Source organism: Nelumbo lutea, chromosome 4 (assembly GCF_056320005.1).
Source record: "Nelumbo lutea isolate HS-2025 chromosome 4, American lotus-T2T, whole genome shotgun sequence".
Taxonomy (NCBI): Eukaryota; Viridiplantae; Streptophyta; class Magnoliopsida; order Proteales; family Nelumbonaceae; genus Nelumbo; species Nelumbo lutea.
Window position 1 is genome coordinate 94,392,041 of NC_142687.1, and position 72,089 is coordinate 94,464,129.

General features: G+C 36.9%; 2 protein-coding genes and 1 non-coding gene across 4 annotated transcripts; all 3 read left to right on the forward strand.

The window, feature by feature from the left end:
- The first annotated feature begins 1,110 nt into the window (after positions 1 to 1,110).
- On the forward strand, positions 1,111 to 1,191 carry TRNAL-CAG (transfer RNA leucine (anticodon CAG)). Its single transcript has one exon. It is a non-coding gene; the product is annotated as a tRNA-Leu (tRNA).
- Positions 1,192 to 18,466: 17,275 nt separating this feature from the next.
- On the forward strand, positions 18,467 to 39,265 carry LOC148861930 (FAM10 family protein At4g22670-like). 2 transcript variants are annotated; one of them, XM_088982930.1, is made up of 12 exons: positions 18,467 to 18,802; positions 18,891 to 18,954; positions 19,115 to 19,288; positions 19,379 to 19,466; positions 19,571 to 19,651; positions 19,757 to 19,821; positions 20,094 to 20,234; positions 20,321 to 20,437; positions 20,521 to 20,712; positions 21,261 to 21,318; positions 38,507 to 38,622; positions 38,839 to 39,265. In XM_088982930.1, the coding sequence occupies exons 1-11, from the start codon at positions 18,693 to 18,695 to the stop codon at positions 38,602 to 38,604; spliced, it is 1,188 nt and encodes a 395-aa protein (XP_088839056.1). In that variant the 5' UTR covers positions 18,467 to 18,692; the 3' UTR covers positions 38,605 to 38,622; positions 38,839 to 39,265. The 2 variants fall into 2 exon arrangements, with proteins under 2 accessions (XP_088839056.1, XP_088839057.1); XM_088982931.1 differs by having other exon boundaries at positions 18,522 to 18,802; positions 18,917 to 18,954.
- A 29,437-nt stretch (positions 39,266 to 68,702) lies between these two features.
- On the forward strand, positions 68,703 to 70,581 carry LOC148861931 (MYB-like transcription factor ODO1). The gene is made up of 2 exons (XM_088985893.1): positions 68,703 to 69,334; positions 69,517 to 70,581. The coding sequence occupies exons 1-2, from the start codon at positions 69,072 to 69,074 to the stop codon at positions 70,076 to 70,078; spliced, it is 825 nt and encodes a 274-aa protein (XP_088842019.1). The 5' UTR covers positions 68,703 to 69,071; the 3' UTR covers positions 70,079 to 70,581.
- The last annotated feature ends 1,508 nt before the right edge of the window (positions 70,582 to 72,089 follow it).

The window sequence follows — 72,089 nt, forward strand, 5'->3', positions numbered from 1 at the left end:
CCAAAATTATATATATATAATACGAATATATGATATATAAATATTATATATAATATATCTAAATGGAATACATAAAATTATAAATATATAATGAATGCTTTATTTTATAATAAAATAATAAATAAAAGCTTTTAAGCTTTACTTTTTAGGGGAGCTATTTGGGCTTTCTAATTGGGTTAAGCCCAAAATATCATAGAATGATCCAAAATCTCCAAACCATATTAGAAACCGCACTAAACTATGATAAAACGGTTTAATTTGGTTTCCATACCAAAACAGTTTGGTTTGATTTAGAAAATTCTCAAACGGTAATTTACCAATTTGGTCTGAGATTTTCTCTAAATTGCACTGAAGTGGACCGTGAACACCAATTGAAACATAAACGTGCACCACCACTAGTATTTTAAAGAAAAGGGAAGAGGGATTCTCTTCTATTATTCAGTTAACAATGATAACTCTTCCATGCATAGCCAGTTCAGGATTTGATCATTTTGTTCTCTTATGTTTGAAAAAGAAAATGACAAAATGGTATTTCCAACGTTTCTTTAACGAAACAGCTATTCTTAACTCCTCTACTCTAAATTTTGTTTCTTATGTTAGTTTGAATGTTGTATATTAACTGAAAAGCTGTTAAACTCACCAATAATATTTTAACATTTACAATTGTTTTTTTCATCCATCCATCCATCTATCGGTAAATCCACTTTCTATGTTGTATATTTATTAAAGAATTTAAAGTTCAAGTCTTAAAAGTTATTTTCAATTAATTTTATTTATAACGTTTAATATTAAGTTTTTGGGTTCATTTTAAAAATAATATAAAATATTCTGATTAGATTTAGTATAACTTGTTAATGGCATTCATTTCCATTTCCAATACAAGTTTTCTCTAATTCTGACGAATAAGATTAAAATTCAAATATTAAAGAACCCATTATAAATGGAAGTATATTTGATATTGATCCATGTGAGCCTAAGTTTTCCTCTTGCTTGAATGGTCCTATTTTTTTATTTTTTATGATAAAAAAAAATATAAAGGTCTTCTTTTCTTAATAATGGATAGTGTTACAAAAGAAAAGAAATGTCACAAGGAATCATAAAAGTATGGTTGTCAAGATGGCCGAGTTGGTCTAAGGCGCTAGTTTCAGGTACTAGTCCGAAAGGGCATGGGTTCGAATCCCATTCTTGACAAGACTATTTTGAAACTTAAAAGGTTGTTGATACATGAATCCCAGTATGTTTTCATACCCATGCTCAATGATGGATCACTTCATGTACTCTTCTTTTGCTATGGAGTGTACTTATCGGAGGAAGGGGCCGGTAGCTTCTTCTCACTGTCTTTGTTTGTATGGTTGTGATCGCGATCTTCCTTTTTCTTACTCTTATTATCAATGAGTGATCCATCAGCTAAGGTTGGCCTCTAGCTCATGGAGGCCTTTACTGGCCTCAGCTTCTTCGGCAATGATGTATTTCTATGCTTTCTTCAAGAACTCTGCCTTATTCTTGAGCATGGTTTTGGAGATGGATTACTTGAGGGGTCCAGGCCGAAGTCCGTTGATGGCTGCATACATGGATACCAAGGGGTCGAAGTCTCTTACTTTGAGCTCTTCCCTCTTGAATCGGTCGATGTATGCTCGGAGGCTTCCTTCACTTGATCAACATGAGAGATACGACAGTCTTTTGGCACCGTGGGCTGCTGATGAAGTGGGAGAGGAAGAGGTCGGCAAATTGGTCCCAAGAGTTGATGGACCGAGGAGGGAGCATAGAAATCATCTACATCCTGCACCCTTGAAAGTGGCTTGGAAAGCTTGACACATCAAAGTATTGGAGTACCCATAGAAGAGCATGAGTGCCCTAAAGCTCTCAAAGTGGTCATCCAGATCTGTGCTCCCATCGTAGGTCTCCAGAGTGGGAGCTTTGAAGTGAGACGGGAGCGGCTTGAAGGTGTGTTGGTTGGCCTTTAGGCTCTTCACCACCATGTCATCCACATAAGTTTTGACGTTTCTTCCCATATAATCCTTGAAGAGTTTGTTCACAAGTCGTTGGTAGGTTATTCCAGCATTTTTCAGGTCGAAGGGCATGACTTTATAGCAATAGACTTTATGCTCGGTAATGAACGAGGTCTTCTCCTCGTCCTCGACTTGCATTTTGATTTGATTGTATCCGGAGAAGGCACCCATGAATTTCAGTAGCTCGTATCATGTGGCGGCGTCAACGAGGTGGCCGATCCTCAGTAGAGGAAAATTGTCTTTGAGACAGGCTCAGTTGATGTTTGTGAAGTCAATATAGATCCACCAATTCCCGTTAGTCTTCTTAACCATGTCCACATTGGACAACCAATTAGGGCATTGTACCTCTTGGATGAAGCTAGCATCAAGTAGCTTGTCTACCTCATCTCCAATGGTTTTCCAACGCTCTGGTGCAAATTTCCTCTTCTATTGCGGAACTGGCTTACAGCTCGGGTCAATTCTTAGCCTGTGAGTAATGATTGAGGGGTCAATTCCAGGCATGTCAGCAGCAGACAAAGCAAAGACATCGGCGTTAGATTTGAAGAAACTTGTCGGTTCGAAAAGGGTGTCTAAAGGAAGATTGGACCCAAGGGTCTTCTTGGACTCAGTCTCGTCTAGGGGAATCGAGACAAAGTCCTCAGCTAGCTGGCCTCGTCTCGCTAGTTCATCCCTGAGGTTGAGCCCCTTTAACGACAAGGCTTCTTTATTCTTGCCTCTTAGTGTTTCCACATAGCACTATTTGGTGGTCTGTTGGTTCCCTCAGACGACTCCAATGCCGTGCTCGATCAGGAATTTCATGGCGAGGTGGTAGGAGGAATTTCATCCCTGAAGTTGAGCCCCTTTAACAACAAGGCTTCTTTATTCTTGCCTCTTAGTGTTGCCACATAGCACTATTTGGTGGTCTGCTGGTTCCCTCAGATGACTCCAATGCCATGCTCGATCAGGAATTTCATGGCGAGGTGGTAGGAGGAGATGGCCGCCTTGAGTGCATGAAGGGCTGGCTTCCCAATGATGGTGTTATATGGGGAGCCTATCTTCACAACCAAAAACTTGGTCATCCTTATCACATGCTAAGATTTTGTCCCCACTATGACTAGTAGGGTTGATCTTCATTCGGGCTTGAATAACAGTTCCAGATAAGGCAACTAGTGGCACATCGACTAGCTACAACTGATTTGGTTCAACTTCATCTTTTTGAAGGTTTCATAGAAGAGGATGTCTACTGATTATCCACTATCTATGAGTATCCTCTTCACCGTACAATTGGCGATGGTTATCGACACCACCAATGCATCATCATGGGGCATTGAGACCCCCTTCAGGTCATCGTCTGAAAAGGATAGGGCATCGTTTGTCTTCAGCTTCTTCGACGCCGAGCTCTGGATGCTAAGCTGCTTGATGTAGGCCTTTCGAGCTGAGGCCACGAATCCACTCGAGGCCATGCCCCCTACGATGACATCAATGACCCCAGCCAAGGTGTGATGATGTTATTGTCGTGAGAACAAGGTGTTGGCATCGCCCCCCACATATTCCTTCAAGTGACCACGACGGATGAGGGACTCGATCTCGTTCTTGAGCTCGTAGCAGTCTTTGGTGTCATGGTCGGTATCGCGGTGGTACTTGTAGTATTTCTTCGGGTTCCATCTCTTGGGATTCCTCTTCATCTTGGCCGGCCACTTCTTATAATCCTCCTTCCCTACTTGCACAAGGATGTGTGTTCATGTGGAGTAGTGGTGCGTACTTGTTGAAGGATGGGATCGTTGGCTTCTTGTCGGTGCCTTTGTTGTTGTGGTGGTGGCCATGGCTGTCTCAACCCTTTCTCTTCTTCTCCGAGGCCCTTCGGTGGTGATGTACTTTTGCGCCATCTTGAGAAATTCCACCTTGTTCTTAGGTGGTGTCTTAGCAACGAACCACTTGAGGGGTCTAGGTTGAAGGTTGTTTGGTGGCGGTGTGCATGGAAATCGAGGGGTTGAGGTCTTGGACCTCAAGTTCTTCCTTCTTGAAACAGTTAATGTAAGACCAGAGGCTTTTCCCACACTTCTGCTTAATTGACATTAGGGAGACGATGATCTTCTAGCACTATCAGTTACTGATGAAGTGGAAGAGGAAGAGGTCGGAAAACTGCTCCCATGAATTGATGGACTGGGGGGAGCACGAAAAAACATTTAGATGCCGCTCCCTTGAATGTCGCTTGGAAAGCTCGGAACATCAGGTCTTTGGAGTACCCATAGAGAAGCATGAGCGCCCAGAAGCTCTCCAAATGGTCATCTGGGTCAGCGGTCCCATCATACGTCTCCAATGTGGTAGACTTAAAGTGAGGTGGGAGTAGCTCTGAGGTGATGGAGTCAGTGAAGGCGTCCATCCTTGTGGATGAGGGGTTCTGGCTGGTGGAGGCATCACCTCAACCTTCCTTCACTTGTTGTAACTCATCTTTCATGGCCCTGATTTGCCCCTGCGGGTTGCCAATTCATCTGTCAATGGGGGCCTAGGCTTTGTCTTGGTCCTCTCAGATGTGAAACGGGTCGACCTGGTTCCCGGAGATCTTGGATGTTGGTACATCCTGGTTTCTTCGAGCTCGATGATCATTAAGGAGATCGTGGAGGTCCGACACTAGCGAGGGAGATGTGTAATGTTGGCCTCTAGCCCTCGGACGAGGGTTATAGTGACTCGAGAGCCCGCCTTCATCTCGATGACTCACTACTTGGTGGTAATGTTCATGGTCCCGACGGTTGTCACGGGACCCAGCTGGGGTGGCAAGATGTCTTCGACGGATTGCTGGCATGTCAACTACTATTGTTGGACGCTGAGGTGTTGTCTTTGCGATGGTCAAGGAGGCGTTGGACCAGCACAGCATGAGTAGAGCATCCGTTGTACTACCCTTGGCTCCCAACAAGGCAGCTACCTTGTGGGCAGCCTCCTGTTGGGCGCCCCACCTCGTCCAATCCCTGGGTGATATTGTCTAGTATATCAAGGACCATTCTAAATTGGTCCATGGTGACCAGGTTTTGAGCGTTCGGATTATTATTTTACTTATCAACCATTGTTGGAAGGTTAGTTGTTTTGAATTAAGTGTTAACTTTGGGAAAGTCTCAACAACGTCTTCACACAAACAACGCCAATTGTTGCAACCAATGATTGGCTGAGATCATAAAGGTAAATTCACTTCCTTAGTCGAGGCTAATGTGTCCAATCCTTAAGGCAAGAGATCACACATCAAAGGCCCCGGGAGTTATCCCAAGGGCGGAGACTCCAACGGTCAAGTTAGTCAAGTATGTTGGAGGGTTCGAACAAGGTTCGTGGTGAGAACTCAGATGAAGTTAGTTGAGAGCAAGAGAACTGAAGGGCAAGAGTGAGTAAGGTCATTCACCTGGAAAAGGGCACCTCTATTTATACTTGACTTTGCCTTGGGAGTGGTTGGTAGCAAACGGCTAGGATTGCATCCACCTAATGCCACATGGCACCATTCTAGGCCCTGCCACATGCGCCTAGATCAATGTAAAATATGATTATACTTTATTTAATTGATATAATGCATGTTTATACACTCAAACATATAAACTATAGATATACATCGCGTGGCTTGTTAGAACCATTAACGTGGAACCAGTAGACAAAAATAGTATAGCCTATGGATTGGTTTTTAAAACATTGATTCAGTCTATGCTCGGTGATAACTGTTAACCCTTTGGTTGTTTATGTTGCTTTCCTCTATTTTTTTTTCTCTAATACACAAGTTTTTGCTAGTGTTTTGGTTTTGGGTTTATTGGCTTGTTCGCTTGCTAGTTTGCTAGGTTGATGGAAATATGAAACATATAAATCAGTGCCTATTAAGTTCACGACATCAACATAAGTTTTTTTCATCCGTCCATCTATCGGTAAATCTAGTTTCTATGTTGTATATTTGTTAAAGAATTCAAAGTTCAAGTCTCAAAAGTTATTTTCAAGTAATTTTATTTATAACTTTTAATATTAAGTTTTTTGGGTTCATTTTAATAATAATATAAAGTATTCTGATTAGTTTTAGTATAACTTGTTAATGACATTCATTTCCATATCCAATACAAGTTTTCTTTATTTCTGACGAATATGATTAAAATTCAAATATTAAAGAATCAATTATAAATGGAAGTCTATTTGATCTTGATCCATGTGAGTCTAAGCTTTCCTCTTGCTTGAAGGGTCTTATTTTTTCTATTTTTATGATAAAAATAAAATAAAATATCACTCAAGCAAGATTTAAATTCTTGCTTGGAAGGTCTTCCTTTTTTGAATAATCGATAGGGTTAGCTTAAACAAATGAAAAGAAATGTCATAAGGAATTAAAAGAGCATTGCTGTCAAGATGGCCGAGTCGGTCTAAGGCGCTAGTTTCATTCTTGAAAAATATATTTTAAAACTTAAAAGGCAGTTGTTGCACGGATTCTTATAATTTTTAGGATATAAATTGGTAAAATCTCTCTAGAAGTTTTTGACCATTGTCGAAAATTTCTTTCAAATTTGGTAATTGCAATCACCTCCCCTGAATTTTTTTGGCATAATTACAAATAGATCCCTTTGTTATAATCCTTTCATGAAGTATAAAAATGTTCAAAATACACATGCAATTAGCAAGAAAGAGAGAGAGAGAGAGAGAGAGAGAGAGAGAGAGTTTAAAGTTGTAGCTTTACCCTTTTTCTGAACACATAGTAAATGGATTCAAATAATAATGGATATTCAAATTGCAACTTTACCTTTGAGCCATTGACATGGAGGGAAAACTTAAAAGGAATTCGGTAACAATTGATATAAAGAAAAAATTTCAAAATTAAATATTTTAGATAAAAGTAACTAAGGGCGACCCATGCACATACTTTATTAAGCGAAAGTTAAATAAAAGAATACATAAGAGTAGACAATTGTTTTATAATTTAAATTTTAAATAATTAATAATTACTTATATTTCATATACTATTTTTAATATTTTTTGTAGTACAAAAACAACAATAATTAATTTCATCTAGGGATGTTTATCAAGTTGATGAAACTGACCCAACTTGACCTGAGTTGGTTACTTTCTAGTACTTTCGGTCGGCTTCGGTTCAACAACTTCCCAACTTGACCAAGTCAAGTTAGTTTCGGTTTAGCTATTTGTAAACCGACCCGATCATAATATACAATATTTTATATTTCAAATATAATTTTTAATACAACAAATTGGAAAAATTCTCATATTTCTTTGTCTAAAATATTTTATATAAATTTATTCTTTTAATAATATCATTGTATTTTTTAAATGCGATTTAATTTTTTAAGTTTAAATCTTTTGAATTGACCAACCAAATTGAAAATCGACCCAAACCAATACTAATGTCTTTCTACACACCATTGACTAGTTGAACTATTTTGAACTATCATCTGACCTTGATTTTGGGTCTAGTTCTATTTAAACCCACCCTTTTCTGTCAAAACCCATTGATTTGGTGAAAAAACACCCAACTTGAAGGGTTGTTCAACCCTATCACTAGGCTGCAGGTTGCATACTTAAGGCATGTGCAAACTTTTGAAGACCATAACTTTGCACTCTGATGTCTAATTGAGGTGACCTTTTTTTTGTTTTGGATAACTTTTCAAGATCTATGCATCCTAAGGTGTCCTGGGTGCTTGGTCCGCTATTTTTGTGAGAAAAAAAAACCTTTTCTGTTCTCAAATCATAATTTTTAACATTTTTTATAAATAAAAAAAACTGAACTAAGAATATAAATAAAATATAAAATAATTCATATATTATATGTAAAACATAATTATACTCTATTTTTTGATAAAATATGTATTTGCACACACACACACACACACACATATAGATTGCTGACATTGAACAATCTAACCCATTCGACCAAGATGGTTGAACCGGTGACCGCGACCCATATGCAAAAGCGAGTTGCTCTTCATAATGGTTTTTAAAACATTGACCGATACAATTCGAGTTGATTGGTTTTAAAACATTGACCGATACAACTAAATTGAACCACCCAATGAACACTCCTAAGTTTAGCTTAATTGATAGTCTAATCTCTAACAAAAATAATAGTTTAATCCCCAATAATTATTGAAAATTTATAGGGAAAATACAATAAATAACTAATAAGCTTCAATACCTCTTAGTTATTTAATCTACTTTCACTATTTCAATAATATTTAAAAAAATAATTATTTATATTTTATATTATTACTTTCGAATATTATTAAACCTATTATCATTAATTTTGTGTCTTTGATAATTTTTAAAGTTATTACATAATTTCATTATTCAATCTATTTTTTGTTTTTTAAATAATGTTTACAATATGATTTAGTATTATTTTTTTATATTATTATTTATTTTTTAATTAATTATATTTTATATTCTTATTATCAAATATTATTAAATCTATTATAATTGTTTTTTGTGTTTTTGATCATTTTTTAAAGTTATAACACAATTTCGCTATTTAATATATATATATATATTATTTTTGAAATAATATATAAAATATGATTTAGTTATTAATTTATTGATATTTAAAGTATTTACAATATTATTTAATTATTTAGGTAATACTATTATTTAAATTTTCATATATTAATTATTTATTAAATTTAATAATCCATAAAATTATAATTTGTACTTTTATTACATAATCTTGTTATTAATCTTGTAAAATATAAAATTATTATTAATTCAAACATTATGAAATTTATTATAATTATTTTTCAACTATTAAGAAAAATTTTAAATTTATTATTAGTTATGTTAAATATTTCATTATTTAAATATTTTAGTAATATGTAAAATATTTATTTTTGTTATTTAAATTTTATTTCTTTTAAAGTTATTATTAATATTAAATATTTTTTCATAGAATTATTTAGATACTTTTAATGTTTTGTCATTAAAAAAAATATTTAGTTATTGAAATATTTAAATAATATTTTTATTTTTTAATTTTAATTGTATTATTTGAATACCATTAAATAATTTTTATTTATAATATTATTAAATTTATTATAATTATTTGTTGTGTGTTTTTTTAAATATTTTAAAGTTATTATATGATTTATTTATAATATTTAAATAACTGTTAAAATTTTTAGGGTAAAATATAAAAATCTCTTCTAAGTTTTCTCACATTCATAAAAACCTCCCCTGTATTTTCACTTTAACATAAACCTCCCCTATACATTTTAGAAAATATGCAACTATCTCCCTTCATAGGTAAAAAAGCCAACCAAATGTATTTATTTTTTGAAATGCCTATTTTACCCTTATAAATGCTTTTAATTTTCTTTCCGATAATTGAGAACCATAGTCGTCGACCTTCTCACCCATTTAAAAAGGTCAATCTACAACACATCACCTACAGTGAGTGATAGAATCAAGGGAATCATCTCACGAGATTGTAGCCTCTCCATGGGTTGGCCTGTGGGGGCCTCACCATGGAACTACAAGCTCTTCTTAGGATGGCTACTGGCTAGTCGACCTCAGGTCTACCCTGCTATGTCTATACTCTAACAATTGAAGAAAGTGAGAATCAGAGCTATTGTCATTCGCATGTCAAACATAAGAAAAGGGTGGAAAAACATCACTACAAGGTAGGCCATTACCCCCATTGGAGTTAAATATATTTTCCAATCTAATGGCATGAGAGCATGTGGCTCCTCCTCTCATGAAACAGGAAGGTGGCTTCTTGCTTCTAGTGCAAGAAAGAGCACCCAGAGTCAAAAGAAAAACCGTAAAATATTGGAAGGATGACTACTTGAGTAAGGAAGGAACTGGGAACAGGAATGTCTGAAACCGGAAATGATGGAAAGAGAAGTAGAAGGAAGAAGAATCAGAAAGTGGGTTTCAAAAACGGGTCAAAGGAAATCAATCTTCCTAACTCTCGTTAACATCCTAGCCATGTGCTTAGAGAGAGAGAGACGGTGGCTTAGTTCTCAGTTTGAACAGTATTGTGGAGAGTATTTAATTAGATATGCATGAGGGCAAAATAGGTATTTAAAAAAATACATTAGGGGCCCATTTAGCAAGTCTTTTTGAGAAGATTTCTTGTAGCTATGACAATCAATAGACGCATTGAGGTTTTGACATAAGATTTGGGTAGCCCGAAGACTATTTGGCTAGTGCACATATTCATCGGGCTACTTGTGCATGTTTGACACTTGACCCATCAAGGTTGGGTCGCAATGGCCCAAGACCATGGTGGACATGGGTCTTGTGGGACCCATCTACAATAACAATGTTTGGGTCCCACATATATTGTGTACTATCCCGTACGTCTTTAGCATTAGTGGGGTCCTCATGTCCTTAATGTGGGGTCCACAAACCATTTGTAGGGCCCACTTGGATTAATTTTAGTTGATCTGACTAACAATATAATAGCTGACCCATCATGGTTGGGTCACAAGATGGTGGATTGGGGTATTCTGGGTCCCAGTTACCTTGAAATGATATGGGTATATGTGTGGGCCCCACATATACTTAGTATTATCTTGCATTGGTTATAAACACCATATGGTCCCTGTATTGCTTTAGCATTAATGGGGTCCTCATGTCCTTAATGTGGGGTCCACAAACCATTGTGGGGCCCAAAAAATCAAATTTAATTTTAAATGGGGTCTTCATGTCTTTAATATAAGTCTACACACCATTTGTGGGGTCCACTCGAGTTTAATTTTAACTGGTTCAACTAAATATGTGTAGCAAACATAAACATGTTCATAAGAGTTTGCTAAGGGCATCCTTATAAGTCATTTCCATACTAACAAAATGATAATTAACATCAAGAAAATGATGAAACACATCATTCCATAGTAGCATGCACATACTCCAAGAGCAACAACATGCTTCTTCTTATAGTCCACATTGTCATGATCATTGTTGTGTCGTTCAATGATCTGCACTTGAGGTTCGTCCGATGTATAATTATTTACCCACATGAAGTTGTATTCATGCGATTGAAATATAATAACAACAAAAACCAATTACGCAATACTCATTTTTCATATTAAGTAGTATGACTCACAAATATTGATTTCTTGGTTTCATACCTCACCATTGGGGCACTTATAAAATCATCTTCCATAATTTTTTTTTTGGTTTTTTCCATGAATAACCTCATGCGTCCTTGTCCGCATGCACACATAAGTCCCTTACAAATAGTGGCCATAACTACCATTCAACAAGTACAATTAACTCATAACATCTGAACATTAGGAAACACAAACAAGTAACAACCAACAATACACAAATACGTTCAAACTATAGCAAATAGTGTGAAATACACATACAAGTTCAAAGTGAAAATAAACAGTCCAAGTATCAAATCACAACCCACACAAGCTAAGTAAATTGTCTCCTATGTCTTGGTTGATTATGATTAACACGTAAGTTGTAGTGATCAACCATCTTCAATATAATTTCATCTCTAACTTGTTCCATCCGTCTAGTGGCCTGTGACCCAATGTCAATAGGAGTAGGTGCTACATTATGAAACATCCCTCCCTCTCCTTCAATAAGAACATCCTCTTGTAGGAATCCATTCCAATACAGACCCTCTATCTGTGACATCCGGATGAAATTGTGTAGCACACAACAAGCAAACACAATCCTAATTCGCTCTATGACATTCCTATGTGAAGAATGCACACAATTAAAGTACTCTTCACCATTCCTTGGATGACCACCTCTCCTTTAAAAGTCTCTCAAGTAGTATCTCTTAGATCGGTATGGAGATAGAAATCCTGGTATATTTGTGTAACCCGAATCAACAACATAATACTTTCCTATACAAAAAAATGCAATCATATTTATCAGTGTATCAATGACTTTTATACAATCATATAATTATTTATGGTTGTTTTGCTGACCTTCTAGTGGTAGAAGAAACATGTTATTTGGGTTTTGGTCTATTTCCAAAGATACCCTTGAATCATGAGCAGCCCTCTCCCGTCCTGTTACAACGAAAGTGAATAGCATGTCAAATGAACATGCACACATCACATTCTGGGTGGTGATTGACTTGCGTCCCCTAAATGACACTTGTTCATTAACTGAAACACATGCATGGACATGTGTACCATTTATAACATCAATACATTTCTACAAAAAAGAAAGGGAGAAATGCAACAATTTTGTATGTAATGGTTCAAAGAGAAGTAAAACATCTGACAAATATAATGATTTACCTCAAACCATGGAAAATACTTTGGATTATTTTAAATATGGGGTGGCACAATCGTCATACCGGGTCACGCAATTTCTTTCCCAAATTCATAGATGGCCTTTAGAGCAGTGCTAAAGTGTTTTTGAAATTGTTTCACTAGAATGCTGAAAACAGTTTGTAGTATCCCAGTTTGATTTGTTATGCCCTATCACTTGCAATAGAATCCCAATTTTCTCATCAGTTGATACATACCGATTGTCTTTCACTAGCCCTCTCTCTCATCGATGCTATTATTCTAAGAAACGATGTTGGTGTGAGTCTGAACATATCTAAGCATCTACTGCCACCATTGTAGATGACATTCTTTAAATATTCTGATTCGGTCAGTATGTCATCATGGTACAGTGTCTTAGAGATTGACATCCCTTATTTCTCCATTTCTCTCGCAAGGATGATATTTGTCGGTCGTTGCTCGTTGTCCTCAACTGCAGTAAGTGCAATTGCTGAAAGCACTGCAATCCTAGTAGGGCTGTCAACCATTTTGATATGATATATGAATAATGAATGAGTACAAGATGCATATCAAGGTTGGATCACAATGTCAAATGACAAATGCTTTTGGTGGTGACCCATAAGCATACATTGACACCTACACCATGACAATCATCCACCTGCTATAATCACCCACTTGCCTCAAGCCCAACTCATACATACATCATACAATTAAGAGCAAATAAAATTGCATTCATCATATGTATATCCCCAAATCCATCCATTCACCATGTACCTATATACCTATGTGTTTCAAGGTTAATCATCTCACAGAGAAAAAAAAGCCCCAAATGGCAAAATACTAGACAACTTTTTAATTAAAGTCAGACAACCACCATGTTCAACAACCTATGCGACCCATCAGCCAACTCTTCCTAATGGTTGGGGACAGGTCCAAATAAAACTCTATTGCTGCTGGGTCATGGAAAACCTCGTATATCCTGTCATAGTCAGAAATGTCAAGTTCTTCAATGGTGTTCACCTTTGCCAACACAGAAGACATGGATGTAGGATTATCTGTTCTTGTTCGCAATCCATTTATTGCCTCAACCAACCTATCAAATCTCTTTTTAGCTAATGTAGACTAATCAACCACTATATCACAGAATTCGGCTGGTTTCTTCCTATGTGGAGTTTTGGTGCTTGTAGTTGAGACCTGATCAGTATCACCATTCATTGGTTCATCAACTTTTACTGATGGATGTTGGGTCTCATCAACAGGTGGGCAAGTTGAGATGTTTCCCTCATCTTGGGGTGGGGACTCTATGCCTCATGCCAATGATGCTGAAAACCTTATAGTGGGTGTTGTTCCCCCAAATATGACCTCTAGGTTGTTATACTCCAGGCAACCCACAATACAAAACTTTTTGGCTTTAGGATTTGCCTATAAAAAAAAGGCATTGGGAGACTAATCAATTTGTATGCAATGTATTGAATTTAAATAAACAATCATATATGTTATAGCAAATACCGTCAAATAGTTGTCCCATGTCTCTGGTGAGGCTACAACCATTTGCTTCTCTTCATCCCAACCAAATCTGGTTTGCCCATATCTTAATTTTGTAAACTCCTTATATCTACTCTTTAAATCTTGTAGCTTGTTACTAAACAATTTTGTATTGAACTTCGGGCCAAATCTTGTGAAAAAAACTCTATCTCACCTCTTTCTAAGCAACTGGTTTCAAACAACCAACTACCATTCCCCCACTTTTGACTTGTTGTGCAAGTAAATCTATGAAAAAAGTTTCTTGTATAGGTGTCCAGTTTGCATTTATGACGGGAGTATTCTCAAAAGATGTGTTAAATACACTAGTTGCCATCTAATCATCATGAAACTTTGGGTTACTGACACAATATTATTGAAAAATTATAGAATAACCATATTTTTTTTTCTTCCAATCAACTTAAAAAATAGAAAAAGGTTTGATGGTTGTATAAGTCACCTAAAGTAGCCATTCCCTTTGAATGTTCGTAAGTGGATAGAATCTTGCAATCAAGAACAATGGTATGATAGCTTTAGCAAATTGCCGGTACAACCCACATCAACCAATGTGTACAACCAATGCATCGAATAACAAAGCAAAGAAGCTTGTGTTAATGTTTTCTTCCAAGTAATAACAAAGCAGTAAGCTCTGCACCATCTTAAGAGCAATTTTGGTTCTTTTGATATGCCTTAAGTTGATTCCCATCACTTGTGCTTTCTTAAAAACTATTTGTTTATACAACCATAGTATACCAAAAATCCATTTTGTTAGATGTAAGGCATCTAAAAACACAAACAATATCATATTCAAATATAAGTTTTTTTTTTTCTAAATTTAATGAGGGAAAATTCAGAAACAAAACCTATAGCATTGATAATCAAACGGAATGAAAAGCAACCATTGATGATCCAGGTTAGCATAAAATGGGGCTAACCCAAATTGAACCTGTCATAATTAACCTCCTTTGTTCTTATAAAGGTGTGTAATGCTATTGATTTTGAAGGTCTAGCATTACCAAGAGAAAGTTCCCTTATATCATGAAATCTGTTAAAGTATGAATTTTCCATGCTACCATCTAGCATTACCAATAATTTCTAGAAAGTTATAACAAGAGGGTAGGATGTAGGTGGAATATCAATGAAAGAATCAAGGATATCATTGAACTCAGCTGTGCCATCAATATCAAGCACATCAATATCAAGCATATTATCTAAACCATAAGGGTAGTTTAAGAAATTTACCTTTTTTTACACAACCTCTTCCAATTCATCTAATTCATTTTCCTTCTGCTTTCCTGCTCCCCAAAGAAGTTTCCTCTAAATTCTAACCAATTGATCTCAAAGCCATTTAAGAAATAAAAAGCATGACATTGCATATGTGGAAATGGCAATGAACACTGCCTTAATCATAACTTCCTTTCTTCCAGTAGACAAAATAGCCTCCTTCCAACCTATTTCAACTCTCTCATAGAAATTTTTATTTTTTTTTGCGGAACTTTCATAGAGGTATTTTCTTGGCCCTTAGATCATCTGAGCACTACATCCACATACCCAACAACCTCGATCCTCCTAGCCACGAATACTCTAGTTACATAGTAGTTAGATGGATAGACAATTTCTATATAATTGTTTTCTTGGTGGACTATGAACTAGATCAATGATTTTTGCTCACATTTATGGTTTTGATGATTATTTGAATCTTCCAGGTGATTTCTTTTAATTGCCTTGTATGTTGAATTATATGTATATTGTAGAAAAACAAAATTATTCATCATCTGTGCTGGGGTAGCGAGATTTCTGGTACTGAAGTATACTGTAAACTAAACTGTACATACCTAATTGCATAATATTTAGAAGGAAATTACGTGTGGAGTCGATTTTTTTTGTAGTTACAGGGAAAGCTTCTATAGTTCTATTAGCTATCTGCTACTACCCCATATTATTAATTATTTGTTGTGCCTTATCATCAGAAATTTGATAAACGCAAGGTGAGCACAACCAATTGGTATGAAATTTTGGTAAACAGAAAAGAGCCCCATGTTTCATCAATTCAAACAATTGGGATACCAATTGCAGCCTCAGAGAAAGACTGTTGTTATCCCATCCAACCCATGTACACAAAATTGCATTCATCCAGATTAGGGGATCAAATCACCAATGTAAAGATTTAAATTGAATTGGGTTGTTAACTATATTCATGACTAAAGAAAATTATTTACGGATCTCTTGATAAAAATAAAAGATTATTTATAGGCCTTTACACCCATAACTTGGGATTTTCACCACTTTTATTTGAAAACTTTCTTTTGATTAAATTTGTTCCAAGCCTATCTCCAATCATCAACTATATAAGCTTGTTTGACACTCAACTTCAAGCTCCCTTTTGTTGCAGGACCGTGAATAATTGCCTTGTTCTTTTTACACCAATAATATACAATTACTGAAAATTAAATGGATTTCTGAAATCTTAGTTGGGTTTTTCCCTATATAGTGATTGTACTAAGCCTATCTCCAAGCTACAATAGTACAAGTTATTTGACATTCAATTTCAATTTTCAACCTCCACCTTATTGCAGTGCCATAAATATTTGTTATATAGCAAAGGTAATATTATGGATAATTTTCAGTATAAATTTAAAGTTTAACTAATTAAAATTATCACCCCAGAAGTAGCAAACAAAAACAAGAACCTGTGTAACAATCAAGCAGAAAGGTTTGGAACCTTTGTACTAGTGGACATGGGTTACACAGATTGAAAAATGAGAGCATAGTGCAAACCATGCCATTGTCCAATAGCCTATACAAACATACAAACCATAGCACCATACAAAAGATAGGCTAAAAGCTCTGCATATCTAATGTATCGTTTTTTCAGCAGCACTTTGTTTAAGTAATGATCCTCAGATGCTAAAGTTTGATTTTCTTGTGGCAGCTCCTCCATCAGTCAATGATGTTAAGGTTATTGGAGATGCTGTTGAAGGAAGTACAATCAAAGGTATTGGGAAATACTTTGGAGGAAGGGAAGGTCCTAGCAAGTTTGAGTGGCTATGTGAAAATAAAGATTCTGGGTATGATGCATTTCCATTTTTGAACATTTAACTATTTAGAAGTTTGAGATTACATCATTTTACTTGGTGGTCTATTTCGTCCTAAGTTTTCATTCAACTTTTTTGTTTATATATTTCCTTTTTGTGAAATTTATAGGAGACATTCGTGAAACATCAAATTTCTCGCATAATTTATTTTTGTAGTATTTCTAAGATTGTTTAAGAAGAAAAACACAAAAGAAAAAAAAAAGAATGAGGAAATCAGGTACACAACCGCAGAGGTCTCTTTGAGAGAAACAATGGAAAGATAGGTAAGGGAAAAAATAGTGGAAATCAGGTCTGCCCACAATTCTTATTACATGGGTATCTATAGCATTACAAGAGAATCACGTGTTATTAAACCTAACAATAATCGATGTTTCAAAAAAAACCCTAATAAGACATGCACAAACCTAACATTACAAGTTTAAAACCTAACAATTTTTAACTACATTCTAAAAAAGGGAGTGAACACATAGAAGTTTAAAGACAATCGTTGTTCAAAAAAAAAAACCCCTAACAGTACATATTGGGATGGGGGTTCTACTTGCACAAACCACCACCGAATAACAAGCTACCACCGCTATAAGATTCACGAGCACCAAATGCTTTATAATCTCCTACAAAAGAGGGGAAAAATTAGTGGAACCACAGAAGAGAGACGAAGAGGAGGATGGTGATGGTGGAAGAAGAAGACAAAGATTGAAGGAGGAGGAAGAGGAGGATGAAGGGAATGGAGGAATTGAACCTGTGTATGCGCATGAGAAATCACACACGTATGGGGAGGCTTCGAGAGGGCATAAAAGCCCGGAAGCTACGATCCTAGCTTCCCAAAATCAGCCCAAATTGGGCTTCTCCGGGCTTTTCGGCACAATGTCTTTTGGCAGTGAAATTTGATGTGAACCAAACGGGAATAGATCAATATTCGGTCTTATGGGCTTTTAAACAGACAAAAGACCGCACGGAAAGACTTGCCAAACATGGCCTAGGTCAATTTTTCTATCCATGAAGGGAGGTATTTGCATTTTTTTAAATATAGGGTGATTTTTGTTAAAATGAAAACATAGGAGATTTTTTTATGATTGTTAGAAAACTCAAGGGAGGTTTTTATATTTTACCTAATTTTTTATTGAAACTTTTTTTAGATAGATTTAGATGAAAAGATATGAATTAGAGATAATTAGAAGATAAATAGGAATTCTAGATAGAGATAATTTAAGAGAAAATGGGGATAGTTAATTTTCTAAGAAAAAGGAGAGGAAAAAAAAGGAGATAAACTATGCTAAGGTGGCAACTCCATAAGTTTCTAAAGATAATTTTGAACCCCTCTACAAGATTTTGGATCTCCTACCCATAAAAACTCTACCTATGCCACCTGCAAGGACTCTACCTCCACGCATTGGGAACATCTCCCTATACATAATAATATATAAGAAGATAAGATATTCTCCATGTGTGGCTGTGATCTTATGTGGGTAGAATTGTCATGGATAGGAAGGTCGGACTCTTTCTATAATTGCAGTTGGGATATGGGGTAATGAGAGGCCATCTGACGTGAAGGATTTTCTTGCAATTGTTAAAAAGTTGAAGAAGGTGATTATAATTATTAAGAAAGCTACCTAATTTTTTAAGATTTCATTTGGTTTCCCTGTCCAGATTCGAAAACGTCAGAAATCGGGATTCGGCGATATAAATAAAACCGCGGGCGAAATGTTAATGCTTCATGCTTATCCACTTGGAACCTACTAGAAGGGGCTTAAGCAGGTGGTGGACTGGTGGTTTCTCATTCCCTCTTTTTTACTTCCATTTTGTTGTCTGTAGAGACGAAAGTGAACGCAGAAGACAACGTTAGCGCGAAAAATCCTGATCGAATATTCGAAGACGCCATGGACGCCGCGAAGGTCAAGCAGTTGAAGCTCTTTATCGAACAATGCAAGTCCAATCCCTCTATTCTAAGCGATCCTTCTATTTCCTTCTTCAAAGATTACCTCGAGAGGTGAGAATTGATCCATCTATCAATTGGAGATGGTTAAATGGAGAAAAATATTTAGTACTTCTATTTCTGTATCTGACTTTTATTTCAGTCTCGGCGCTAAACTTCCTCCGTCAGCTTATAAACATGGCGAGTCACCTTGTACCTGCGACTCGGTACATTCTTTTTCTCCCTATAGCGTTTTCTGTAATGGGGTTTGAGTGTCTGCAGTAGTACAAGCTTGAACTCTGTCTTATAATTTCTTCCCCCCTCCGTTTTTTTTTCATATAATTCATCGAATTTCTTGTAACTATTCATTTTATAATCGAGCCACAGAAATCTAGGATGGTGGACGAGAGTGACGAGGAGATGGAAGACTTGGGAGACAAGACCTCTCAACCACAGGGATCAACTGCAGCACACGATGATGGATACGAGAGTGAACTAGTCGAATCGGATGTCGAGCCTGAAGGAGAGACTGTAGAACCTGACAATGATCCTCCGCAGAAGGTGAATCCCAAATAAATCGACATTTTGAACATGTGTTTGTGTAACCGCCTAGTTCTTCGCCGTTGATTTTTTTTTTTTTTTCCTATATAGATGGGAGACCCATCTATTGAGGTCTCGGAAGAGAACCGTGATGCTTCTCAAGCAGCCAAGGCACAAGCAATGGAAGCAATTTCAGAGGGTATGTTTTTACTTAAACATTTTATGAACTTCTTTGCGAAATCTTATAGTTGTATCTTTTATTTTATTTTATTTATTTATTTATTTATTTATTTGGTTAATCAGGTAAGCTGGAGGAAGCAATTGAGCATCTCACGGAGGCAATTTTACTAAACCCAACATCTGCCATAATGTATGCGACCAGAGGTAAGACTGGTTTTGGGCTTTTATTGTACCGTTAATTATTACTTTTATTTGGTGTACGTGAATTAATTTACTTTGATTTCCCCTGCTTATTTGTTGTTTGTGCAGCTAGTGTGTATATTAAAATGAAGAAGCCTAATGCTGCAATTCGAGATGCCAATGCAGCTTTAGAGGTAATTATGTTGTCCTTAATTTTATTGTCTCAATCTGATCATAAAGCTTGGCACTTGCAATTTGCATGCATGATTGGAAATGCACAGATGTAAAATGTGGGCGTTAGAGTGATGTTTCTCATGGATCTAATGTAACTAGTATGTGTATGAACATAGACCAATGTGCAGGCATGTTTTCATACCATCCATGCAAGTACTTATCCCTATTACAGATTACAATTTTTGATGCTTGCGTTTTTTTATAGTAATATAGTTTGTAATTGTCCTTTCAGATCAATCCTGATTCTGCTAAAGGGTACAAGTCTCGTGGCATTGCCCGGTCGATGCTTGGCCAGTGGGAGGAGGCTGCTAAGGATCTTCACCTAGCATCAAAATTAGATTACGATGAGGAGATTAATGCGGTTCTTAAGAAGGTCGTGTTTCTTTTTCCATTGTTGCTTGCTTTTTGTTCATCTATAAGAATGTGTTTGAACCTAAGATTTACTTGATTTGATTACAGGTTGAACCCAATGCACACAAAATTGAAGAACACCACAGGAAGTATGAGCGTTTGCGCAAAGAGAGAGAAGAGAAGAAGATTGAGCGTGAGAGACAACGCCGTAAGGCTGAAGCTCAGGTAATTGCTGTTATATTCATCTATTGAAGAAGTCTATTGTTTGTTGGCATTTCATTTGATAATTTTGTGAAACTCTACTGTAGGCTGCATATGAGAAGGCCAAACAGCAGGAACAGTCATCTTCAAGTAGAAAGCCGGGAGGCATGCCAGGCGGGTTCCCTGGAGGTTTCCCTGGGGGTATGCCAGGGGGTTTTCCAGGTGGAATGCCCGGAGGTTTCCCAGGAAGTACTCCAGGTGGGATGCCTGGAAATATTGATATGAGCCAAATCTTAAATGTAAGTGTCTTGTTCTGATGAGTATATACTGATTCCTCAAGCTTGGGTATGCTTTTGGTTATTGGTATTGTGATGCCCTGCCACTTGCTCTGGTTTTAGTATTATGGTCCCTAGCATGTTCCTTAGCTTTGCTGGTGAAGAAATCTTTGCAGTAGTAAACCAATAACATATGTTCTTTGATTTTGTTTATGCTTGTTTTTGGTTTGTTATGGCACTGCCAGCCTGCCATCATTATGAATCTTTGCGTGAGAGTTCTGTATTTATGTCTTCTGCTGCTGCTGCTGCTTATTAATAGATTCTTCGATGCTTTTCAAATTATAGAAGGTGTACATGTTAAAAGCCTCATTAAATTTATCAAGGTATAAAAGGTGTGCATGTTGGCATTTGGATGTTGTTTTGTATTCTGTCTTGGATATTATTACACACTGTTGCATTCTGATGTCATATGCTGGTCTTTCCATTTCCTCTTTGTATCTGGGAGTCTTGTATGCACTTGGTTGGGATTTTATTGATGATTTTTTTTTCTTTTTATTTTCTTTTTGAAGCAGGATCCAGAATTGATGGCAGCATTTAAGGATCCAGAAGTCATGGCTGCTCTTCAAGATGGTATTCTTCTTTTGCCCCCAGATTTTTCTTTCTTTCTTTTTTTTTTTTTTCCTTTTTGACTTCTCCCACTCATTCCTCATCTTGTCCTTTTCTGATTTAGATTTTTAAGTGGTTATTATATCCTTTATTACTAATAAATGGAAGAATTATATTAAAGGATGGATATTTACTCAAAATATAAAGTGTGCAAAGAAAAGAAAGAGGTACAAACTTCTATATAACAAAAAAGGAATTAAAAAATAATTTTTCTTGATGATCTAGAAAATAAACAGTCTTAAAATTCCCAAAGTCCTCTGAAACTTCAAGTGGTTATTTATTTTCAAAATTACGCTACTTGCCTTGAGGGGTTTGTGATCTTCTTGTTCACACTATGCCATTTTTGCAAAGGGTCTTAAGCTTTTTTTTTCTGTGAGAAAAAGGTAAAGTAGTGTAGGGTTGGAAAACACAAAACAGTTATTGGAGACCTGGACTTTTCAGAAAATAACGGTTTGCACCTGGAATTGACAACAATGTTCATATTTGATTTTTCTGTAAGATCATGGAATGTTTGCTATCATTCATCAAAAAGAATATAAGAAATATATTTTACTTGTTTCTTATGTTAAGACTTTGAGTGTTTCATGATTGGATAAATATCTTGGTTAGTGGAATTTCAAAGATTGGATATGATCTGGAACTCTGTATTGCATATACATTATATTTGCATGTACCATATAGATTTTCGTAAATGCTTCTCTTTTTTCGGTGATTATAGATTTTCGTAAATGATCTTCTCTTTTTCTGGGAAATATGTATTTTTTAATTGAATTGTGATTTTATTAATTAAGAAATGAGAGCTATTACAGGCATCCCAAGGAGAGGCACGAAGTACAACCTCTTCTTGAAAGAAAATTACGGAAAAAAGTTGTGAAAAGATTACAAAGCAGCCCAGTATAAACTTTCCCTATTAACCCCTTGTTTGGAAAGACAATTAGCCAAAGCATTTTCTGACCTTCATACCGAGTGTAGGCTAATATTCATGTTTCTAGTTAGCCACTTAGCATTCTTTAGAAAGTCCCCGTAGCACCAAACCACTGAGTTTGAATCTACCTGCCACCCTACAGCAATTTTAGAATCTCTTTCAAGTATTAGATTTTCCACACCAAGTTGATGTGCAATTTGAATACCTTGTAGGGCCACTAACAATTCAGCCATATTAGAGTGTCTCCCAAACCCACTGGGCCAGAGAATAGAGCTAAGGTGTTACAGTCCTTATCTCTCAAGACCCCTCCTATTCTAGGGGGTCCTAGGTTGCCTTGACTGTTTCCATCAAAGCTCATCTTTACACTTCCTTTAAGAGGATAACCCAATCTACAAAGACTCTTTCTTGGAAGAGAAAGATGCTATAGCTGACCAGCTCTTCCAAAGGTCATCAAAGGAAAAGGGTTGGAAGGAGTCCATAGCTCTAAACCAAAGTATTGTTCTTGTCAAAATGCAATCCTTGACATTTAGGAGGTTCCTTGTTTTTCTTGAAAAATTCTTGTATTCCTCTCTTCTCAAATTGTCCATAGAGTAGGTGCTCTAATGCATTTCCACATGCTCCACCCCCTTTTAGTGGTCCACACAAAGAAAAAAGGTTCAAACAGTAGACAAATATTTATAGGTAAGTTCCACCTGCACCCAAACAAGGCAAAAACTCAATTAGACAAACCCATGAATGGTCTTTTATTTGAGTATGGATTTGCTCCTCACAGAGGCTTTCCTCATACCGACCTCACATCATGTACCATCTGCACATCAGGAACATCTACCGTACTAGAGCTGTTTCCAATACACGGTGGGATTTGATGTGAGGTCGGTGCGAGTGCCTCTGTGAGGAGCAGATTCCAATTCCTTTTATTTTTCAAACAATCCAAAGTATTGATTTTTCCATGAAACACTTCCCAACAAAATGCCATAATTTCAGGGGTAACATGTCTAGTCCAAAAAACCTTTGACTAGAAGGGGAACAAAGGGACTTGAAGAAGAAGCACAAGAGATGGAGCCTTTTGAATGGGGGATCCAGATAATCCTATCCAATTGAGTAGTGTCCAGACGGACATCACCCAGAAGACATAGAAGGTCTAAAACACACCCAAGTTCATTGTCCCTTAAACCCCTCTGAAACCCAAAGTTCCAACTTAGAGATAGAGGGAGGACAGGAGAGGGGAGTTATTGAGAAACGTCCTTCTTTTTAAACAAGGAGGTGGATTAAAGAGAGGGAAAGAGGTCTTTGAGAGCTGAATTACACACCCAAATGTCATCCCAAAATAAAATAGAATTATTGGAACAAGCATTATACCTGGTAAATGCAACAACAAAGCTACATTCTTTACATTTAAATTTCCCAATCCCAAGCTACCTTCATCCTTGCTCCACACTAATTCCCACCTTTAATAAACTATCATTTTTCTTTGCCCCTAGTTCCCATAGAAAGTTCCTCATCAATCTCTCCAACTTCTTGGCCTCTCTACTAGGAATTTCAAGCACTGAGAGGTAATACACCAACATATTAGATAAAATGGCTCTTAATAAGGTTACTCTACTCCCTAAAGAGAGAGAATTATTTTTCCAAGTTGCCAACCTATTTTCAAACTTTTCCAAGATTGGAGTCCAAAAACAACTCTCCTTTGGGTTAGCATCTAGAGGGAGACCTAGGTAAGATAGTGGCTAGCAAGAGCTAGAACAATCTAAGCACTCTACAATAGAATCAATAGCCCTAACATCAATGTTGATACCCACCACACAACTCTCGTCCAGATTTATCTTCACATTTGACACATTCTCAAAGTGTTTTTATCAAGCCTTTAGATTCCTCACTTTCCTTAGATTGCTCCCTTCACAGAAAATTATAATGTCATTAGCAAGTTGGAGGTGGGTTATTGGAACTCTATTCTTACCTATTCTCCAACCCTTTATTACATCCTCCCTATCAACCTTTGTGAGTAACCTACTAAAAACATCACCTACAAGGGTGAATAGAAAGGGTGAGAGAGGGTCACATTGCCTTAGGCCTCTACAACCTAGAAAGAAATCCCTAACCACACCGTTGAACCAACATTGAAAAATGACAAGAATTAATGCAACCCTTCACCTAGTTGCACCATTCTTCTCCAAAACCACAATTCTTGAATACATCTGTTAGGAAAATCCAATCCACCAAATCATAAACCTTTTCTAAATCCAACATACAAACAAAACCCGATTGGCCAAACCTCCTAATTTTCTCCACACATTCATTAGCTATCAATATTTGATTAGTTATTTGTCTCCCTTGCACAAAGGCTCCTTGGGCTTAACTAATAAGGGAGGGCCAACCTTTTCTCAACTTAAAATCCAAAACCTTAGCCATGATTTTGTAGATACTAGTCACCAAGCTAATGGGCCTAAAATCTTTAGGGTGGTTCACATCTACCTTCTTAGGGATTAAATCCAAGAAGGCGACATTGATTCTAGGGCTGACTATGTACTTATTTACAAATTCCTTAAATTCTTTAAGTAGATCTTCTTTCATTACATCCCAACAATCTTAATAAAAAGCCATGCTAAGACCATAGAGCTTTGGATCTATCCATTGAGAACCGTTTGTCTAATCTCCTCTTCCTCAAAATTCCTTTCCAGCCAATTCATATTTTCCTCACTTAGTCTTGGCCAATCTACTCCTTCCATCTTTAACCCGTTGTTGTTGACAAATATGGAGTTGGGGGCAGCTTGGTCACTTCCAAGGTAACGTAGCTGAGGGTTCCGTTTGCAAGAGTCAAAAGACGTCAAAGGCCTCGGGATGTGGTCCCACGGGCGAGGATTTCGTCGGTCAAGTTAGCCGAGGGCTGTAGGATAGCCGATGTTACAATAAGCAAGAGAGTTGAGAGCTTAAGTGTGCTTAAGAGAGTATACCTTTGGCTATGGCGCCCTTTTTATAGTTAGGGTTGCCTAGGAGCCTAGTAGCGAGCTAGATGTAACAGTCCTGTGAATCAAGGTGATGAATGCGACTGTTACTGGGGTGAGATCCTAGCAGTTGAACGTTACTCCATCATTAATGTGCAAGGAGAGAAATTGACCGAGATCATAATGCCTATAGTAAATGTTGTCGTAGTAATGACCGCTGAAAGTTACAATATTGCCCTTAGTTGAGGTTGAGTTGATGAGATTACCCTTGGGGTATGCCACGTGTCATCATCTGATGGAGTGGTCAATTATACCCATATCACTTGCCCCCCACTATCGAGGTCGAAGTTGAGGCCGAGGCCGAGGTTTGGTTTAGATGCATAGGCCTTGACGTGAGTCGATGGGAGTAGAAGGAAGCCTGGCAATTTTCTAAGTCTTTGATCATCGGCAAAGGGTGTTGTTCAGGAGGCGCATTTATCTGTTGGCAACGGTTGCGACCCGGGATAGGCGGATGCATCGGTTTAGCGGGGCCTGGTCCAGTGTGTATGGGCGAACAGGGACCAAGCCTCTTGGCATCGTTTAGTATTCCAAGGTTGGTGCCATGTGATGATTGTTGGTGTAGGCAATTGAGGCGATACGTTGGTGACCATTAGATGGAGAAGATCTGGACTGTTTGCTTTTCTTTAAGAGAGGAGAGGAGGGGGGAAGCTCACCATTTGGTGATTGTGTTGTTGCTTTGGAGCTTTCAGACCACCTTGACTAGGGTTCTATTCTCGTTCATTCCTTTCAAGTCATCGCTTCTTCTCACTTAGGTAAGATGTCATCCCTCGTCATGTCCACTTTTGATTCCGAGCATGAGGCTTATGGCCAAGGGAGTGAGTCTTCTGTAGACGAGAGCATTGGGTCAACAAGGTCGAGGGGTGATGCCCTTGGTGGACCCACAAGGGTGTCTTTGAGAGGTGAGGCTTCAGGTGATGCTTTGGTGGTGTACTTGGCTGGTGAAGGAGAAAAAAGAGAGGTTGAGGAGGAGCTTGAGGAAGAATAGGGTGATGAAGGACAAGATGTGAGGTCTATGTGTCCCATGCATTTTGATTTAGATAGTGTTCTCGGTCGAGAAGATATCTTGAAACTTGCCTAGATGTACTTTATTACCTAAGTACTATAGGGGTAGTACCTTTGATTGGCGACATGCCATGGTTGTGCAAGGAGGGTGATGTGTGCATCCACCATCCGTGAGCACTACCTGCAGTTTGGACTCCGCTTTTCGTTGCATCTCCTCATCCCTGGCCTTTTGAATCACTATAGGATTTCTCTTAGCTAGCTTGCCCCCAATGCCGTTTGGGTCATCATCATTGCTGTCCTTGTTGTGGCCCACAACCAAGGGGTTTTGATAACGGTGAACCTTTTTAGGAACCTATTTGAATTGAGGAAGCACCACGAGGGCGAGGTGTCCTGAGGGATGGTCCTTCTTTAGGGCCGACTGGGTAAAGTGGTGGATAACCCATTGTTGTACACAATTGGAAGAGAAAGTTCTTTTTCATGAGGTGTCCTGAGGGATGGTCCTTTAGATTCAGTTGGGGAAACCCTAATGCAGTGGTTGAGAGGATAACACCACTTTACAATGATGAGATGAAGGTGTTGTTGAATCGGTTTTGGTTGGGTGGCATGATCCATGCCAGGCCCTTGATGAAGGAGGAGGCCTTGGTGAAGTCTAGCGGCTAGCCTTAATCCTGCCCCCCTTGATAAGGACAACCCCATTGTTTGTGCCATGTGGAGTTTGGCTTTTACTTTTATTGAGTGTTCTCTTTGTGTAGAGATGGGCATGTCCTAGAAGATGATGCTTGTGTAGCAAGCTGTCGAGAAGGTGAGAGCTGCAAAGAAAGAGGCCGTGGCTGAAGGTACACATAGAAGACATGTTGAAGACAAGGCTGCAAGGAAGAAGGTAGAGGCCAAGGCTGCTCAAAAGAGGGCCATTACACAGAAGCGGCCCGTTGAGGGGGTAAAGGACAACAAGCATGCGAAGAGCCTTCTACCACCCCTAGCCACTAGCTCACGCTGCATCGCATGTTGACCGAGTTGCCTCAAGACTAGGAGTCGTTGACCTGTCGGGGCATCTATCGTCCCACTTGGAATGTGAGGAAGGTGACAACTTGTCAAAAGAGGGCGTTGGTCGCTAGTTGACTATGGGGATCGTCCTTCTTGGTGATTGACAGTTGTGGACCCAGGAGCCACTTCCTATTGTTCGGGAGATGTTACTAGACAAGGTGGCCAAGGTGAGCATCGTACTTTTGTGCGTTGGTTATTGCCTTTGGTGCGACCTGTAGTTTTAACTTTCTTGTGTTGCAAATGGCTTCAATCTCTGTGGACCTTTGTGATAAGATAGAGGTCCAAAGACTCCAGACTCAAACGTTGAAGTAGGCATGGGCCAACATGGAGAAGCAGTTCAAGTGTGAGTTTGCTGAGGCCTAGGCGCAGATGCATGCAACATGAGAAGAGGCCGAGGCCAAAGTGCAGGATGCAGAGGAGAAAGCGTGGGATGTCGAGGAGCATCGTAAGAAAGCTGTGGCCAATGCTGCCATGAAGGATCTTATTAAGGAGCTAAAGGCAACCATTTGATCCATGGAAAGGAAGCTTGAGGAGGTGTTTGCTAAGACTATCAAGGAATACAAGGCTTTACCGTAGTACAAAAAGGACCTAGCCAACTTCGACAGTTTGTCTTACCTGGAGGGGTTCAAGGATTACAAGGTCCAAGCTGAAAGTCGTTTTAGACTTTGATGTCGACAAGATGGACCCTTTCACCATCTCTCCAAGGAGGACGAAGCCTAGAAGACAACCGAAGTGGTGGGCAACATTGAGGCCAATGCTCGAATACGAGTCCAAGATGGTGGCTCTCTCCCTTAGATCGATGGGTAGGAGGCCACAATGGCTGAGACTGAGGGGTAGATTGGGGAGGCTTAGTCTTAAAAACTTCTTTTACGAAGTTGTTGGTGGTTGGACCTGCATGCCCATTTAATGATACAACTTTTCTCTTCCTTGTTTTAAGGGTTGAGGTGCCCATTTTTGAGTACAAATGTAAAGCTCAACTTTTTAATGAAAGTATTGTTTTTTGCCAAGTGTTGTATGGTAATGCTTAGGTGCGCTAATTAGTTAGGCTTAGTTTTTGCATGCGGCCGGGGTGTCTACTCATGTTTGAGGTCCATTAAGCCTTGTTAATGTTGACACCTCAATGTAGCCAAGGTACTGAGGTCTCTTGCCATGCCGAGGGAGCCTGTTGGGCTGAGGCCGAGGCCGACATTGGACGGGACTCGCAAATAATACACAAAAATAGTTGGCAAAGATGCAAAATACACAAACAGTAAGGTGGTGAAGAGGACTTGTGCTAAAAGAATTAAAAGATATATCATCAAATTATAGGTTCCATTGGTCAGCAATGGGTCTTTGCTTTGTTAGCAACAAAGGAGGAGAAGAAATATAGCCTCTAGGTGTAATGTGATGTATAATATCACATGGTCTTTTTTGTGCACGGGTGGATGGGGATTATCCAAGAAAACTAAGCGTTGACAAGAAATTGATGTGGTACGGTCCCTGTCCACAATCGTCAGAACACCCCTTATTTTGGTCCCGTCCACGACATAAACACGCTATTGAATACCACCGAAAGTAGAGCTTCTAGTTTGGATTTGCCTTTCCATACACAAATCCACCAAAATACACAAACAGTAAGGTGGTGAAGAGGACTTGTGCTAAAAGAATTAAAAGATATATCATCAAATTATAGGTTCCATTGGTCAGCAATGGGTCTTTGCTTTGTTAGCAACAAAGGAGGAGAAGAAATATAGCCTCTATGTGTAATGTGATGTATAATATCACATGATCTTTTTTGTGCACGGGTGGATAGGGACCATCCAAGAAAACTAAGCGTTGACAAGAAATTGATGTGGTATGGTCCCTGTCCACAAGTTATTTGGGACGGGGACCGTCCACAACCGTCAGAACACCACTTATTTTGGTCCCGTCCACGACATAAACACGCTATTGAATACCACCGAAAGTAGAGCTTCCTAGTTTGGATTTGCCTTTCCATACACAAATCCTGCGCTAGCTGAGCTACTGAAATAGATTTCATTGTGGGTTGAGGTGTCCCCTGAACTACATCCGCAGCCACTGCCAAACAATCATGAATTTCTGTAGAAATTCCCCTATCTCCCCTTATTTCACTTGCCCCCTCCTTAGATAAAAGAATCTCTGTACCAATTACCAAAGCTTTCTTCAGTGAAAAATTCCATCGAAAGATTCAGGTCAACACTTTCAAGGCTTACAATGTCTTCAGTGTTGGTGTCACTAATTTCCTCTTCATCTGAGAACGAGTCCGTGATGGTTTCCAAATCGCTACGCCCTGTACTCCTTAGATTACGTCTTTCCGGCGAGATGCAATTCAGTTTCTTGGCGGGAATCCATTACAAAGAGCTCCGAGCTTGAGCGTTAGAGGACTGAAATGTCACCAGTCAAGGGAGACTTGATGGGGAAGAAGATAGACGATCTCTCCCATCTATTAGCTTTTTTTTTTTTACCTGAAGTAACGTCTCTTTGAAATTGTTCTACATGGGCCCACAACAAAAAGCCCATTTGGCACTCCCTCCTTTCTAAGCTAACCTGGATTTAGAGTTGGTGGCCCATTTGGTTTATGCAGCCCAACTGAGTGACATTGGGTTTGCATGTGTCCGATTTTGGGTACCCACCCTTCAGCCTGACCCGATGTCTCATATCCCCCCAAAAGATGGCCCATGGATTTACAATACCCCCTATTCCTTGTTGTACCTGGCCCACTGAGTTTGAATTAATTTTGGCACCATCTAAGGCTACTTGGGCAAATGGCCTTTCAAATTCCAGACCTTTTCCTTGCTGAATACGTTCGACTTTCCAACTTCTCCCATGCTTTTGAAGTAATCAGGCCCTGCCTGTCCATTTTTGTGACACTTCCACTTCTTGGTTGACCATCCAATCCCTTGCTTCCATGTAAGACTTGATCTTCTACCTTTGCCTCTCTCCACAATGCAGCTTCTATGGAGGAGGCTAACCAGACTGTCATGAAACTGCCATCAACTCTTACATCAACTCTTGCTTGGCTACCGAGGTTTGTCGTTAGGGTTGAAGCTTCAAGTAAACCATGTCATTAGGCTGAAATTCCAAGGGATGGTGCTTGTGGTCATATGTATCCTTCATTACCTGCTGAGCCCACTGCAAATTGTTCTTAAGCTCCTGCAAGATTAAGTCTTGGCTGGTGAGGTATTCGTCTACTGCAGCTACAGTCGTGGAGCCTGTCTCGCAGGGGAGAATGGTTTGGGGGGGGTCTCTCCCATACACGGCCTTGAAAGGTGTCATACCGGTAGTCACATGGAAGGTGGAGTTATACCATAGTTCTGCCCAAGATAACCACTTCAACCACTGTTTTGGCCTCTGCTCTGCTAAGCACCTCAAGTAGGTCTCCATGCATCTGTTAACTACCTTTGTCTGCCCATCGGACTGGGAGTGATAGCTCGTCGGATGAGCTAGGTGTTTCCCTTGGATTGTAAAGTACTCCTGCCAAAATCTTCCCATAAATAGAGGATCCCGGTCAGAGACGATGGAGGCTGGTGTTCCATGTAGTTTTGTGATGTATCTCATGAACAGATCTTCTACCTGTGCTGTTGTGAATGGATGTGACAAGGCTGAAAAGTGGGCATATTTGCCAAGTCTGTCTACTACCACCATGATCACTGTCTTGCCTTGAGAGGGTGGTAAACCGGTGATGAAATCCACGGTGACATCATCCCAGACCTGATTTGGTATCTTAAGGGGTTGAAGGAGCCCAGCTGGTTGTTGAGTATCATATTTCTGCTGTTGACAGGTTGGGAAGTCGGCCATAAAGGCCTTCACATGCTTCCTAATTCCCCTCCAATAATAGTGTGCTGCAATGCATCAATAAGTCCTTAGTACTCCTGAGTGACCGCCTTCAATGGAGGAATGAAACAACTGTAGAAGCTCCGTTATGTGTGAGGACGATGAAGGTAGGACCAGTCTTCCCTTATAGTACAAGAGGGAGTCCCTCATGATGTAGCCCGGTGTTCTGGTTGGGTCCTTGGCCCACCTTCTTTTGATAGCCGCCAGCTCTTTGTTGTTTAATATCTCCTGTTTGAGTACCTCCAATAGTGGGTACACGGGTCTAGATTCTGCCATCAACTGTAATTTCATTTTGTATTGACAGGGTATCTGCTACCCGATTTTTTTTGATGAATACATCTGCTACCCGATTAGAAGCTCCAGTTTTGTATTCTATCAAATAATCAAACTCCAGCAACTTGGACACCCATTTTTGCTGTTCTTCCGTAAGGGGATGCTGCTCCAACAGATATTTGAGGCTCTGTTGATCGGTTCTGATGATGAAGTGTTGTCCCAGAAGGTAGTGGTGCCATTTAAGGACTGATAGAATGACAACCATCAGTTCCTCAACATAGGTAGATTGGGCCTTGGTGTGAGGGGAGAGAACTTTATTGAAAACAGCTTTGATGTCGGCGCCAGATGCGTCGCATTTTACTACGAAAGGCTGCTCAAAATCTGGTAGGACCAATGTCGGCGGAGTGGAGACTGCTCTCTTCAAGGAGCTGAAGGCTTGTTGGGCCTCCCCCGTCCAGTAGAAGGCTTCCTTCTGGAGGAGTTGGGTCATTGGTGCTGCTATCAGCCCATAGTTCCTGATAGATCTTCTGTAATACCCGGTTAGGCCTAGGAAGGCCTGCAGCTGCCTAACTAAAGTGGGCCTGGCCCAATGCCTTATACTAGCTACCTTCTCGGGATCAGGCTTTGCCTCCCCTTCCTCCACCACATGACTAAGATAATGTACTCGACCTTGCCCAAAAACACATTTGGAGGGCTTGGCCGAAAGTTGATTTTGCCTTGGCACATCTAGGGTTAGCTTCAAATGTAGAAGATGCTACTCCCGATCAGAGCTATAGATAAGAATGTCATAAAAAATACTAAAATGAACTTACGAAGATAGGGCCTGAATGTCATTCATGAGTGATTGGAAAGCTGACAGTGCATTGGACAAACCAAACGACATGACTAAGAACTTGTAGTGGCCATCGTGAGTCCTGAAATCCGTCTTATGCACATCGTCATTGTGGACTCGGATCTGATGATACCCGGACCTGAAATCCAATTTTGAGAAAACCCAAACCTTCCATAGTTTGTCTAGTAGCTCGTCGATCAAGGGAATTGGGAACCAGTCCTTAACGGTAATGGAATTCAATGCCCGACAATCCGCACAAAACCGCCAAGAACCGTCCTTCACTAGTATAACTGTGGAGGAATATGGGCTGTTGCTGGGTTTTATGAAGCCCTTTTGTAGGTCTTGGACTAAGTGCTCGATTTCTTGGCGCTGATAGTATGGGTACCGGTAGAGCCGTACATTTGCTGGTGCTGCCCCCAATACAATGGGAATCCGATGGCCATGAACTCTCTCTTGAGGGAGCCCTTGTGGTTCTCGGAAGACGTCGGGGTACTTGGCCAATACTGCTTGCAGCCGTGGATTTGGGCTGCCCATCCTACCTTCATTGAATGTGGGCTTCAGATGTGGGCCTAGAGTGCAGTCCCCTAAGGTGGGCCGGTTTAGGTCCCAATTGGTTTTGATTATAGAGCCGAGGGTAGCGTTGTGGAACCAACATCCTAGAGCCGCTTAGAGTTATGGTTCGTCTCCCCTTTGAAATTCCATGGTCAGTTTGGACCAATCACAAACAACCCGGCCCAATTGTTGCAACCATTGTACCCCAAGCACGATGTCGGCCCCACTGAAAGCCAATGTGTACAGATCAACACAAAAGACCTCCCCATGGATGATTACCTCCATGTCTTTACAGACCCCTTCACACGGTATCTGACTTCCGTTGGCAACTTGGACATTGAATTTAGAGGTAGGTTTAATGGTCACCCCCATCTGGATGGCCAAGTCATTAGAAATGAAATTCATGGTACTCCCACTATCCACCAAAATAGATACCTCCCAACCCTTCAATCTACCCATGACAAGGGGTGACACGAGTTTGGTGAGGGCCTGTAAGGAATTCTTGGGCAGGCCAAGCCCGAATATCATATCAAGGCTAGTTGGGTTGTCTTCTCCAAGACCCTCCACACCTTGCTCTCCCTCTTCTAGTCCATCTGTCTATAGCAAGAAAGCTTGTTGGGCCTTACATTGGTGACCTGGGCCGAACCATTCGTCATAGTTGTAACATAGGCCCTTGTTCCTACGAGCCTGCATCTCAGCCCATGTCATCCTTTTGTATGGGACGTTGGGCTTGAAGCCTTGGTTCTGTAGTTTAGTGGGCCCGGTAATGATTGGGTTTGGGCCGCTTCTGTCTTCAGGGCCACACCCCATCATAGGTGTCTTTAAAAGGGGTCCTTGAGGTCGCCTTAGTGGTCTTCAGAGTCTGTCGAATGTTTCTTTGTAAAGCCTGGCCAGGCCTACAACAACCATGACTGTTGGAGGTTGCATGGGTTTCACCTCCACTAGAACATCCTCCCTCAACCTTCCAATAAAACTGCCCAACAGGGCATTTTCTGGCCACCCCTGTACCTTGAGGATAAACGCTCAAATTCCACATGTTCTCTTATTGTACCAGTTTGTCTTAACTTACAAAGTTGTTCATCATAGTTTTCGAATCCAATGGGTCCAAATCGCACACAGAGCATCGGTGAAATCTGCTTAGGTCACTTGGGGATGTGACCGGCAAAACCACTGGAACTAGAGAATTGCTTCTCCTTCCACGATACTCGAAGTACCTCTCAGCCCTATAAATCCACGGTATAGGGTCCTCACTTGAAAAGTTTGGGAAGGTGATTTTGGTCTGCCGCAACACTCCATTTCCTCCAGATCGCTTGCTGGGTTGGCTGCTACCTTCTCCTTCACCTTCTGTGTTCTCGCTCATAGTCGCCTTGTCCAGCTTGGCCAATACTAGTGGTGTCCCCTCGGTTCAGTTAACAGAACCGTGGGCATATTTTACAATCCAAACTGGTACCATCGGTTTTCGCATCAGTTCAAACCGAAATTGAACCGAAACAAGTGGGTAATCGGTTAACCGGTCTTTTGTTTTTGTTTTTTTTTTTAATTTTTTAATTTTTATTAAAAAAATGTTTAACCAAAAGAAGGAACCTTTCAATGGTATCATTCGGCATTCAGAGTTTCAGACACGAGACATTCATATTTTAAACAAATTTTATATCAATTATTTAACTATTTTAACTAAAAAAATCATTTACATGCAAGTCTCACACTATCGAAGTAGAATTGGTGACGACGACGACGAAGAATAGATAGAACCGGTGACGGGTGATGGTGACGACGACTAGAGAGGAGAAATGGTTTGGTTTTGTGATTGTCTGAGGAGAAGAAAGAAGACTAAAAGAGGCCACAACCCACAGGTGACAACGACGGGGGAGAAATAGAAAACCGGCGAACCGGATGATGGTGATGGCGACGACGACGACGGTGGAGAAGAAAGAAGAGATGATGGAAGAGAAACGACGACTTGCTAGGGTTTTTGGTGAGTGGCTTTTGTTCAAACAAGAAGAAAAAGAAAGAGGGGTTTTGTTTTGGGGTTTGAATGAATGAACAAAAATCATTTTTTTGGGCTTGGGCCGAGAGAGAGGGTTAGAGGGGCGTTGGGGGTTGGGCTGGGCTGGGCTGGGCTGGGCTGGGCTGGGCCACTAGGGCGGGGAAATATAAAAAATATATAATGTATAAAAATCGTTCGGTTCGGTTAATCGCTGGTTTTTTGATAGGTTAGCTGAAAACTGAACTGATCCTTCCGTTTTTTTAAAAAACCAAACCGAAACCGAATCAACTGTTTCGGTTAACGAGATTTTTCGGATTGGTTTCTTCGGTTCGGATCGGTTTTTTGGTTTCTTATGGACACCCCTAGCTAAGACCGCTGGTAGAGCCACCTTGATCTCAGTGATATATCTCCCAGTTTCTCAATACGATCATCACTCACGGACGCTCTCGTCCCCACCGTGGTGTCAACCCAAGATTGGGCTCTGATACCACTTGGTAGGGTTCTGCCTACCTCAAGAGCTTCTTCTGACCTCCTACAGAAGAAAAGACAAAAGAAGATGGTTTTTGGTGCTCAAAAAGGTAATCCCCTTAATTGCTATTCTGTTATTTATAGCCCATTACATCACATGGGGTATGCTTTCATTTGTAACCAACTGGCTGACGTGGTTCCCTCACGTAGGTCTTCGGATAAGGCTGTATGGGTATCATACTGCTGGTCCGATCAGTGGTAATGGGCCTAGCTGTGCTGTTATCAGTGATGTATGTAAATCAATCAATTTTGTAGTTCAAGCATCCTTGAACTTATTAGAAAAACTACACTAGAAACCACACCCCTGTGAACAAATTTCCTTAATTTTTCTGCTATTATTATATGAACTGTAGCCCCAAAACCATTTGTAAGAGAAGTTGCAAAGGGCTGTAACACCCATTTCAGCCCAAAAGCTATGCATTAAAACATCAATGGGCCCACCAAATTGTTCTAGCAATTCGGCTAGCCCTATACATTCGCTACTTGTGGCCTCAAATGAGCTTACTAATTGGATCGTAGCATGCCATTCAGCCAATGGTATGCAAAGTTTAAAAGAAAAAAAAAATCTAATGATTCAAAAGAAAGCATTGGTTGAAAGCAAATGGAATAATAAATCTGAAATCCTATGGATGTATCATTTCCGATCTAAATAAATAAAAAATGCATAAATAAAACTTTATATTAATGGACTTTGTCTATCCTCAACATAGCCTCCTACATCAAAGATGCCTAAGAAATTTTGACATCTAGAAATAGTGAATAGAATAAACAAATTAATTAACATCAAATCAAGAACAATACAGAGAAACAATCACTTGTAAATACATCTCCAAATCAGGCATTGTTTTGGAATAGACATCACCAAACCATTAATCTCTATTAAAAATAGAACTAATGATACACTCAAACCGATAATGAATATAAAAAGGAAATCTCTTTCTGTTCAATCCAATCATTATCCAAGAAATGGCCTGCTAGTACTTTCTTCGATACCATTATTGGGTTGATTGAATGCCAGCTCATTTACAAAATCCAATAAAATGATTATTTTTCTAATCATACACCTATAACAGCCATTGCCATTGATTGATTTGTACCTTTATTCTTTACCAAATATACTTAGAATGGATCGACCAACAACCTTGATTGGTCCTCCTTAGCTTTAAATTTCTATCATGAAATCTCACTCAAGACTTGTTCAATTCTCCTCTTTATCTCTGAATTATTAATTTTCTTTCTCTAGTATTTGATTAGATAGCTAGAATTTAGTCTCCCTCTCTGGACAGTTTTCTTTCTTTCTTCTTTCAAGAGTGAGTATGATAGTAGTAGAATAAATGGGGTTTCTCTACTCCAAGACATTAAAAGGGAGGGGTCCTATCCGCCCTACACAAGCATTAATCAAAGAGAATCACACCCCTCCCCACCTTACTTCAATCACTCCCCTATTTTCTCTTATCCATATCTCTAATTTAAAATTCAAATTGGAGTTAGAGAACAACTAGGAGAGATGAGAGAGATTTTAAGGCCTGTCATCCTTGACTCAACAGAATGGGAGTCCTAACTATGAGGGACCCTCAATGACCACAACGTAGGGTCATAATTGTTGGTCCTTATGAGTCCCACACTAACATTAATGGCATTGGAGATATTTTTCCACACTTATGTTCTAACTTTTCTGGCTTATATTTCTTCGCTAATCTTATGTTGCACGAGTGTACATGGAAATGTCAATATTTCCCGCCTCACATTTCTCACATAGATACCCCATTGAATTATTGAATTACACAATGGGGGACTGACTATGATAAATGTATATGGTATCGAACTATGTTTACGAGCAAGCCATCCAGCCTTCCTGGAGCCAATATAATGTGTTTTGAGCCTTATCCCAGAAATAACCCTGTTGCACATTATGCTTATGAAATTAGAGTTATTTGGAAATTATGCAGCAGAAACCCTTCTATGAAACTCGGTGGTATATACTTATGTGAAGGAACATGGTAGCTACACAGGCATTCCATCAGGGTACTTTTCTAAAGAAAAAACAAATAAATATCAGGGTAGATTTCACAATGTGTGGTTGACAATAGGAAACTTTAAACTGCTCAAAAGGTTTGTCTTCGCCTAGGCCCCAAGCACAGCACGTTCAAAAGGCGTGCGCTTGGTGTGCCCTTGTGCTTCAGCCCATGCATGCATCTTTTTGAAATTTGCACATTTAGCTTTCTCGTTTTCTTGTTTTCTTATTTTTTGTTAATGCCTAGTAGCTGGGCTTTGGGGGCTCTGCCCCCTAACTCCCAACCAAGGCCAAGCCCAAACAAGTTAATGTTAGGGTCTTCTTAATCCCTATTTTAATTTGAGCTAATAGGCTTTTTAAAAAATTATTTTAAAATGAAGATTTGATTTATTAATTAATACTATTTTTAATATTTTTAAATTTATTTTGAATTTTTACATTTTTTATTTTTGTAAAATTTGTGCCTTGCTTCAGAAATGTGCGTGCCTCACCTTGCACCTTGCACTTTTGGTGCAAAAAATTGCCTTTGCACTTTTTTTTGCGCACTGCATTTTTAGAACACTGAAAGTTACAACTTGTCATTTTTAAGTAACTTCAAATGATTATTATTATTTTTTCATTGTAATATCTTGTTATTTAGCCCTTGTTATAGTATGTATCTAGTTGATGCCTGATGTACAAAGGATTTGACATAGGGTTGTTCAATAATCATAAATATTCAGTTGCGTTCCGAATCCTACTCGGGAAAAATATAATAAAAAATGGAAAAAAGTGAAGATGCCCAACTCTCCAACTAAGGGAGGTGTCTTGTAGTCTTCTAACTATAGAGCTCTGTGCAAGTGACCCCCGACTCCCTTTGCAAAATAAATGAATAAAAAATTAAATAAATAAATCGATAAGTAATAAAAGTAAAAATAAGGAAAAATGAAACAGAATAAAAGAGTGAAATATAAACCTCTAGCACAACTCTTGGGTTCTAATTCAAACTAAACAAAAGTTTTTTTCCCGTCCAGGGCTTATTACAGTTTATTCTCTCATTTTGGTGCATGGACAGATAAATGGCTAATTCACATTTATTTTTATGCTTTTGAAGGATCTTGACGTCTTCTGTATCTTGTAATTATGACAGTTTTGTCTTTTTATGTTGATGGTTTTACAGTGATGAAAAACCCAGCTAATTTGGCAAAGCACCAGGCAAACCCCAAGGTGGCTCCTATCATAGCAAAGATGATGAGCAGATTTGCAGGACCCAAATAGTCAATGTTGGAGGGTGAGGTAATATCCATAGCCATGGGGTCTTTGAGCCATCACCTGATTATAATCCTGTGCATAACTCCATCTCACATGTTTTTGTTATAGATTGGGAAAAAACCTTCTTATTTTCATCTAAGAATAGCAGAACCCCAATTTTGACATATAACTGAATAATATATTTATATATTTCTGATGTAATGATTGAAGTGTCTATCTGTTCTTGTGGTTTTATTTTAGGGGTTTTTACCATTCAGTCCACCCCTAGCTGGAGCTAGGATTTCTAGGGGTGGACTGGAATCCTGCACGTGGATTGATGCCGGATGCATGGGTAGGATGCGGTTTATGGGGCAAATCCCATTTCTGAGGGGGATTGCAGTCCAAAAATCCCTTTATTTTACTTGATAAAGGAATGCTCCTTGCAGGACCTTGAATTCCAGTTTTGCTTTCATTTTACTTGCTCTTTGTACTGGTTTAGCTCTTTGTGTTTTGGGGGAAAAGGATCAGGGAATACCGGAAGTACATTCCTTCCCTTAGAAAAAGAACTCAAGAAGACAAGGCAAGAGACATCCTCCTTATTTGATCATAAATTTGGTGTTATTGATGTATTTATGAAATTTGCATGTGTTTCCCTAGTGTAGCCAAGTGTTTCCATATTTTTTGTCCATATTCATGTGTTTTTAAAGTGTATTCATATCCGTATCCATATTTGAATCCAAGTTATCTGATATGATACTTGATACCGATACTTTAATTATTGGTTTTACTCTCATTTCGATACAAGTAATAGAGTGCTGCTACATGTAGATAGTGGTGTTTTAAGAGGAAGGGGGTCTGAAATGGATAAAACTAGGGGTATTTATGGTTCGATTTGTTGGGGTCTCACAACAATCACCCACAATAAAAAACGACAAGTATTTGAAATAACAACCAAGTGATAGGGGTGCAAATGGATTGGATCATGATCTGATCCGATTTGAGACTCGACCCTATTTGGTCGAATTCGGATCGCTCTTGCTTGGGTTTTCGGATTAGATCGGATCCTATGATTCGATTGGATTCATTAAAAATATTTGTATTTTTTGTTTTTTCTTTATTTAAATTGGTATATTTTATTTTATTCTTAATAATTTATTAATTTTTAAAGAAAGCAAATCGGATCAAATCAGATCCAAAAATCCAATAGGATTCGAATTCAGATCGAGTCCTATAAGATTCGATTGGATCGGATCTGACATGAACATTGTCGAATTGGATTCAAATATACCATGATTTGAATTCGATCATATTTGTTTGCATCCCTACCAAGAGAATCTAATAGCAACGAAAATAACAAAATCTAATCCAAGGCAAATAAGAATAAGCACCATCAAGAGCATCGAATATACGTGATTTGGCCTTACCGCCTATGTCTAGAGTGATGAATATTATTCTCACTATAAAAGAAAATGCGAAACAATATAGGTGCCTTGTGGTTTGCAGCTCAAATTAACTCTTAACCCTAATACACTCATTCTTTTTTTCCTTTTTTCATTCCAAAGAAAAAAACAAGAGAAAAGTAAAATTGGAAGTGCACTTACCTGTGTAGATAACAGAATGACATTTTTATCAATAAAAAGTTAGTATTAAAATAGGCAAAATGGTCTCATTATGTTTTATAAAAGTTTTTCCCATGTAGGAAAATTGCTTATCCACCTAGGAGATGGTTAAGTTTTAGCCAGAAAAGTAAATATGATTTTACCATGGGGCCCGCTGCTTAATGTAAACAGAACATGGTAAAGTTGATCAATGGTAAAACGATACCCACTGACCAACTTTCCAATGCATATTTACTAGTAAGCAAACAGGGCCTTATATGTAAAATCCTCTTTAACTTAAAGAGGGACCATACCAACTGTTAGATTAAAAATAATCCAACGGTTGAAAAGTAAGGCACAACCCCAACACAACTTGGTGTGGTTTAGAGTAAATCTTAGACTTGGTAAAATATGGCCCGAGAATTTCTTAGATCAAACCAATTACGGTTTTGTGCAATTGGCCATTCTATTCGGCTTAACCCAATCAGAAAGCCCTAACATATGATGCCCAAACAAATACTTCATGTTTACCAAGTAATAGAGTGGTGCTTTAAGAGGAAGGGGTCTGAAATGGGTAAAACTAGGGGTGTTTATGGTTCAGTTTGGTAAGGTTTAGAGTAAATCTTAGTCCAAATTGGTAAAATTTCTCAGGTCAAACCAAATTATTTTATTACGGTTTTGTGCAATTCGTCATTCTATTGGGCTTAACCCAGAAAGCCCAAAATAACATATACTCTTGCATAAATAACAAATATTATCTATTAATCACTATAAAAGCATTGAGTAATTGTAATTGGTATGCTATGTAATCGTTTTTCAGTCTACAATTTGGTTTGGTTTTTAAAATTCAGGAAACCGAACTAAATGGTTCTAAATGTAGATCAAACTGAATTACAAATTACAATTTGGCTCGGTTCAGTTTTGTGGTTTGAACCGTTTAATGAATACCCGTAGATAAAATCCCCCACTTTGAGACTATATAACTCAATTCTTGTATTCCCCCCCCCCCCCCCTTCAAAAAAAAAAAAAAAAAAGAAAACTCAATTCTTTTTTTTTTTTTTTTGATAATAAAAGTAAGGGGGCTACACAAGATGGGGAGTAGCACGTCCCCACAATATCACCCGGCAAGTGGGCTTCATGAGCATGGTGAGCGAGTCAATCAGTGGCCTAATTTACTTCTCGATATACATGCTTGTAGATGATCCTCTTTCCACACCTCTCCTTGAGCTCCCAGCAGTCTTGAATGATACTCAGATTCCACACACACGAACTGGATTTGTTAAAACAAGAAATCACAATCTTGGAATCACTCTCAATTGTGATAGGAAAGTTTGAGAAGTTCAAAGCTAAATTATGGGCTTCCCAGGCAGCCCAAGTTTCCACCCTATTGATGGAGGTAAAGCCCAATTTATAAGCCTGGAGCCATGGACAATGTATGAGGCCCTCGACATCATAACATCGGCAATGTTAAGGCGATACAAATTTGATCCGTTTATAATTGGATCAAACATGGATCCACCCCATCCTACTTGATATAATCTTATTGCATACTACTTAAATATATCTACTGGTAATGTTGACTTGATGTTGTGTTTGAATGCTTTTCAAAAAAGAGAAAAAATGGTGCGTTTTTATTAAATTTTCATAGTTCTAAGTTTTATATAAAATATAATATTTTGATAATTTTTAATTTGATTTATTTATACTATTTAACTATTCAATATCCTATTGTAATTTGAATTCAATTCAAACCCACCGTAACTCGGATGGTAGGGGTGCAATGGGATCGGATTTTGATCTGATCCGATCCGAGACCCAATCCTATTTTGTTAGATCCAGATCTCTCATGTTTGGATCTTTGGATCATATCGGATTAGGAAATATGATCCAATAAGAAATCAGATTGGATTTGGATCACTCCTATCTGATTCGAGAAAATCCGATCCAATATATATGCTATTTATTTATTTATTTATATAAATATATATAACACATATATGTTATTTATTTATTTATAAATATATTATTTATATTACATTTTTGTAAATTTGTTATATTAATTATTTTTTATAAAAAACATGTATATATATGAAGAAAATAGTTGAAAAGATACTTGTATTTTTGTTTTTCTTTTTCTAAATCATTATATTTTATTTTTCTTTTAATAATTTATTATTTTTTTAAGAAATTTAAATCGGATTGGATCAGATATAAAAATGCAACATCTTCATCAGATTCAAATTCAAATCCATACTTATGAGATCCAATCGGATTAGATCGAATTGGCTCTTAACGTCGAATCAGATTTAGATATACCCTGATTCAAATTCGATCCGATCCGTTTACATTCCTCTAGAATGGATTAATTGTCATTCAAATTTGAGTATAAATGAATCAAGTTAGGATCTGCTTATATACAAGGTTCAAAGTATCGGTCGATACTTATCGTTCCGACACCCCACCGATACACCCCTATAGGTCTAATCGGTTCAGGGTGTGGCGAAGACCTAAACCGGCTCCCTTGAAGGGCCTAAACCAATGGCAAAAAAGAAAAACCATCAAAAGGATAATCAATTCGTTCGATACGCCCATATGGCATATCGGGCGTGTCAATATTTTAAACCTTACTTATGTATAATCCAATCGATCCATTTGTAGCATTTGTCAAAATAGAAGCCCACCTTGAGGGAAAAGCTTTAAATACAAGATGGTGACACCAATTTTTGAATCATAAAATTCTTGTGAAAAAGGGTTAGGTGGTGGTGTTTTGCAGCAGTCAATGCTCGATGCTCCTCTCCAAGATTTGACGCATAAGCTAGTATCTTTTACCTTATGTTTGAATTGCAAGAAAACATGGTATCAGAATCACGTGGTCCTCATTGAACATTTTCTTGAAGACTTGCTGAACGACAAAGTTTCCTCTGACCTCTCTTCTTAGCAGAGAAGGAAAAGGTAAAATAAAAATGCAACTGCAGATGATTATTTTCTTTGTTACAAGACGAGTGGTTGCATTTTTTTGTCTCTAGTTTTCTTTTTTTTTTTTGTTACCCAGTTCTTATAAATGTTGACTTTTGGGATGCAAAGGTTGGCACTTTGATTCAATCTAATATGATTTAAAATTTAAAATATCATTATATATATATGTGTGTGTGTGTGTTTTAATGTTAAATGAATCAGGTATCGTAAAATCATTGAATCAGGTTTAATAAGGATTTACATCAACCCGAACCAGACCCGAACCCAATTAAGACTGACATCCAATTGACATCCCTAGTTGATTTGGTCAAACTTATTTGGGGTGAAATGGATTAATTCATTATATTCTGGTCATTGAGACAACGGGAGGTCAGAAAACCCCAACCTATTAGTCCTTCATTGTATAATTGTGTTGTGCCTATACATGATCGGGAGTCGGAAGACAGAAAATGCTGGTCGGTTGGTTGTGTGTGTCTATTTCAGCATGATCTAAGCAGAACTAGAAAATGAGTTAAACAAGTAAGAATTAACATTAGAAATCAAGTAGTCGTGCCTTGAAAAACAAAATCAATTGATGTTTAATACGCCACATTATTTGATTGATTTAAGTAAACAGGCGAGTCAGAGATGGGGCACGACCAATACATAAAAAAACTATTAACAAACTGATCCTACATCCATGGAGCCAGGTTTGCCGTTCTTTGACCATTTCACCCAAGTGACGAGGAAAATGGTGGCACGTTTTAGTGTTTAATTCAATTCGTTGTTATTCTGTTATGTGACTATGAGGAAAATGGTGGTTTGCTTAATTAAAAAGCAATCGAGAGAGAGATTCTTATCTCACCTTTAAGATTAGTCAGTTACTTTTGTTCTTCGTCTTTGTAATTGAGTTGTTCATAAACTCTATATGCGTGATTTGTCTTGTTATTCAGCGTACACTTGGTCTGTAGCACCTACTTTTTTTATTTCTTTTTTGGAACCTGATGTAACTGAGTAATTGTTGAATGAATCAGCTTCCGGGTATTTAAAAAAAAAGAAAAAAAAAATCAGAGAAAGAGAAAGAATGGTGGGTCAATAACTTATCACTTTCAATTTAGTCCATATGTCATATTCAAACACGTTCTTTCTAACCCTAGTTTTTCTTTTTTTACCAAATCCCTGTCGTTTTCATCCACTATTAATGAGAATTTAGTCCAAATATTACGTCGAACACATTCTAACCCTTTTTTACCAATAGGTTCAACACTCACCAATTTGGGGGGTGTATGTGTGTTCAACAATGTTGGTTTTGTTTTTGAAAACAAAAGTTACTATTACTATTAGATAGATAATTATATTGTTTTTGCTGATATGTTAATTTTTTTTTTTTCTTTTGAAAACCAAAATTAAATGTTGTTGAAACACCTGTTCTTTTTCGTAATTGTGATTGTATTTCATGAATTCGGCTTCAGTCAAGGCAAAGCCAGTTCGAGCATCCTCTATTGCCTTATATTAAGAATATTTTCGTACTTGTATTCTTTATTTTATGGAGAAATATTCCCAATGCAAAAGTGAAAAAGGCTGTTAGAACAGTGTAGGCACAGCTTCGCCCTGGTAGAAGCCGATCTCTCATAGGGTTCATACGTTCACAAACACAATGATGTAGAGATCACCCACGAAAGGCATAACATGGAATCCCGTGAAGGAGTACGAGTCCACCCCAAACTCTACTAAATTGATAATAACTCTCATCCCATGATTCCTAATTCAACCTGAATTCAAATTTAGTTATAGTTCTTTTCTTTCCAGATTTCTTTATAAATAGGTCCAAAAGAATTGTATTCGACACAAAAATTTTGATCAAATACAACTATAACTTTTTTTTTTACTCCACTTTCTCTCTTCTTCATCCGTTCATCGGTGAACAATCGGATTAATTAATCTCACCTCCGCTTAGCCGCTACGTCACACAACCAATGTTTAATTTCCCGGAAGGCATCTTTATTTTGTTGTTGATTCTAAAACTAGATAATTGAATCGAGCATAGAACCTGAAAATGGAGAGATTCGCGAGTTAGAGGTTTAACCTGGATCAAATTGGAGGTTGAATCGTGATGAAGTGGCATATATGTGTATATATTGTGGATTGTATAAATACTATGTATACTGCACAATCTGTGTCATGCTTGAATATGGTGGATAAATGTCAAGTTTTTTATTTTGTAAAGTAAATGAGTAGGGTTCAAGTCTCTTAATTCACATTTTCTTTATAATACGTGGATAATAAAATAATAACCATTAAGAGTCATTAATTAATATAAATAAAATAATATATTAATACTAATTAAACTACCCATAAATAAGAGGACATGAGTTTAAATCTTTCCATTGTCATTTTGAAATTCATATATTAGCTAGTGCCCCAGTCATGATTCAACCAGTTCATCTGGATAGTATGCTCCAATTTTCTAAACACTACATAGAAGATAGCTTTTTAAACTCAATCACATGGTTAGGGATGTCAATTTGTACCCTACTTAATATTTGCCCCTATCCGCCTCAATGGGGTGGGTTCTTTTGCTTGAAAAACAGATTTTGGGATTTTACAACCCATATGGCTATTGGTAAGGTTTGGTATAGGCAAAACTTGACCCTCCCCGACCCATTTATTGTTGGAGGCATGTGAACTTATGTATTAGGTGTTGAATTAATAATATTTTGAACTTTATGTGATAGATAATTGATAGTTAATGCATTTTCTACATATTTTAATCAAATAATTAGAAACCTTGATGCTTGTTCATGTTATTTTACTTGTTTATTGCTTATATGCAATAGGAAATAGTAGAAAATTAAATGCAGGTTCTAGAACCAACTTTCCAACCCAACCCACCCCACCTTCAAATGTGGGGAGAATAGGGTCATAGAGGGTTTTGCATTTTCATGTGCAAGGAGCGTTAGGATTTTGAAAATCCAACAAACTTTAGGTTCTGGGGAGGGTACGAGTTGGCAGGTTTAAGGAGGTTGGTAAGGTCTAGAATTTACAAAACCCTCCCTGAACCAGGGGTGGACTCGAGTCAACCTGAGCTAAATATTTGGCTATTTGATCTTGGCTCACCAAAAATCCAAGAGGCTTGAACTCGATTTGAGCTAGAGTCTTGAGCTCGAATTTGTCTCAGCTCGGCTTGATCTCAAATGTGAGCCAAGCTTCTTATAAAAAATAAAAAATATGCACATGAAAAATTATTTTTTATTTTAAATACAAATATTTAAGAATTTTAAAAATTATTTAGGAAAAATTCCCGATCAATACCCTGTATTTTGAATCAAGTAATCCAGTACCCAAACTTTTGAAACACGGCAATCTAGTACCTATCGTTAATGGACTGTCAGTTATATATATCATGTGACCTCATGTGCGATTCAAAACTTATAAGAATATCAAAATTATCCTTGGAAATAAAACACATTGTTCATCATCTTCTCCCTCAAAAGGATGAAACAGAGCTCAAGCCCTCTTTCACAAACACCAAAACCCTTGCAATAGAGCCCAAGCCATCTAAAACAGAGCCCAAGCTCTCTCTCACAAACACTCGCAATGACTTTGCCTTTCTCACAAAGTTGTTGCAAGTCTTTGCCAAGATTGAAAAATTCCAGGTTCTGTACAACTTATTTTTATTTATTTTTAACTTAACACAATAATATTTTATTCCTATAGGTAAAAGAGAGGAGAAGAACTGGAAGCTTTGTCTCGATACTTGAGAGAGAGAGAGAGATCAGTGATGGTGGCCAAAGACTTTTCTGTTTTTCCATTTTTCAAATAAGATAATTACAGTAGTTAAAGGAAAAGTTTTCACCTAGAAATTTCTTTGGTTTTGGTTTGAAGAAGACAGAATATTTAGAGGAGAAGAAAGACAAATGTGTTGTTGCAGGGATAAAAAATTTAGACGATTGGTTCTAATTTTAGCGGATGGTTGATAAAGAAAATTAGATGACACTTGAAGGGCATTGTTGGAAGGGTAAGGATTCATCATATGGATGGATGAACCATGCTAAATGGTTGGGAGAAATTTCAAAAATTTACTAATCCTTTTGGGAATCGAATTTCCTATGTTTTGAAAAATTGCATTTTTTTAGGATTAGTCTTGTATTGAACCGGACCAGATTTGAAACCAAACAAAGAGTGAGATTTATACCTGATACGGATACCACAAAAATAGATCTCAAGTTGGAATTTCACGCCCAAATCAATCTTAAAACCAGCCTCTACTGAGTATGACATAGTGTATAGGTGAAGCTGATTCGGCAACACAATTTTCAACAAAAATACAACCCAACTGCTTGGATTAAAATGGGGAAGGTGAGCGTGAAGTTTCTCTGAATTTTTCTTGAAAAAATCAGAAGAAAACTGATTCTATCAGTCCTTGAAAGCCTAAATCGTGATAGGGTTTATTGGAAGACAAGAGAGAAGAAGAGAGAGTTGCCTTCTAGTCTGATTCACCCTCTTTTTCTTTTATCTCCTTATGAAGCACTCTCCTAATCAAATTAGAAGATATCCAAATCTAACTTGGATATGGACTCTAATAAGAGATAAGCCTTATCCTCTCAAGAGGATTGGTGTTTCATACCCATTTCCAAACCCAGATTTGACACAGAGCAAGTTGTCATGTGATAACTTACTTAATCTTATTAATTATGGGCCTTAGGCCCGTCTCTTTCAAAGGCTCACGACCTAAGATGTTGCATGACCAATTCAGGCATATATTAATGTTGAAATCCATTACCGGTAGTTTAGGTTTCCATCAGAGAAAGTATAAATCCTATCATTCATTTTGTTCGATAAATGGGCCGATCCTATTACTATGATTACCAACTCAAGTGAATTCTCAGATTCCCCAACTTACCCAGTTTTGACCCTTAAAGGATCTCACCGATTGAAATATCAAAGATAGCCCAATTCCACACATAGTGCAGTACCATAATCAAGTCTCAGGATTATGTATAACTTTGTAATTTTGCCCATCAATCTCCAATATCCAGGGCATAACTGGAAAATGGTCCGAATTCAGTGTTTCATCTAAACACACAATACATGTGTTTTGAATCTAACCCTAGTATTTAAGACAAACTTCCTCAACTTCTTTGGTAGCACGTCAGTGTCAGTCTTGGCAGGATAAACTCCCCAAGTCTATACAAATGCTGAGAGCATTCTAAACTAACATGAATCTCATAAGTGTCCAGTTTAAGGGATAATTTCATAGAATATACTAATATCAATATGAAACAATAACGTACTTTTATTCATTTACAATAAATGTATATATACATCAATTTGAATAGAACTAAGGATATACACTGTTTAACAAACATTTGTCTTTTCATATACCACTTAATGACTAATTAACGACAATTACTAGATTGTTGCATTTTGAAAGTTTGCATACTGGATTGTCACATTTTAAAGTTCGGGGACCAAATTGTCACTCATGCCAAAGTATAGGCTACCAATCTAGAATTTTCCCAATTATTTATTATCGTATATAGAAATATTATACATATAATAAAAAATATTTATTAATATGCATGTATATATATATATATATATATATGTATGTATGTATAATTCGAGTTCAACTCGAAGTTTAGTTTAGGCCAAACCGAATTAAATTTTTTATGAATCAAGGTCAAATAACTCGTGAAAGCTTAATTCGTTTCCATTACTCCTGCCTCAAATCTGCTCCATTACCATTGCTACACATGGTTGAAAAAAGAAGGCTGATGTATCCAAGTGATTCTATGTGTCTCAGACTATATTAATATTAATTGTTAATAATATGATATTATTCAAAAAAGCTGATAATGTATTAAGTTTCAAAGAAAACCACGATCAAAACGGTGGTTGTGGTTCTCAGTCGAAATTAATTATGAAACACAACCACCTTTTAATTTCAATAGGGAAAGAGACGAAACATCGTAATTGTCCCCCGCTGCAGCTACATGGCCAATAATCTGATGAATCATCAACGTCTTTGGCCAATGCGCCATGCTTACGATTTGAATTTTTCTATTGATAGCTTACGACTTGAGTTGAGAGACATAACGACCCAATCTTTCTCACACCAAACCAATTAAGAAAATCCGATCCATCTTCGGAAGGATGTCTTTGTTATCGTACAAAGACTCTTGGACTTCTGTATTTGCAAGGGTTCGCCGACTCGGCCGAATAGACTCGTGGGCGCATGGGAGCCATGCAATGGGGTGTGTACTTTGCCATGTGGCAAATTAAAACCCCAACGAGAAACAACGCTGATTGCTGACATGACACTTAAAATGAAAGACTGGGGTAGGTTGGACTTTCAAATCCACAAGTCACTTTTTGTTTCCGCTTAGCATCTCCCTGATCTTCTCCTTTGTCCTCTTCTCTCTTGTTATATATGTTTTCTTAGCGTTTGAGGAATGACGATACCATTACTCAGACGTTACGTCATTGGGTCCTCTTAAGTCTAAGGAATATCTTGTGCAGGTTTTTTGTTATTAAAAAAAGCCAAAGCATTACACACACTTCAAGTTTCATCGCTGAAAACGTTTATATTATTTTGATATTTTCTGATTTTGGTAGATAGCCGGTGGCTTTCTCAAGTGGGGTTTTTGATGGTATTGTTCCACTCTGCCGTACGCTGCATTTAAGATGGTCCATCACTGGGTCGGTCCATATTGCTCCTAATTAACCGGGCCACTGGGTCATGATTGGGTCACCATTGCTGAAGTCATGTTATCATGCATTCCTTCTTCATGGATCCACTTCGTCCTTGTTGACTCAGTCCAGGCTGCAGAATACCTAACCCAAGCAATTTTGATAGAAATGTAAGATCACAAAATGGTTAGGCTAGCTCCAAATTAATCAACAAGTTTGGTGCTCTTTCGGGCTTTTCAAAGTTGTCTATCAAAATTTGGTCTTTCTTTTGTTTAACAACGAAACAAGAAATTAGAAAGATTTATGCCCTAGAAAACTCATGAAAATGACAAAAATCTTTTATTTAATAGTTGTATAGATTATGATAGGTTAATATACTTACTAAGTGGTTTAGATCTTATCCAAGGATATTGAACAAATTTCTTACAAGTAAAAAAAATTAATGAAACTTAGCTTGGAAACTAATAACTTGCATGAACTAATTACTCTTGTCACCACGTTCTACAACCTTGGTTGGCGTGTTTGAGTGAGATTCATTAGTCTTCACCCTCTTAATTAATTAATGTCTCCTCTCCTTTTACAATTTTCACGTCTTTGTCTAAGATTTAATTGAATTATTGCTAATATCTGACTGAAGCTCATTGAGATTATCTAACTCAAATCTATACATCATATGTTCATGGCATGACGCATTAGTTTAAATAATATCCATATCCACTTGTTTGGGAGAAAGAATTCTAATCTGGAAAAGGGAATTGGGTTTGCATGTAGTCAGAATAGTTCATTTATCAGACCTTGACACGTAGCATTGAATTTTGACATTAACTGACAAGGTGAAGTCATTACAATTTACCAGATGAAGTATTAGAGATTACCTTGATCATTTAATATATCTCTGTTGGGTTATAGAAAAAGAATTCAAATCAACTCACACCATATCCCCACCGTGTATTGGGAATAGCTAGAAAAAGAGTTCAAATCAGTCCCCACAACGTCCCACAGCACATCTCCGCCGTGTATTGAGATGTGGGTGAGTGAGGGGAGGGGCTGATTCGGTCTCAAAGAAGAAAGTCCAGCTAAAGCTAAAACGCCGCTTGGCCATCTTAAAAACGTACTACTACTTGAACTTGACACATATAGCCACTGCGACGATTCATAAAGAACTGGGCCCCACCTTAATCTACATATGCTAAGACGTGTCAACTTACGGCAAGACGGAAGATCGTAACTCCGATCTTATTTTGTGGATAGTCGAATATCCTCTATCGGATTTATTTAGATAACAGAATTCGATTGAAAATTGTATTAATATCTTATATATGTATGTTTTTTTAATAAATTATTAAAATTTTTAAAAATCAAATCTGATCAGATCAGATTTAAGATGTTTAAATTCCAATCAATATTTATAAAATTCAATCAAAATTTTAAATCCGATCAAATTGGATTTACAAAACCGATTATATCTATCTATCTATCTATATATATATATATAATGTACAATGCCATATCAACCTTTGATTAATCCTAACCCCATAGGGTTGGGTACCGCAAAACTCAATGCCATATCAACCTTTCATTAATCCTAACCCCATAGGGTTGGGTACCACAAGACTCAACCACTAACCCCTCCCTCTAGAATTCTCTTTTTAATTCAAACATGCATTCTCACTTCTATCAGCGATATTTTTCCACCACTCCATGTATCAATCCTTAATTTGTTCGACTTCCATAAGATTAATAATTAATAAATTGCAGTTGACATTTTTTTGGCCATCTACATAGTTATGGTTGTTGGATAAGATGGGGTCATTGTAATCTTGGAGGAGAAGCTCTAAGGTGCATCTGAAGATACTGTCTTTAAAACGTTATTTGCCCCCACTCAGTTTTACTAAGTTTGTTGTTGGGTTACAGACAAATTCGTTCCCAGGATACAACAGAGCCTTGGGCGAGATTCTACAACCAGCAAAGTTGAAGAGTCTCCAAAGAAACCTTCTGTGCGACTGTAGCAGACCGGACTGGGAGAGAGAGAGAGAGAGAGAGAGAGAGAGAGAGAGAGAGAGTGAGTGAGTGAATTTCGAAATTGTATGCTTTGGAGTCTGATTCATGCTCCTTAAATAATTTGTGAAAAGGTATGACGAAAAGGTAGGTGCTGGTTTAGAGAAGGCACATTGAACAGTCACAATTTCAAACATTGTGACTGTTTAAAAAGTAGTTAACGGTTAGTGAGTGTTAACTTTGAATTGTGCCTCTTGATCACACCCGATCGTATCGTGACCGTTGATCTCATCAACAGTGATCAACGGTCATCAACGCACCAAAACCAGAGCCGTCCATCGCGAGCCACGCGAGTGCGTGCAAAGTGCGCCTCTAAAGCACCTCATTGCGCCGCACACATGTGTGCGCGTGCGTTGCGCGGTATCGAATCCCCATACTCTCCTCTACGAATTCTAAGGAGTGTAAATCAGCTCCTATTGAAATACTGAAAACAAAACTTATAATTTTCCAATGTGGGACAAGTTCAAAATTGGGTTTTATAAGAGAAAATTTTGATTTTTCAATGAAGTGTGCAAGTGCAATTTCTCATGTAATTGACCAATCAAGCCCATTGAATTTTAATCTCATAACCAATTACTCTCAAGACAGACCAGAGACACTTATACACATAAAAATGTCAAGTCTCTACAAGAGTTTCAAATTTTGCTCAGCACTGTTATGGCCATGTGCTTCTTTCTTGGTTTCATGAACAATCCCGAGAGCAAACCCAAACCCTCATGAGAAGCGGCACCACTTCTATGTTCACATAGGTGAAGTTCCACTATGTGCTTCATTATTTGACACATTCCAGAAGCACTGAGGCGCGTCTGAAGACACTGTCTTTAGAACGTTATTTGCCCCCACTCAGTTTTACTGAGTTTGTTGTTGGGTTATAGGCAAATTCGTTCCTAGGATACAACAAAGCCTTGGGCGAGATTCTACAACCAGCAAAGTTGATGAGTCTCCAAATAAACCTTCCGTGAGACTGTAGTAGACTGGACTGAGAGAGAGAGAGGGAGAGAGAGTAAATTTTGAAATTGTATGTTTTGGAGTCTGATTCATGCTCCTTAAATAATTTGTGAAAAGGTATGAGGAAAAGGTATGTACTGGTTTAGAGAAGGCACCTTGAACAGTCACAATTTCAAACATTGTGACTGTTTAAAAAGTAGTTAACAGTTAGTGACTGTTAACTTTGAATTGTGCCTCTTGATCACACCCAATCGTATCATAACCGTTGATCTCATCAACGGTGATCAACACACCAAAACCAGAGCCGTCCATCGCGAGCCACGCGGGTGCGCGCGAAGTGCGCCTCATTGCGCCGCACACACGCGTGCGTGCGTGTTGCGCGGTATCGAATCCCCATACTCTCCTCTACTAATTCTAAGGAGTATAAATCAGCTCCTATTGAAATACTGAAAACAAAACTTATAATTTTCCAATGTGGGACAAGTTCAAAACTGGGTTTTATAAGAGAAAATTTTGATTTTTCAATAAAGTGTGCAAGTGCAATTTCTCATGTAATTGACCAATCAAGCCCATTGGATTTTAATCTCATAACCAATTACTTTCAAGACAAACCGGAGACACTTATACACATAAAAATGTCCAGTCTCTGCAAGAGTTTCAAGTTTTGCTCAGCACTGTTATGGCCATGTGCTTCTTTCTTGGTTTCATGAACAATCCCGAGAGCAAACCCAAACCCTCATGAGAAATGGCACCACTTCTATGTTCACATAGGTGAAGTTCCACTATGTGCTTCATTATTTGACACATTCCAGAAGCTCTGAGGCGCATTTGAAGACACTGTCTTTAAAACGTTATTTGCCCCCACTTAGTTTTACTGAGTTTGTTGTTGGGTTATAGGCAAATTCGTTCCCAGGATACAACAAAGCCTTGGGCGAGATTCTACAACCAACAAAGTTGAAGAGTCTCCAAAGAAACCTTCTGTGAGACTATAGCAGACCGGATTGAGAGAGAGAGAGAGAGAGAGAGAGAGAGAGAGAGAGAGAGAGAGAGAGAGAGAGAGAGGGAGTAAATTTTGAAATTGTATGTTTTAGAGTCTGATTCATGCTCCTTAAATAATTTGTGAAAAGGTATGAGGAAAAGGTAGGTACTGGTTTAGAGAAGGCACCTTGAACAGTCACAATTTCAAACATTGTGACTGTTTAAAAAGTAGTTAACAGTTAGTGATTGTTAACTTTGAATTGTGCCTCTTGATCACACCCAATCGTATCGTGACCGTTGATCTCATCAACGGTGATCAACGGTCATCAACGCACCAAAACCAGAGCCGTCCATCGCGAGCCACGCGGGTGCGCGCGAAGTGCGCCTCTAAAGCGCCTCATTGCGCCGCACACACGCGTGCGTGCATGTTGCGGATTATCGAATCCCCATACTCTCTTCTACTAATTCTAAGGAGTGTAAATCAACTCCTATTGAAATACTGAAAATAAAACTTATAATTTTCCAATGTGGGACAAGTTCAAAACTGGGTTTTATAAGAGAAAAAATTGATTTTTCAATGAAGTGTGCAAGTGCAATTTCTCATGTAATTGACCAATCAAACCCATTGGATTTAATCTCTTATGAGATTAAAATCCAACAATCCCCCACATTGATTGATCAATTACATGGTTCTCTCTCAATCCAAACTAATATGACACAGTTATGCATACAAAAGGTGTTTGTCAACTTAAACCTCTTGTTAGTATAGTTATCTCAGAGCCTTGTCAAAGTTATTGGTGGTAAGACCTTAAACCAATTACTCTCAAGACAGACCGGAGACACTTATATACACAAAAATGTCCAGTCTCTACAAGAGTTTCAAGTTTTGCTCAGCACTGTTATGGCCATGTGCTTCTTTCCTGGTTTCATGAACAATCCCGAGAGCAAACCCAAACCCTCATGAGAAGCGGCACCACTTCTATGTTCACATAGGTGAAGTTCCATTTATGTGCTTTTTTATTTGACACATTCCAGAACTTCATTAAGAGTTTATCTCAACTTCTCATCATAACGGACATCACTGTTTATGTTGTGATGGGAAATTTCTCAATGTCAGTGCTAACAGTCACATTGCTGTAACTTGTTGTTACCCATTAAACCCAATACTGTTGGTTTTCAGTTCATGTTGGGTTACCATTATAGGCGACTAAGTAAAAGGTTTTAATCTCATCACTTTGATTGTCATTTTACCAATTCTCTGGCCAAGCCCTTGGTAAGAGGATCAACTAAGTTTTTACTTGCCCTCACATAGGTTATAGTGATGACTCCATCTTGAATCAATTGCCTAACAAATTCATGTCTTAGACTTATATGTCTAGACTTACCATTGTAGGTACCACTGCCATTGACAGAGTTGTCTCACTGTCACAGTAAATGAAAATTGGAGGCATAGGACTAGGCCAAAGTTTTATATCAAATAATAAATTCCTAATCCATTCAACATCTTTTCCAGCAGCCGCTAAGGCTATGAATTCGGATTCCATGGTCGAGTGGGGTACCCAAGAGATTGCACCCCCACCAAGGACAAAAATCCATCTAGATGTGGACTTGCTATCTCCATTACCGGTAATCTAACTTGCATCAGTGTACCCGTCTAGTACGGCTGGATAATCATAGTAAAACAAGCCAAGTTCCAAGGTTCTCTTGAGATACCCAATAACTCTCCCAATTGCCTTCCAGTGCTCTGCACCGGGATTACTTGTAAACCAATTAAGTTTACTTACTGCAAATGCAATATTAGGTCTGATACAAAGCATAGCATACATCAAGCTTCTTACTGCACTAGCATACTCAAGTTGTGCAATTGCACTACTAGTATTTTCTACTAGCTTTATACTAGAATCATATGGCGTCCTATATTCTTTAAACCCTAAATGCTTAAATTTCTCAAGTACCTTTTCAATATAATGTGATTGGCTTAATGCATAGCCCCTTCTATGCTTTTTAACTTTTATTCCCAAGATGATGTCTACTTCTCCTAAATCTTTCATCTTGAAGACAGAGGATAAGTAGTTTTTAGTTTCATTTATGCCAATCATATTTTTACCCACAATAAGCATATCATCAATATAAAGACAAACAATTACTCCATAATTTTTGGTGATTTTTGAGTAGATGCATTTATCAACACTATTATGTTTAAAGCCAAAAGTTAAAATGCAAGAATCAAATTTCTCATGCCACTGTTTAGGTGATTGTTTTAATCTATATAGTGATTTAACTAGTTTACAAACTTTATTCTCATTTCCAGGAAGAACAAATCCTTCTGGTTGTTCCATATAAACCTCTTCATTTAAATCACCATTTAAGAAAGTGGTTTTAACATCCATTTGGTGAACAGATAAGTGATAAATAGATGCTAATGCTATGAGTGTTAATAGAAGTTGTTCTAGCCACTGGTGCATAGGTGTCAAAGTAATCAATCCCTTCCTTTTGACTAAATCCTTTGGCTACCAATCTATCCTTAAAAGTTTATACAGTTCCATCAGTGTTGTATTTTCTTCTAAACACCCATTTACATTTTATTGGTTTTGATCATAGAGGCAGATCTACTAGTACTCATGTGTTATTTGACATTATTGAATCAGTTTCATCATTTATAGCTTCCTTCCAAAAGGCAGCATCTCTAGAGGTCATGGCCTCACTATAGGTTTTTAGATCATTTTTCAATGGTTAGGACAATATGTATCTTATTTAAAATCTTCTCTCTATCAGCCTCAACAAAAAATACAATTGACTGAGTAGAGATAAAATCTGAACCTAAGTGTTTCTCTGTTCTTTGTCTTTGACTTCTTCTAAGTTTTATTGTAGGTGTTATAGTTGTGCCATTTATTCTTTCAATCTCATTATTATCAACAGGTATTGAGATCTGAGTTTCTCTATTATTTTCTGTAGATTCATAACACAGTTTAATTTCAAAGAATTCAACATCTTTAGTTTCAATTATTATGTTGGATTCTAAGTCTAGAAGCTTATAGGCCTTGCTATGTTCTGCATATCCAACAAACATACTTTTCTTAGCTCTAAGTCCTAATTTGGTTCTTTTAGGATCTGGAGCTCTATAATATGCTAAGCACCCCCACACTTTTAGATATGTCAAATTATGTTTTTTCCTATTCATAATTCATCTGGGCATTTGTTATTAACTCTAGAAACAATTCTGTTATGTAAATGACAGGTTGTTAGGAGTGCTTCCCCCCACAGGTTTAAGGGTGCATTATCTTTTCACAACATGCAATTTATCATTTCTGTAAGTGTTCTATTTTTCCTTTCAGCCAGACCATTCTGTTGAGGGGTATAGAGAGTAGAACACTGATGTACTATTCCAATTTTTTCATAGAAAGAATTAAACTCATTTTTAAAGTATTCAGCACCCCTATCATTTCTAATAATTTTAATTTTATTTTCTAGTTGATTTTCAACTTCAGTCTTATATAGTTTAAACATGTCAAAGGCTTCATCCTTAGTTCTCATAAGGTAGACATAGGTGTACCTAGAAAAGTCATCTATAAATGTAATGAAGTATCTCTTACCTCTTGTAGTTAATACACCATTAAGTTCACAAATGTCAAAATGGATTAGTTCTAGAAGTCGAGAATTTCTCTTAACAGTAGGGAAAGGTTTCTTAGCCATTTTAGATTTTACACATATTTCACATTTTTCAGTTGATTCATTACTGTAAGCAATTATACCTAGTTTGCTCATGTTTTTTATGGATTTAAAATTCAAGTGTGCTAATCTATTATGCCATAAAGAGAAAGAATCAATAATATAAGCATAAACATTTCCTTCATTAATACTTAATTTGAACATACCATTACAACCATATCCATTTCCAATAAACATCCCATTCTTGGATATGATTAGTTTGTCGGATTCAAAGACAAATTTGAATCCCCTCTTACAAATAAGATTTACTAAGACCAAGTTCTTTCTAATGTCAGGAACATGAAGAACATTCAGGAGAGTCAGTGTCTTTCCAGAGGTGAAGTTCAACTCTATGCTGCCTCTTCCAACAACTTTGGCACATGTTTGTTTCTTCATCTATACCTCTTGGCCATCAGTCACTTCTTCATATGTCTTGAACCAAGGACTTGTCCTTGCAAACATGGACTGTGGTGCCTGAATCAAACCATCATCCAGAAGACGATTTTGCCATGTTGATTTCAGTAATCATGGCCACGAGATTGTCTTATACAATGTTTGCAGACTTAGTTCCGCCTTTCCGATGTCAGCAGATTCGGGCATAATGCCCCTTCTTTCCACAAACATAGCAGGACCCTTTCTTATTGTTGCTCCTCTTGAAGTTTCCATCATTCTTCTTTACTTGTAATGCATGGTTAGTCTTATTTGATTCGTTTTCCACAAAATTGACCTTAGAGTTCAGCATACCGGTAAGGGTCTTATCCCTACTGTCTCTAATTTGAGATTCTTCTTCAATATGAAAGTATTGCTGAATTTACTCCAAGGTAAGTTCTTCAGCCTTGTGCAAAAGCTTATTCTTGTAATCCTTCCAAGAGGGTGGAAGTTTGGCAAAGATTTAGGAAGGATGATGTTAAGGGATCGAATTTTGTTGGCTATCACCTATAGTTCATGAACTTGCTCCAGTATAGGTTTATGGTCGTTCATGGTAAAGTCAAAGTATTCTGCAATAAGATACTTATTCGTACCTGCTTCTTGCACTTTGTATTTGAATTCCAAGGCCTTCCAGATTTCTTTTGGAGATGTAAATTCCTTGTAGAAGTTGTAGAGCTAGTTTGATAAGGCATTCAGTAAGTTCCTTGTATTTGAATTCCAGGGCCTTCCAGATTTCTTTTGCTCTTTCCTTCTTTAGTTTCTCTGAGTCTTTGTCAGTGGGTTCAGGAAGTGATTGCAGATTCAGGTCCAACAAATAGTATAGCTTCAGTGTGGTCAGAACCTTCTATGAGACTGTAGCAGACCGGACTAAGAGAGAGAGAGAGAGAGAGTGAATTTCGAAATTGTATGTTTTGGACTCTGATTCATGCTCCTTAAATAATTTGTGAAGAGGTATGAGAAAAAGGTAGGTGTTGATTTAGAGAAGGCACTTTGAACAGTCACAAATTCAAACATTGTGACTGTTTAAAAAGTAGTTAATAATTAGTGACTGTTAACTTTGAATTGTGCCTCTTGATCACACCCGATCGTATCGTGACCGTTGATCTCATCAATGGTGACCAACGGTCATCAATGCACCAAAACCAGAGTTGTCCATCGTGAGCCACGCGGGTGCACGCGAAGCGCGCCTCTAAAGCGCTTCATTGAGCCACACACACGCGTGCACGCGCATTGCGCGGTACCGAATCCCCATACTCTCCTCTACTAATTCTAAGGAGTGTAAATCAGCTCCTATTGAAATACTGAAAACAAAACTTATAATTTTCCAATGTGGGACAAGTTCAAAACTGGGTTTTATAAGAGAAAAAACTGATTTTTCAATGAAGTGTGCAAGTGCAATTTCTCATGTAATTGACCAATCAAACCCATTGGATTTAATCTCATAATTAAAATCCAACAATGGTTATGTTTGTTTTCATGGGCATTTATTGAAAAAATGTCCCCACATCAGTGCTACATAGGAATTGGTGTTTATTGTACCTAAAATTATTGTTTGGTTTTAATATTTATCAAATAAACACTAAAAAGCATAAATGTTTAGATTTATGTGTGTAAATAATTTGGGGAAACGCCAAATTCTAGTTTTTCTCAATGCCCAATATTTCTTGAATTGAAATGCTTAGAGGGTGTTTCTCTTTTTGGATTTTGAGAGGGAGGGGGGGAAGGAAGTTGGTCAATGGGATTTTGGTTCCCATTGACCAAAAATTCTATATTCTTTTTTCATATTTATGTGGGAACCGGGGAAAGTTTATTTTCTTAGTATCACTACCCATATCTTAGGTGGATAAATAACTTTCCCACCTAGGGGGAAATTTACCCACACTTGAATGGGACAAAAATGCTCATTTTAATAATGTATTTTTATGGCCAAAATGGTCATTGCCTTATTTATATGAGAAATAAAAGAATATGGATAAATGCAAAACTTACCCAAATAACTGTATTTACCTGAATAAATAACATATCAAAAAGCAAACAAGACCTTAAAGTAATACTCAACCAATCAATACAAACATAAAACTTTTAAACTAGAATTTTTCAAATAACTTCCACGAAACTCTCTCCAGGGTTTTTTAGGCAGGCCTTGTCTATGGTAACATTAGTTTGTCTTACGGGATCCCTATATGACCTACTTTATTTAGCCACCAAATGAAGATTTTTGTAGTCAATAAAGACCGTACGTTCATGCATAAGATAAAATGATTGGCCATGTGTTGAAAGGTGTATGGTACCTGAGAAACCTTGACAAATCAGGAACTCACATGATGAAATTTTGAATATGGGTTGATTTGTTATGAATACCATATGGATGTTTTTCATTGTTTTCTATGTTTTGGACTCCATTAAATGACCACTCAGTTCAATACTCACCATCCATCACTGGTTGAGATACACCATTTGGTAACAAATCCAAACTCGTTTATGGGAGGATTACTAAAGGGTGTGTTAAAAAAAAGCAAACCCCACTGCTCTTACATTACCCACACTTTACATGGCTTCACTTGTCGTCACCAACGTTTTTAAAATCGGATTGACCCATTCTTGAGTTGAACAATCTGACTGTTTGATTTGAATGGGTGTTTTATTGTGACTTTTAAAAAGATAAAAAATAAAAAATAGCTAAAATTATTGTTTGAGCCAACAGTTTAACCACCCGAGTCAGTGGATCGCTAATCAAATCAACAATTTTTGCCTAAAAACAATTTTAGGATGAAATAAAATTAATAACCTGACCGGTTCCCGAGTTTTCCGGTCCAATCTTGTTTTCATCAAAACCATGGTAGTCACACATCGCCAAGATATGTGGCTGGGTTGGTTGGTTCATGGTACATACTATATACAACTCTAGTTGTGTTTGTGAACATGATGAAATACAAATAAAATATTGATAAAACATTAGATGACTACAAAGTACAAACTATGCCATAAACCCAATATTGATCAAACAGTCTTACGAGACATTTAGAAAAGGGTGGTATGGTTCCAAGACCATTGGAAATGATAAATGTTTTTGGGGCTTTTAGAAAATGGTGGTATGGTTTCAAGACCATAACAATCTATGCTTCTTGGGAAATGACAAGGGTTAATTACTCTACAACCCAATGTAGAATTCTGAATGACAGGCAGCCATATTGTACTAATAGCCCCCCTATAAACCGCATCCTGTGCATAAATTTGACATCATTCTTGGTCAGGTTTCATACTCCCTGTACTGTGGGCTACAAAATTCTGAGCTTGACTGATCAATCATTCTCGGGGGGAATCACACCTATTGTGTACATGTATTTTTTCATCATCATGTCGTACTTACATTAGTGAATCATGTTTCCTTGAACCACGGGTTGCTTGTTCCATAATTGCTAGTTGTATTTATGACCTGAATGAAACGTGAATAAAACCACAAAACAAACACCCCCTAATTTATTCATCAATACCTGCCAATGGATTAGCATCAATTCGAATTGATACCTATCCAATTGTAATTTGGGCCTAAGAGTTCTAGGGCTAAACCGTCATTCTCCCCATTCTCCCAAAAGTTAATTACGAAGTGTGAAATCCAACAAAATATGATTAGTGATCAAGAAATGGGTTTAATAATAATCAACGGGTAAACCATTTGATTACTCTCACTCCCACAAGCTGATTTATCAATCAAACACTACAGTTGACATGTATGTACGTTTGTAATAACGTTTAACAGTAACAGTATCTGTGGATCAACCATATGAAATTAGATGATCTTTCACTAGTTCTCCTCTTTCCAATCTATTAGACATATATCTTTATATCGCGAGATGAAAGAGCAAATTAAATAAAACTAGGAAATTAGGCAACATATAAAGATATGAAATTTTACTACTGACCCTACTACAATGGTATCATTTTAGTGAATATGGAATTTATATTTCTTGATCAAGCGAATATCTATACTCGGTTGAGAAAGAACCCACCTGAGAGGTGGGCTAGATGAACAGTCATGATTTATGCACATGTAGATCCCCACACATAATGCTGCTCACTCAAGATTTTTTTTCCACTTACCTAGAGCTGTCAATATATCCGGTTTAGTCTGGACTAGCGCAGAGCCTGCCACTAAGAAAACACCCATACCCTTTATTAACAGGGACTTGTGCGATGTGCGTGATTTGTTAAAACAATTCCAGGCAATAGAGCTAGGGGTGTATCCAATTCAAGTTTGACCCGATTCAATTAAAATTTTTGCATAGGTTAGGTTTGAGTTCTTGAACTTTAAGATGAGCTTGAGCCAAAAAAAACTCAGACCTAAACTAAGCCCAGATTAATTGGGCTTACATTGAAGCCACAGGTACTAATCCGATGCAATTTAAGTTTGCCCAACGCCCAACATTATATATACTATCAACCTATTCTATTAGGAAATTAAGCTACAAAGCTCAATATGCCCAAGCCTAGCCCGAGCAGGGATGACAACAAAGTGGGTTCGGGGAGGCTTTTGTAAATTCTAGACTTTACCCGCCTAGCAGGTTGGATTTTGAGAATCCAAATCCTCCCCTCACATGAAAATGAAAAACCCTCTCTGTATTCAAGGGTAGGAGTGGGTTGGGTTTAAAACCCACACCTAATTTCTTATTATTTCTTGTCATATAAAAGCAATAAATAAGTAAAATAACATAAATAAACAACAAAATTTCCAATTACTTGATTAAGATGTAAAAGTATAAATAAACTATCAATTATCCTTTACATCTAATTCAAAATATTAATAAATTCAACACATAGTACATAAAATTTATATCCTTTCCAATAATATGCAGGTTGAGGGGGTTAGGTTTATCCTAATACCATACCCTACTCGTAACATATGGGTCTTAGAATCCCAAGACCCATATTGCCCCAAAACCCATCCTTCAAATAAAATAAAATAAAATAAAATAAAAACTGCTTGGTCGAGGTGGGTAGGGGTGGATACCCACTGGGTAGGGTAGAAATTGCCATCCCTAAGCCAAAGATGCTTAGTTAAGGTTGAGTTGGGTCTAAATTGGTAAACTTAGGCTTAACTTTGAATTGGACCAGATTTGAGCTTGAGGTTTGAGACTTGGGATTGGATTGGCCCTCAACTCGACCTAAGTTGCACCTAGCAGGACCTGTGTAATGCACAAGCTTTGTAAATCGATAAAAAACAAACGGAGGGACTTGTGCAATGCACAGGCTTTGTAAAGTGAAAGCTAAACAATAAAAGCACATAAGAGTAGGCAATTGTTTTATATTTTAACCTTTTAAATAATTAATAAATAATTATATTTTATATACTACTTTTAATAATTCTTTACAATACAAAATAATAATAATTAATTTCAACGAGGTTGTTCATCCAATTGGTGAAATTGACCAACATGACCCAACTCGACTCAAGTTGATTGATTTTCTAGTATTTCTGGTGTAAATCGATAAAAAACAAATAGACCCGACCATATATATATTATAATTTTTAATATGTAAAAGTGGGAGACTTTCTATATTCCTTAGTCTGAAAAATTTTATATTGTAAATTTGAAATTTCAATTTATTTTTTAATAATACCACTATATTTTTTAAATTTAATTTTTAAGTTTAAATCCATTGAACCAATCAACCAAATAAAAAATTGACCCAAACCAATATAACACAAGTTGGTTGGTTTTCACTAATGGTTGGTTGGTTTTGGGTGACCAACTCTCCAACTTGGCCAGGTCAATTTGGTTAGCCATACAACTTACAGCTGAACTGAACCAACGCATGAACATTCATAATTTTAGCTAAAATAATAGTTTAATCTCTAATAAATAACAATAGTGTAATCTCCAATAATTATTCACAAAAATACAATAAATATAAATTTTAGTATATATAAATATAGATTAAGATTTTAAATTTATTATTAATAAATATCAATTTTATGAAAGTTATTTTCTTGAATTATTAATTGATATAAGTGAAATAATTCTTTTATTATTAGTACATTAATTATTGAAATTATTATTATATTTTTTTAATACCTAATAAAAATATTTTTGAAAGTTATTACCAATTTTTGTTATTTGAAAGCTTCAATACCTCTAAATTATTTAATTTAATTTTCATTATTTCTATAATATTTAAAAAATTTTAAATTATTGATATTTTACATTCTTATTATCAAATATTATTAAATCTATTATAATTATTTTTGTGTTTTTGATAAATTTTTTAAGGTTATTACATAATTTATTTATTTAATCTATTTTATTTTTTGAATAATATTTAAAATATGATTTAGTTATAATTATATTGATATTTAAAATATTTAAAATTAGTTATTTACAAGATTATTTATCTATTTAAATAATATCATTATTTATTTATTTCACTATTACTTATTTATTTAGTTTTGTAAACCATAAAATTATAAGTTATACTATTATTACATAATTTTGATATTAATTTTGTAAAATATAAAATTATTATTAGTTCAAATATTATGAAATCTATTATAGCGATTTTCTACTGTAAAAAAGTTAATTTTATTACATAGTTCATTATTTAACTATTTAAAATTTAGTTATGTTAAATATTTAGTTATTAATTATTTAAATAAAATTTAAATTTTTTTAAAATTTTCATTAGTTAAAATTTATCAATTTTAAAGTGATTACATAATATTAAATATTTTTTTATATAATATTTATCTATTTTTAATATTTTTTTATTTATAATATTTAGTTATTGAAAATTTTAAATAATATATATTTTTTTAATTTTAATTTTTATTATTTGAATAATATTTAAATTGAATAATTATTAAATTTATTGTTAGTATTTTTATAAAAGTATAAAATTATTAATAAAAGTATAAAATCTATGATAATTTTTTTATGTTTTTAATAAATATTTTAAATTTATAACATAATTTCATTATAATATTTAATTTTTTTTAATTCAAACTTTCTTTTGTTAGATATAGATGAAAAGTGGGGGATGGGATAAATAGGAATTAAAGGCACTTTAGGAGAGAAACTCTCTACTAAATTAGAGATAAGATATGAGTTATATACAATTTAAGAGATAAATGAGAATTATAGACAATTTAGGAGAAATGGGGGATAGTGGTGCACTTGGCTAGATTAGATTAGATTTTAGGAGGGAGAAATTTTAAGAATAGTTTTAGGAAGAGATATCTAAAGGGATAAACATAAAGGAAAGAGGAATGGGTCAGGCATGCTGACATGTCAAAATGTGAGAGGGAGAAGGGAGTGATGGGTGGCTTCATGAGGAAGCAGGGAGGGCTAAAGTGAAGGGTTGAGAGTTCTCGATTGGGGTAATGGAGAAAGCTTAGGCCATGACATGGCATCATTCTACTTAGTATATACTCATGGAGCCCCGTGTGGTACATGGGATGGGGCACTCCTTGTCCCTCGCCCCTATAGTCAAAACGCTCTACCCCATCCTCACCCTGTCCTTGGTGGTGGAGTGGATTTAAGGCAAGGCAACCATTCCCTGTAAAGGATGAGGAATCCCCAAATTTTCCCTACCTCATGCAACCACCTAAAAATAATCTAATTTGTGGATATTTTACACATAGGATTATGGGAATTTGGGGGTATTTTAGGAATTAGATTATGATAATTTAGGGATATTTTATAAATGGAATTGTTGGATCTTAGAATTATAAGAATATGAGGAAAGTTTAGAGATATTTTAAAAATCAATATTAAATCTATTGATATTTTACTAATTTACCATCGGGTTTGGGGAATTATATGAAATCCTTGTCCCTTTCTTATCCTTGATTTGAAGCAAAAATATTTTCACCATCCCCACCATGTGTCTTCCCCATCCCTATTTAAATTTTGAGAAAACTTGCGCCATTCAAGGTGGGGCAAGGTATGGCCCTAGTTTTATAGGGAAAATTGCCATCCCTATAATTCTAACAATTTTCTATAACTAATTAAATAATAGTAAATTAATAAATTATAATATTTTATGATAGTTTCCAAAAATTATTGAAAGCGTTGTTGATTAGCAAAAATGTATAGTAAAATAATTGCTTACAATAACAATAATTAGTCAAAGTAATATAATTATATTAAATTAATGTAATTATGGTAAATTACATTAATTTTAATTTAAAGTAAATCATTTGTTGTTAATTAATATAAAACCAAGTATTATTGAAGTCAACCTAGTGGTCTAGATGGGTGTGGATAGATTTAATAATTTTATTAAATTATTTATTAAAATGATAATAATGAATTGTTACTTAATAAATATGAAACACTTTCTGATAGATTAGTTTCCTAATTTAATTTTCCTAAATTTTTTAATAATTATTTAGTTGATTAATAATAATGGACTATTATTTAAATATTTTTGGAGAATATTTTTTTCGTAGGTTAATTTCCTAATTTTTAATGATTATTTATTTAAAAATTTTGGATTATTAGTTAAAGAGTTCCCTGAATTATTTGATAAATGTTAACTATAATTATTGATTTTATAGAAATTAGTAAAGTATGCTAATTAGTAATATTTTTTATGAACAAACCATTATTGTAAAAATTTAATGAAAAATTATTAAATTAGATTGACTTATGTAAATTATGCTAAACATTAAAAATTTGAACATTTATTAATTAACCAATGGTTAGATTTTACTTATGGTTGGTCAGTTTTGTGTGACCAACTCCAAAACCCAACGAGATCAGTTTGATATTTAGTTATTAATATTTTGATATTTAATGTATTTAAAAGTTATTTATTTATAATATTATTTAATTATTGAATAATACCATTATTTAAAATATTAATTATTTAACTATTGAAATTATAATGTATGCTATATTTAAATAATTTCGTTATTGATTTTGTAAAATATAAAATTATTATTAAGTAAAAAGTTATGAAATCTATTATAATTATTATTCTACCTTTAAGAAAAGTTTTTTAAATTTATTATATAATTTCGTTTTTTTAAGTATTTAAAATTTAGTTACACTAATTATTTCATTATATAAATATTTAAATAATATGTAATACATTTAATTAATATTTTTGTTATTTAAATTTAACATTTTAAAGTTATTATGTAATTTTAAATATTTTGTTATATAATTATTTTGATACTTTTAATGGTGTGTTATGTAAATAATTTTTTATTTGTATTTTTAAAATATTATTTATTTATTAAATTGAATAATCCATAAAATTATAATTTATATTGTTATTACATAATTTCATTATGATTTTCATAAAAATATTAAATTATTAATAATTTGAATATTATTAATCCTATTATAATTATTTTTTTTTGTTTTTAGTAAATATTTTAAAGTTATTTCATAATTTCATTATAATTTTTAAATAATTGTTAAATGTTTTAACTGAGACTTTCTTTAGATAGATATAGATGAGAACTGGCAGAGAGGGTAAGTTGGAATTAAGGATAATTTAGGAAATATATATATATATATATATTAAACATCTATGTGCATTTGCACGTGATAGTATCTCCAAGACAAAACTATTTACAATTCATGGACAGTTTTTGAACAGTTATAAGTGGGCAGCTTTTGGAGTGAGAATAAAGGACATATATGCCCTTTTTTATGCCCGTTGTATGTTGATTAGATAAGGGGTAAAAATGTCTAATAAAAAGTTCAGAAAATGGGACTATTAGCTCTTTCATTAATAGTATATATATATATATATATATATATATATATATATATATATATATATATATATAGCATGCCCCACATGTACATCTCAGCATGCATTGGAAACATTTTCTGTACTTGTTATTGGGAGATGTTCCCAATACATGATTGGGATCTACTGTGGTCTCGCTCTATGGGGCACAGATGTGAATTCCTGGAACACATGTACCCTAATGGCCCCATCCCTGCAGAGAATGGGAATCCCTGAATTTGCCAACAAGTCCAGCACCGCACCGATCATTCCTAGCTATGGTTTCATTCATTGATTTTGGGTTGGCTTTCTTCTATTTTTTTTAATAAGTTGCCATATTGAAACTTGACCAAGGGCCAAGTTTTTTCTCTTATAAATTCTTCTAAAAGCCTTGTTATATTTATGTGTTAAAAGGGCAAGTGGTGATTTGGTTTATCAAATAAAAAATTGGGCAAATACCATCCGGGACGGGATGGACAAATACCACCCCCGTCTTACTGGTCACTTAAATTTTGGGCTTCCCTGAAGCCCACCCGACTCTGATCAACCGTTGGAAAAAAACACCCCGACTGGGGAGTGGGTTTCGGGTCTGATCCAGTAAGATCGTAGTATAATAAGGAAGGCCTTTAGTTTCTACTTCTCTCTCTCTCTATTTTCTAATTATGATATGTGGGTATTAGTTTACATAATTGGTTCGGGTCTTAAATAAAGTCAGAACCGGTAAAAGTAAAACCAGTCCATCCCCGACTCTAATAACATAATCGGGATTCAAAATGCAGGAGCAGAACCGACTCAATTAATAATTAACTAATGGGGGCTCAAAAATCCAGATCCAGAGAGAGCATGTTCATAAATCATAAATCATAATAAGATAAAAGAATAGGATTGGATTGGGCATGACAGAGAGATCCACGTCCACCCGACCCATTGGCAGTCCAAACTTTTTACCTTGGTTAAGGATCTAAATTTCATTGAATCTCTCAAGACACGGACACCCAAACGTGGTGATGACGAAATGGGTGATGGAATGTTTGAGTAAGAGTGCAACCAGGAGGAATGCATTAATTCTCTGGATTGCGCTGGGAAATGGAAATTTGATTCGGAATATGCTTAGATGTAGCGTTGTCGTTGGGTCGTCCTTCGTCCACCATTGCAATCATATGAAGCAAAAGACACGGGAACAGGTTTGTTGCAGTTACAGGGCAGCTTTCAACGACAGATGTCGGGACCAAATTCTTTCTTTCACAGGATTGAGAATTACCATCTTTCTCCATGAGCACTGATTACTGATTGCACCAAAGAAAAGTAGAGCCTTTATTTAAAGGTGGGTGTGGGGCTTTTGAGTTTAGACCCTTTAGTGTATGTGTTGTGTGTTCAGTAGTAGTCATGGGTAGACAGCCTTGCTGTGACAAGCTCGGAGTGAAGAAGGGGCCATGGACGGCCGAGGAGGACAAGAAACTCATCAACTTCATCCTCACCAATGGCCACTGTTGTTGGCGCGCCGTCCCCAAGCTCGCCGGACTCCGCCGCTGCGGCAAGAGCTGCCGCCTTCGTTGGACTAACTACCTTCGGCCCGACCTGAAGAGAGGCCTTCTTAGTGAAGCTGAAGAACAACTGGTCATCGACCTCCATGCTCGTCTTGGAAACAGGTCGGTCTAGCTCTCACTTGTTTATTTTTTCCTTTTTACCATTCTAAGTTGTATGTTCTTTATCCAACTTAAGCAATTCAAATATTCTCTTGATATAGATGTTGATGAAGGTGGGAGAACATCCATCTTAATTAGTCTAAGCTTGACATTATGGGCGCCGTCGGCGTCGTGTGTTGTCTCAGGTGGTCGAAGATTGCATCGAGATTGCCCGGAAGAACTGATAATGAGATTAAGAATCATTGGAACACCCACATCAAGAAAAAGCTCATTAAGATGGGAATTGATCCAGTGACCCATGAACCACTTCATAAACAAGCTGCTGCTACTACTACAGAACTACCATCCTCTCCTGCTGATCATCATGAACTTGCAGAATCTAATAATCATGGATCATCATCGTCGTCAGAAGCCGGTGGCCGTGTCATATCGGAAGACAATTCGAGCTCATCAACAGCTGAGAATTGTTCCGGAGATGAATCTCGGTTGTCGGATAACAACTGGGTCGATGACTCATTGATGAGTTGCCTATGGGGTGATGACGAACCGCCTCAGGAAGCCTCTTGGAATAAGTTTCCGGTGACCGGAGAAACATATAACAACGTCGACGTTGGACTGCCGTCCTGGGAGGATAATTGTGCATGGTTATTGGATTGCCAGGATTTCGGGGTGGAGGAATTTGGTTTCGGTTATTTTGACGACTTAGCCATGGACATGAACGCGTTAGAGAATGGTGAGAAGCTCTAATATGTACACCCACAGGTCCACAGGGATAACACCGTAACAGACTGCCTTCCCCCCTCAAGCACACAGACAAGACGATAGAAAAAGCAGAATCAGTGCTTCACTTTTAGGACTACTTTTTAGCCTTCGATTTCATTTTTGTTTAGGTTATGGAATCTGTGACTGCGAGTCCAACCTCCTGTTCCAACAGCCAGAGGTCTCTCACCCACCAATGATGAAAACAAAAATGAAAGCCGGCATTGAAAGAACAAGTACAAAAGCTGGCCCCTTCTCTGCTGATCCCTAGCTTAAACGTATTTTGTTCTCTGAGACTGTAAAGTGTTCAGACTTCAGACTTCAGATGGATCTTTGTGAAGATTAATTAGATTATCTTTCATCTTTGTAGACATATGCTTAAGTAACAACCCAATAAAGAAAAACCCAGTTTATTAGTTATGGTTTGTAGAAGAAATTCAGATTAATTGCTATCTCTTGCCTATTGGCATCGTTTTTCTGATTATATGAAATCGGCTTCTCTATATTTGATAATTTGATATTATTTTTTTTCCGGTACTATAATAAGTCACTTCATCTAATCTAATTCAAGGTGTGGCCATGACATCAAATCAAAGGCTAGCTTTGATTTACAAATGTAGGTTGGTTGCGATGTGGGCATATGGCCAAGAGAGATCATGGGTTTGATCCCAACCTATCCACCAGAAAAATATAAACATAAATTAATTATACAAATAAAAGAAATTGGAGATCGGCTTCGGTCATGGCAAGCCCGGGCTCACACCGTCCCAATAGCCTCTTACCAACAAAATGCTCTTAATACCGTCCCAACAATCCATTGCAACCATACATTGGGAGTATCTCCCTTGTCATTATGGTTAATTATGGGGAGATGTTCCGAATGTGCAGTCTTAGTGGCCAGTTGGGGAGTGTCTGGTTGGTAGCAGATCTGAATTCATTTGTATGAAGGTGGGCCTCATAGCACCTTGCAACCATGTATGGATTTGTTCCTCGCATCTCCCCATGCATGACAATTTACAAGCACATAGATGTTCGAGATATGCAGTTCCAATCCCGCATTGGTCGGCCTTGTGCACTGGGCTGCCCTTGGCTTTCATTAGGACAGCGCTCATTCGAGCAACCTTCACAGCCTTGCATTGTGAATATCTCTCTCCTCATGTCCTATAGATGCCACTTCAGCATTTTTCCTTGCTCTTCTGTACACATCGAGAATGGTAAAAGCTGGCTTAGGTTTTTGTGTACACCAACCATTTGGGGAAATTAGTTTTTAAAGCTTCCCCCAACAGTTAGGTGTTTTTTCACTGTTATGTTAATATAGTGCCTAGTGGCACCTTGTGGCACCGTCATAAATGATTACAATTATTACCTTTATTGGTTTTGCAAATAAATAAAGTATAACAATTGAATGAAAAAATGCCAGCGATTCCAAACATATGCTTTAATAGATTGGTTCTAACCCAAATTCAGTCCATTGACACCTGTCTTATCTTCTGCTTACTATGGGTTCAATCCCAATCGAATATAAATAAATCCATTATGAATGAAACAGTTCTAATTCAATCCAATCCAATAAATATTTGAACTATTAAGTCTAGACTAATCTTATTGATTTGTTTAATCCATTTAAATTAATTTTGATTTAAATAGAGTCCAACCCAAAACCGATCCATTAATACTCCTTGTGATCATATGAAACATGTTCTTAGCATCCCTTTATTTGAATTAATTAGCTGACTTGCACGCAAACTAAGCTTGTTAGAAGTGGTTAGAAAGGCTCCGAATATGGCACCATAATTAAGTTACATAAATCAGAAGTTAATTTGAAGCGTGCAAAATTTTTCCTGTCAATCGATGAAAAGCCATCAACCAACAAATCTGTATCAAGTGATGATATAAAACCAATATCAAACAGGATGAACGTCTTGAAAACCTATGGATGCAAACCATCTTCTTTTATCAGCAATAGATATATAAAAGATTGCATCTTTTAGAAAGGAAG

Excerpts from the sequence above, each read along its gene's own strand:
- LOC148861930 (XM_088982930.1), top strand. The coding sequence starts at position 18,693 with ATGGACGCCGCGAAGGTCAAGCAGTTGAAGCTCTTTATCGAACAATGC. Across the intron at positions 19,289-19,378 it reads ACAATGATCCTCCGCAGAAG|ATGGGAGACCCATCTATTGA; the intron begins GTGAATCCCAAA and ends TTTCCTATATAG. Across the intron at positions 19,467-19,570 it reads AATGGAAGCAATTTCAGAGG|GTAAGCTGGAGGAAGCAATT; the intron begins GTATGTTTTTAC and ends TTGGTTAATCAG.
- LOC148861931 (XM_088985893.1), top strand. The coding sequence starts at position 69,072 with ATGGGTAGACAGCCTTGCTGTGACAAGCTCGGAGTGAAGAAGGGGCCA. Across the intron at positions 69,335-69,516 it reads CATGCTCGTCTTGGAAACAG|GTGGTCGAAGATTGCATCGA; the intron begins GTCGGTCTAGCT and ends GTGTTGTCTCAG.